At 38.6% G+C, this 72089-nt stretch overlaps 1 pseudogene; it reads left to right on the top strand.

The window, feature by feature from the left end:
- The first annotated feature begins 24691 nt into the window (after positions 1-24691).
- On the top strand, positions 24692-41647 carry LOC149832444 (CBL-interacting protein kinase 5-like; annotated as a pseudogene).
- The last annotated feature ends 30442 nt before the right edge of the window (positions 41648-72089 follow it).

Raw genomic sequence — 72089 nt, forward strand, 5'->3', positions numbered from 1 at the left:
AAAAATTCAAGAAGAAAAAAAGGAGGGTAGGATCTAGGAGAGAGACATTGAGGCCAGTTCTCTTACGAGTAGCATCAGAGCAAGGGTGATTCAGCTTTTGGGTGAGTAGGGTGTCCTCCAGTGTGTAGTGTATCCCAATGAGTTGTGCACTCAGTCGAGGTCGCCAACAACGAGATGTGAGAGCGTGAGAGATGTTTGCTGCAACAGAGATATAGAGAGCGTGAGAGATGTTTACTGCGAGAGAGGGAGAGAGAACTGCAGTGTCTGCAAGGGGTGGTATGATTTTGCTTTGAAATATATTTTGAAATAAAGTTTTTAATAAAATATTAGTGTAAACCGTACACCAAATTTCAATAACTAGTTCACACACGAAAGTGAAAAAGTCCGAGTCGAATTCACATGGAACAAAGTAAAACTACACATTCCAAATAATTCACTCTTCTTTATTATAACCTTAAAAATAAAAAAAATGTGTGAAAGCAATCGAGCACCAAGCCTATTATAAGTATTCAAGCAGAAATTAAAAATCAATACAACCCAAATTAAAATTGGCCTAAGACCCTACTTAACTAAATGAAAATAAAAATAAAAATAAAAATAAAAGTAAAGAAAATCAATAACTCGATGTCCTTGTTATGGTGATGTGAATGAGATTGCTGCCTGTAAAACACACAAAAAAAAATTTTGCTTCCGTAAGAGTTAGTACAACCTAACATAATCTAGACCTTATATGCTAAATGCATATTTAAATGCAAGCTAACACACAGAAAATGCAAACCTAAATAACTTTAAAAATAGACCTAAATACAACATTCGATGACTGAACACGACTATGCACACAGCCTAGTCCAACACATTGACTAGACTGCACCACCGACTAGACTCGGGCCTAGCTGATTGGACCAATTTTGTAAATAGACCAAGTCTGGTTTTCTGACAAAAACCATAATGTGGTTTGTTGTAGAAAACATGTTCAGACCATTAGAATGTTGTCGGGGCCCTCTTTGAACCTCTACCAAAGTGAAAAGACAAATCTGCCCCTTCCTTGCGCTAGCCAATTGGGTTGGGTCGACTAAACAACTAGATGACTAAAAAAACAGACCTAACCAATTTAAATGCTTGACCAAATCAAACCAATATTATGACTGACTCTACATAACTTGAAAATAACAAAAAAATGACAGAAAATAATGCAAACTAAACTCGGGTCAACCAACACCCCAGCCCGCACACCGAGCCTAATTAAACCTATGCTATCCTGCGATAGACCCAAAAAAATTGGTCTGTTAAAATCTCTGCCACTGACTGCTCTAAATAGTGGTGGTTGTGAAATTTTAATTGTAGGTTCATGTGTTTGTCAATGAACTACAACCCCAAACTTGGCTTGATTTAACCAAAAAATTAGCATAAAATGATGTCAATAGTGTTGGTCGGTCGGATTCCTAACAAGATCTGACTGATCGGTTTGTGACGTATAAAATTCCATGCTCTGAAATAAATAAAAAAAACCCTGAAAAATTAGGTTACAAAGTAGACACAAAAAAATAGAAAAACACAAATAATTGAAAGAAATATATGTTGCACAAGATCGACTTGACTGATCTTGACTCCGACAGGCATCAAAGAGACCCCTCAACTTCCAAATTTTATAAGTCCATATCTCGTGGATGAAATCATGCTAAATTTTAACACAAACCTAATGGATGTGTTCTCTGCAACATATCCAAAATTCAAGTCGATCGAAGATCGACAACTACCTGAACCAGGCCATTTTTGAATGGATAGGCCTGCTGCAGATCCATAAACTCGATTTTTTATTTAGGTGATTTCGATCTGATCCAGAATGTGTTTCTTCTAAAAAAAATCCAGAATGTCGATGACAACCTTCTCTAACAGAAAATGATTTTTTGAAGATTTTTAAAGTTACAAAAGGCTATCGAATTTTGCAGACAAAGAGAAGAGATACAAGATATCGATCCTACCTCAGTAGCAGGTTTCGTGTGCAGCGTTGGAGGGGTTAGGCCGGTTGACATCTTCGACTCCGCCTTGGATATAGAAGTGGGTTGGAGAAGAGAGAAGAAGGTGTAAGAAACACAAGACTCACCGAAGAGGGTTGGTACTCGACCTGGAGCAAAGGAGGCAGAGGGTAGCTGCATAGAGAAAATTGTGAATTCAAGAGGAAGAATGAGGTTCTCCTCTTTCTCTTAGGCTTTTATTCAGAAGGGGCTATTTTGGTGGATCTGGTCCACCACTTGCCCCTTCTGATTCAAGCTTAAAATGGGAAAAGAGAGAAAGCAAGAAGGAAGAAATAGCAAGTTTTAACTTTTGCTCCCTTTCTTATTTTCTCTTTTTTTTTTCTTAATTATAAACTTCTAAAAGGGAGGGGTGGTTTTGAGATTCATGCCCCCCTCCTTCCTTCCTTCCTTGGACATGGGATGAAGGGATGAGAGGTTTTGAGAATCACGCCCCCTTCCCTCCTTGTATTTTTTTTTTGCCTTAAATTTCGAAAATTGGCAAGTCATGCTTGCCACCTTAGCCAAATGCAAAAAGAAAATTCAAAAATTCAAATTTTTAGAAAGTGTTGACTTTATAGATCCCATATCCAATCCATCTTGCACCTTGGATCCAATCCAAATAAATTTGGGTCTTGGGTCTTGGGTTGGATCAATTGGATCCTCTGCTGAGATCCAAATCCAAAATTATGCTTTAAAACCCAAAATTACATATTTGACCTCAATTCTCTCTTGTGTAATTTTTAGTACTAAGCATGGCAATTATGTCAAAAAGCTATAAAAATGCATGCATTTGAGTGTGAAGATGTATCCCTTATCATGCTCCATCAAATGCCTCCATGCCTAGACTTTTGCTCATCCTCGAGCAATGTACTGTCTAGACCTCATGCTTATGCTTTGCAAAAGATAAAGAAACAAAAATATCAATAATTTACATGTTGATTATCCTAACTCACTTTCATAAGAATCATAATTGCATTTAGCATATGCAACAAGCCATTTAAACCCACAGGTTACCCTGGTGAACGAGTAAGGTGTCATGAGGGTTTTCAGTGATGATACCCCAATCATTCTTGTTATGCATTTATGCTTCCTCAAAATATGTAGATAATATGATATGTATGTCTCTTAGACATTAATTTATGTCTCATTGAAACATGTTAGATGCGACATTTAGTCTCCTATACAACACTCCCAGACTCCTTTAATTAAAATCTACAGGTATCATATAGTAATGAAAACTACAATGCATTCAAATGCCTAAGTAACTCCAAATATGATCTCATGATTATGCACTTCCATGTCAACTGATCGCACCTCAAATTTTATTGTATGTGCTCTTTGTATTTTCCTTCATGCCTTGTGTAATGTCAATATTCCTTAGGCTAACTACAAGTTCCATGTACCGAGCTTTGGGTCAGTGGCTCACAGATCAAGCAACCTTAGGGCACCAGGTGCTAAGCACTCCTCGAGCTTACTTACTCGAACCAAGTAGGCCATGAACACTAACTAAACATGAAGTTCTAATTTCTTCTCATTTTTGTTTTTCGCGTGAACCACCACACCTTGTAGGGTGTAACAACCCTGCTACTTTAATTTTTTGGATCACTAGAGCTCACTAAAAATGCATATTTTTCTCTCTCTTTTTTATGGTGTTTCATATATCTCATTTCAGTGCCTTTTTTATACATATTTATCCCTACTTTAAGACTATCATGCATACAGTCTCATGCATATATGTCTACATGTAATATCTTTGACTGAATTCATCTAAGAAGTATCATATACGGAATGTACATCCTATCTAACATGCCTAAGCCACTAACATAAATTAAATCTAATTTTCATACATGTTTCTTACCTATATATTTTATTTAAGCAAGACATGCATAAACAAGCATATTTTCGAAAAATACACCCTCCCCCATGCCTAAACTCTACTATCCTCATTAGTATGCTATGGATGCTCAATGATATGTCATGCTATGAAATATACATAGCTATTGATCATAGCTATGGTGCATTTTAAAAGATGATTTTTCTGGTAAGAAGGCAATAGAAATATTTTGAGCAATATAGAATCCACTCAAAGTTCTTAACGAAGCAAAGTATAATTAATTATCTGCAAAAGAAATCTCTCAACTATTGTCAATTTGAAGACTGATATGTGAGTTAGATCCCCGCGGACAAAGAAGATTTGAATCACCTCCAAGTTGAAGGAGCGTGTGACGTATCCTTCCAGAGAAAGTTTGAATCATCGTCAAGCTGAAGGCTGATGCGATGAACCTCCTGACAAGCCCTTAAAGATATTTGATTCATACTGTCAAAATATTTCAATCAAAAGAGACATCTTTATCAATTTCTGGGGACAAGGAAGACCCTGATCACCTCCAAGTTGAAGGAGTGTGTAAAGCGTTCTTTTAGAAAAAATCAGAACATCTCCAAATTGAAGGTTGATGCGATAAAATTCTTGCCAAACCCCAACAAAAGAATTCATTCTATGTCTCAGAAAGTACAAAAAGTATATCTCAGATATCAAAATTGCCAAGAATCATCTTTTTTCATGCAAAATTCTTTTATTAATATCTTTTCACTACTTGCTTTTATGAAATTGAGAATATTTTTTTTTCTTTTCATGTCAAGGAAATGGATAGCTTCCTTGAAGAAAATCATCAGCGCCAAAATTTGAACTTGATTCTTGAATTTAGGGAGTTAACCTCATTTTGAAGGAGATACTCTAGGTAAAAGAGGGAATGTCTTTTGCACATACATGCATATTTTCAAGCATTTGAATCAATTACAATTTCATCTTATTGGCAAAATTTTCTAGCTATCCAAACATGAAATAAATACTCAATGTCTATTTTGATGTAACCTAGCATGGTTTACAAAAAGAGTTGCCTCATCCTGATGAGGTATTTCTTCCAGTCCCATCATGGTTTTCCCCCATCCTGTCGAGGAATCCATATTTTCCATCCATTCAGGAAAGGATTGTACCTAAACCTTGTCTCACGAGGTATTTTTCAAAAATATCTCATCATGGTTTTCAATGTATTTTATTCCCTATTCAGGTAAGGGTTAAACCTGAAATTCATTTTGAAATGTCTTTGTCCCATCCACGTTAAGGGCTAAACTTGAGTCTTTCCAAAAAGCTTATTTCGTCTTAGCCATCAGACTTCTTCAAAATCTTTCCCTTTCACCATTTCAGGATCTTCATTCCAAAGTCTCATCACGATTTTCTTATTTTCTTTTTGTCCAATTATTTCATTCTCGAGGATTTCGTCTTTTTCCAAGCCATTCAGAATAAGGTGTTAAACCTAAGAATAATGTTTCACAAAATAATTCTTTCACACCCAGTTCAGACTTCCTGACTGAGGCATTTTAAAATTTGGTGTGTTTTCTTTACCACTAAGCTCAGCTTTCAACCAACTTAGCAGCAAAGAGGGGCATCTATGAATAGCCCAAATTTTTCAAATAAAAAATAAAAAATTCCCTTTTTGCCCCTAGCCCCATCTTCTGAATAAATTGGGTCAACTTCTGATAAATTTTCATTTATTTCTCGGATTCACTGGTTGAAGATTCAAAATCCAAATCCAATTTTCATATCTGACTCAATCTCGGATCCAGATCTGATATCTGAATCCAATTCTGAGTCCAGATCTTCTATTTTTTTAAAAATCAAAAAATCGATTCTTTGTATTTTCTTAGATATTTTATATGGATCCAATCTCAATTCAAGATCTAATCTCAATTTGAGATCCAAACTTGAATGTTTTCTCAAAATCTCAGATCCAGATCCATTTTTGAAACCCCATTTCTGAAATTAACCCTGTATTTTCCCAAAAAACTCATTTTCAAAAAATCTTTAAATTTCAAAACAAATATTTTACAAAAACCTTTCAAAAACCTTATCTGGATCCAATTTCCAAAAAATCCCTCATATTTCCTTCTTATTTTTAGAGTCTCTCTCAAAAATATAAAAAGATTTCAAAAATGTAGCTTCTACACTGTTTTGAAGAAAAACTTGTAAATGAACCTTGTTTTTAAAACTTTTAAAACTAGAGGGACCTATTTTGAAAATGTCTCTAACGGCCTTTTGTTATAAAACAGGGCTGAAGGAGTCGATCTCTTGCTCCCCCTATTCTCCTTTTCTTTTACCTCTCTCCTTCCTTCCTCTGGTTCTCCCCAATTAATAGAAGGAAATCGACCACCCCTGCAGCTAAAGGTAAGTCGACTCCCCTTTCCTCTCCTTCTTCTTCCCCTTTCCTCTTCTTCTTTCTTCTTTGCATTCCTCTGATTTTTCTCCCCATCGACTGAAGGAGGTCGACCCTACAACAGAAGCTCCACCGAGGTGAGTACTTCTACTCTTGCTTCCTCTTGAATTTTATTTTCAGTTTTTCATCTCTTATTTGTTTAAAGCAAAATAATGCAATGTCGATCTATTTATGGCAGCATCGACATGCATTCTGCAATAAAAATTTGGCCCCATAGTTGGCTATACCTCTTTTTGTAGATTTATACACTTTAATTTTCTACAGTTTCATCATATCTTTTTATTGTATATTAGTTGTAGTCGACTCTAATTCCCAATCTGTATTTGATTTCCCATTTTAGTTTGCATTTGATTATCCTTCTAATTGCATTTCATCTGTATGGTTTATTGTTTCTCATCAATTTCAACTGTGTTTTGTCTCATTACATCTTCACAACATTTGATGTCCTTTCTGACTTACTGATTTTCGTTTGATTTGAATTTTCTGTCGTTTCACTTGTTTATCTATATTGTCGTGTTTCATCAACCCTTCAACATCCATTCGTCATCAACGTGATTTAGCATTTGCTTGGATCTAATTCACGGTGAAATCCATTTGCTCTACATTTGATTTCACTATGAATCCATCTATTGAATCTGCTGTGAAGATCGCCCTCATCTCTACCGTGAAACTCCAACTGTAAGCATTGCACGACTTTGGGTTTCAGTGTGAGCTACTATCGTTGGAACAAACAGGTCTAGGGTGATCGCATGATGTCTTACAATTATTTGCGTTGTGAAAATATGCCATAAGGGGTGGATGCTCTATTGAACAAGAGCAGAGCACTTGTATGTACTGATTGAAATAAAACAGGTTGGCACTGCTGACATGACCAAATCTCGTTTGTTCATGCTATTGAAACACAACTTGCTGAATTCAACTAGAAGAAGCCAATTCGTGCAATTGATTTGCTGCAAATGGTTGCTAGTTTTATCTAATAAATTTTCTCATGTGCATCTCCTATGTTCTATTACACTTTCATTTGCATCAATCCCCTGTTCACCATTGCATTAAGCCTCATTACCCCCCCCCCCCCTTTTCCTAACACAATGGTTTCTTCAAAGCTATCACAGGGATATAGCTGGGGATTCTGAGATTTATCCATCTTGTCAAAATTTTCAATATGGCTAACATATAAGGGGATATAGAACAAAAATCAAAACAGAGTATCTTCGGGAATATAAGAGGGCCTTACTGGATCAAATCGCCATGTGGCAAAGCATATATTGTTTACTTCAATGGATTGATTTGTGATGGAATCCAGGAATATTATGATTTTGACATGATATAGTTTGCCATCTGAATGCTTCCCTATTCCTGAAACTTGTTCCTTTGTCTTTGCTATTGGATAAGTTCAGGTTCAGAAAAAGAAAGGTAAGTCCTTGTGAACTTCTTGTTATGTATGCCTTGAGATAACTTGCTCGTGATGTGTAGGTGTGATAACCAAGGATCACTCTGTCTAAAAATCAAAAGTTTGTGGAGAAGGGTATAGTATCACTTATTGCAGTGGCCTATTATGTTGAGTCGTCATCTGCAAAAATCCTGAGCAATGATGATTCCACTAATTAAAGCATTCTTTAATGAAGTGTTTTGTATCAGATTGAAGTAGCAATAGAAAACTACATGCCCTGATTAGGTTCTTCTTTCCTTCCTGTTTTAAATTAATGTAGATAATCACATATTGAATTTTTCTAATAGTGTCACTTTTGTTTGTCACCATACACTTCCCTTCACCCTCACTTTGCTGCACTTATCCACCTATGCTCTGCACCACTTCCATCTACTGTAGCACTCTTCCCTAATCACATACAGTACAACAACACTTTCACTTAGACCCTGTAATACTTTCACCTGCACTTATATTCACTTGCATTCCACTGCTGCTATGCTCTACCATCTACTACATTCTTTCACCTACTACTTTCTTCACACCCAACAGCTTGGGAAATTTGGGCCTTTGCATGTGAGTTTGATGCCTTGATAACCAAAGTACAAAAAGAGTCAAGTATGGGGAGGAGGTTTGGCATGAAGGAGCTGGGCTACTAATAGTTAAAGTGTTATGTGCATTCTTCTGCATTTTATCTGCAACAGACAGAGTTAATCCTTCCTAGGAGATTCTAGGTTTACTATTATAAGTTTAGATTCAACTGTAGCACAGATATGTGCTTTTGTTCCATCTGGTTAACTGTAGCACTGTGCACAACACTTTCATTTTTTTTCTGTTGTGGCTTCCTATACGCATTCACCTCCACCTTCGCAGCTCCACCAGCCTGTTGCACCTACTTACAGTACTTGTTGTCATCACTATCACAACATCTTCACTCTTACACTCACCCCTTGCCACATCTCCCACCTGCTACAGTCCCATTTGCAGTAGCTACACTACCAACACACGCAACAACCCCCATATCGTATCCACACTCTCCACACTCTCACTTAATCACTATACACCAACCACTATACTTTCATCTCACTGTCACACTCCTTCACATCATAACACTCACATCTTACACTTGCACTTACTGCATTTACAGCAACAACCTCAGATATTTGCATACATCCTTTACCTATTCCACCTTCACAGGATCAAACCAATGCACAGCCCTATAGCCACACCCTACAATAGCACACTCATCTACTCAACACTTGTGTCATATGCATATGTCACTACACATCCTGCACTCCACTTTGCCACTTACATTCAGCATATCCCATTTGTATTTCTTACATATTCCCTGTTGCAAAGATACAGTCTTCTCATGTATCACCCCTAGGCAAGCATATATATGCATTCTCCTCTTAATTAGTTTATGCATAGCATATAGATATCATGTGTACCTTTTCCTGTTGGTTTACATATGTCGTATAGGTGTCACACTTGCATTTTCCTATCAGTTCATGCATGATGTTTAAGTACAACGTGTATATTTTCCTAATTAGCTCATGCATGGCATTCAAATACTGCATATGCACTCCCCATTTAGAATAGGCATGATTATGTGAATTTAAGTGTTAATTTTCCCTTTACATGTTATATTTCGGTGCTAACTCTATTTTGCAGAAAATATGTTGAAAGTGTTATTTTCCTTCTTAGATTATGAATTTTAATTTAGACTTGCAAAATATAGATTGTATTATAATATATTTGTGACCATAGTCATGAATATATTATAATTCTAATCTTATTTCAATTCTCCTAAAGAATAAAATATGCTTTTAAATTTCAATCTTCAAATATTTAGTTATGTTTTAAGGTTTTTGTGTTTTTTCTAATTAACATTAGGCGTGGCATGTATATTTAATTAGGTATTTCTCTGTATATTTTTAAATAAACATTAAACATGATTCAATAAAAACATGCTTGATTTTGGTTAGAATTTTAAGGGTTTTGATTTTTTTATCTAGGAATGTTGATTTATTATGATTTAGGGTCTTTTTATTTTTTTAATGACATAAATATTTAGTTGTGGTTTTAGGGTTTTTTGTATTTTTTTCAATTAGCATTAGGCATGACACAAATATTTAATTAGGTTTTTTATGTTTTTTAATCAATACTAAACATGATTCCACTAATGCATGTTTGATTTTGGTTAAAATTTTTGTTTTGTTTTTAATTAGTATATCTATGAATAATGTTGGTTAGGATTCAAGATTTTAATTTGGTTTTTTTTACTGTGCATGTGCATTTGTGCCCACTCTAATTTAGATTCCTGGCTACACCCTTGATTTTAGATATATTTTATACCATAGAACGCACATGGTTGAAGTGTTTTAACTTGCAAGCAATAAGCTTAAAGTTCAAGTCCTGTTGCATACAACTTTGAAATAATACAGTTATTTTGTAAATGAATCAACTTCATCTTTAATCAATATAATCCAAATTTTCTTTTTTCTTTTGCAAAATCTTGAGCTTGATTCAATAGGTTAAAAGTTTTAATCCTATAATTTTCAGCTTTGAAACATGTATTTTTCTAGGCTCATTTAGACGAGTTTGAATCATGTTAGTTGTGTTTGGCTTGTTTACCAGCCTTTAGGGGAGAGGGGGGGGGGGAGAGAGAGAGAGAGAGAGAGAGAGAGAGAGAGAGAGAGAGGCTATTTAGGGGTCCTATATGGCTGTTATTAGAAGCAAAAAGAAAGAAACCCAAATTTAAAACAAAAAAATAAATTTAAAACAGCAAAAATATTGTAACAGTTTCACGTTGCTATAAAGTGAATCATACATGTAAAAGTTTGAGATGAAACAATTGGATTGCCATCATTATCAAAAACTAACAAAGTGGTATGCACACATGACTATGCTTAAACTTTTTAAATAAAGAAAAAAAATGAAAAATGAAAATGAACGGATAGTGATGATCTCTCGGTTTACCTGAACTTAGTCGTACTCTGTCATCCTCACCAAAATAAGACTCATAAAACACATCTCCTCTTTTTTCTCTACCCCTCAACGATAGTCCGCACAGAGCGGCGGCTCCGTTCCAGACAAGCCATATAGCGGAGCAGGTTATATGTTCCCCCCCGAACAGGGCAGTTAGCTACATCTCATGTTCGGGGGGTCCCAAAGAGCACCACGTATGTAAGCATGTGTGTCTTGTATCCCCATGTTTGTCAGCATTAATTAGCGTTGGAGTTTGATGTGATTGCAAAGACTTAAGTACCCTCTCCTCTATTGGTGCAAAAAAAATGATGATTCTAGAAAAGGAGTGGTTGTAAAGACTTAAGTGCCCCAAAGATGATTATTTAAGACTCAGTCTCTACACCGCAGGATTATCCGAGAAAGAAATCTCCCCTGGAGGAGGCCATGAACATCAACCCTCTCACTCACTCTCTCCCCTCTCTTTCTGCTTCTATGCACATCCAACAGAAGATCCTACATTGCTCTGTCAAGCACCGACTGACCTGCACATTGACTGTTGTGGAGCCTGATTCAGAGTTTTTACCCTTACAGAAGGAGGGTTTGGGGGCTCCTCCCAGCGTGGGTAGCATCATTCAACTAAATGAGTTGTAGATCCTGATTCAGAGTTTTTACCCTTACAGAAAAGGGGGTCTGAAGGCTCCTCCCAGCGTGGGTAGCATCATTAAACTTGAAGAGTTGTGGAGTCTGATTCAGAGTTTTTACCCTTACAGAAGGAGGGTCTAAGGGCTCCTCCCAGCGTAGGTAGCATCATTCAACTTGATGAATTGTGGAGCTTGATTTAGAGTTTTTGCCCTTATAGGAGGGTTTGGGGGCTCCTCCCAGCATGGATAGCATTGTTCAACTTGATTCGTTGTGGAGCCTGATTCAGAGTTTTTGCCCTTACAGGAGGGGGGTTTGGGGGCTCCTCCCAGCGTGGGTAGCATCGTTCAACTTGATTCATTGTAGAGTCTAATTTAGAGTTTTTGCCCTTACATGAGGGGGGTCTGGGGGCTCCCCCCCGGCACAGGTCTCGGGTGTCGTGGTCAAAAAATGCACATGGTGTCATGGTGAGAAAGACATATGTTTGTTCCAAGTAAGGTTGGAACAAATCAATGGAAAATCTAACAAGGAGCATGCCAGAATCAAGATGTGGATGTCAAGCGAGAATGGTGTTGTGCAACTCAAATAACACAGAAAAATAAGGGTCTGGTTTTTAGTTAAAATGGGGAACGAAATGACAATATAATTTTTGAAAAATTTCAGGAATAAACTAGACTCAATAACGAAGACACCACTTTTTACGGATTTGGAATATGACCTTCGGTTAAGGAGAAATGGCCCTGACAAGTTGGTCCTAATTCGGGTAGCGATTTACAACGATTTGCTTACTGAATAACACTACAAATCGCTATAGTGATTTGCGGAAGACACTACAAATCGCTATAGTGAGATCCAACAACACTATAAATCATTGTGGGGCTCGTTGGAGACCCAAAAATACTATAAATCGCTAGTGATTTGCGGAAGACACTACAAATCGCTGTTGAAAAGACGGATAACACTATAAATCGTTGTGGGGCTCGTTGGATACCCGAAAATACTACAAATTGTTGTAGGAAAGCCCGATAATACTACAAATTACTATATATGTTTGTTCTGCGCCGGGGGGGAGCCCCCGGACCCCCCTCCTGTAAGGGAAAAACTCTAAATCAGGTTCCACATCTCATCAAGTTGAATGATGTTACCCACGCTGGGAGGAGCCCCCAAACCCCCTCCTGTAAGGGCAAAAACTATGAATCAGGCTCCACAACTCATCAAGTTGAACGATGCTACAGTCAGTGTGCAGGTCAGTCGGTGTTTGATGGAGCAATGTAGGATCGTTTGTTGGATGTTGGTTGCACTTTTGGATGTGATATTTTTTAAAACATATTTTCAATAAACACAAAAGAAAATCGTCAACCAAAGATATAAAACCGACTTTCCACCGAAGTGGCGAGTACAGGTCGAATCCGCAGGGAACGGAATATTTTTGAATTAATTCTAAAATAACACTTTATTAACATAAAAATTTTACAATCTATGTCAATGTTTACAAGTTACATTAAATAACATTCTAACTATGAAAATAAACTACAATAGGCGGCTAAGTCTTCAGCAGGTCTCCAGGGGCAAAATTGTCTTTTTACATCAAGTGCAGTCGCACATCACAATTGAATTGCATCTGGGAACCTGTTCTAACTTAACAACCTCAAGGGCGATCCGAAGACTGAGGGGAAGAAGAGAAGAGCAGACTTTGCTTGACTCCATGCCACGAGGAACCTCGTTGATGCTGTCTAACATCTCTTTGATGTACTTTTACAGGGATCCACAGGTGGTGGTGTTTCGGGATGAGGAGGAAGAAGAAGAAGTGGTGAAGATGCGTAGAGGGCCGTACGGAGGTAGAGACAACCGGCCATGGAGAAGTAGACTGCACCCCTACCATAGCTAGAACACTCCAATGCTGCAAATACCTGCAAAAGACAACCTCAATGATTAGTTTCAGCAGAGGGAGAAGAAAGACAAGATGTAAAAAGAAAAGAATGGAAGAAGAGGGTGGCGTCTCCATTGAAGATGGTCTCCATGGATGAGGAAGAAGGTGGATGAGAGGGGTGGCTTAGGTGAAGGTGGAGTTGAGCTAGAATCGTGCTCTTAGGGCACTAAAATCAAAGCAAAGACAAGCTGGAATGGGCGCCCCCTCTCCCTTTTCACGATTTTGGTTATTTTGGCTATTTTACAAAAACAGGTTTAAAAACAAAATATTTACTAGGCGCCTCTTTCTACAGAGGGTTTTTGGAAAATATTTTATGAAAAACTCAAATGGGCTGGAGTTGGGTTGAATCCATGTAATTTGACCCAAATCCAGGATCCAAATGGGCGTCTGGATCCAAATCTCTCGAATCGGCTCTGAGGTTTGATCCGCTACACTGTAAATGCCATAATTCCTTCGTTTTAAGTCCGATTTCGATGAAATTTGAACTCAAGCTCTATAATAATATTATGCACCTAAGTGTATGCTTTTAACCTATAAATGATGCATTTATGTAGTGAAAACATGTTAATAAAATATATATTTTATGCATCATCAGATGTGCATAGAAGTAGAGAGAGAAAAGAGAGAGAGTGAGAGGGTTGATGTTCATGGCCTTCTCTAGGGAAAACTCTTTGCCTCCCTTGATTTCTTCTCTAGAGAGAGAGAGGGTTTTACAGTGTTTTACGGAGAAAGAAGAAGAAGACTTTGAAGAGTCAACATCATCCTCGACTTTCTGGATGGAGGACATGTTTGTCCTTTTTTTGAACTGTTTGTTTTTTCTTTTTTGAATGAAGGGCACTTTTGTCATTTTCTCAAACCATCGCTTTATGAGAAGAATAGCAAGAAAGGGTATTGAAGTCTTTGCAATCACACCAAACTCCAATGCTAAGTGATGTCAACATACACCGGAATACGAGCCCCATGTGCTTGTATACGTGGTGCTCATTCAGACCCCGAACACAGACGTGGGATTCAGTGAATCATCGGGGGAGAACATACACCACCCTCCCGCCATATAGGGACGTCTCTCAATCTTTTTTCATGTGTCATTCCCACCACCCTAATATTAAAAGCCTATGAACCAAAAACTCTATCCTCGAGGATTCTTTTGTGACCTGCCTCATGGCAAGGCACCAAAATTTCCCCTCTCATCTTCTTCTTTCTTGAGAATTGCATACATCAGACTGCAACCCATCAGAAGAAACATACTGCCCTTCCTCCTGGTAAATCTCTCTCTCTCTCTCTCTCTCTCTCTCTCTCTCTCTCTCTCTCTCTCTCTCTCTCTCTCTCTCATTCATGTCACCATCTTATACGAAGATTTCAAGGTGCTCTTCGGTGAATATTGTTGTCAGGTCTTCGTTGCTCAACCCAGCCCTAGCAGAAGATTTTCATACAAAATTGCAAATGAGTGAATGACACCTCATCATCTCTCTCTCTCAAATATCCTGTGATTTCTTCTTCCTAATTTTGGTTTGGAAGCTCCTTTCGGTTCGCCATGGCTTTGTCGAAGGTCATGCATGTTGTCCGATACGGTGGTTACGGCGGTGGTGCTTCCACACTGAAGTCTCTCTCTCTCTCTCTCTCTCTCTCTCTCTCTCTCTCTCTCTCTCTCTCTCTCTCTCTCTCTCTCTCTCTCTCTCAAGAGTGGGGATTTCCCTCAAGGCACCATCCCCATTCTTAGGCTCCCAAAGGTCCATCACAATGACATTCCTTCTTTTCAAGTCCTTCAAGGGGATCATGCAGATTCATGGTGGTAGTGAGACGCCGGGTTTGACGGATCTCTGGCAAGAAAGCAGGTCCTCTCTCTCTCCCCTGCCCGACTTTGCCTTTCTCTTTCCCTTGCTCCTTTATGTGCCTCTCAACAACGGAACCCTAGCAGCTGGCAGTGAGGTTTTTTGGTGTAGCGTGGCTTCGTGAGGCGTCGTAGGGTGGTTGTGGTGCGGTAACTGACCATCACGCAATGAAGGCATTGCCCTCTTGATTCCACGACACGATTTGGGTGGCCTTGGGGTCGCTCAACAGGTCGAACGTCTTGGAGAGGAAGGGGGCAGGGCCGGTTCTCCCCTTGTGTTGTTTCAATCCTTCCAATCCCACTGAGTTCTCGCTGCACCACCCGTTCATTGACCTTGCTTGTACTTGCCCTCCCTCCATGGCTTGTCTGCTCAGACCCTCTCTCTCTCTCTCTCAACCTGCTCTACAGAGGAAAACCCTACCCTGCCTATTCCTCTGCTTCAACCACCACCGACCCTTCTTCTGACTCATTTGTTGCCCTTGGTTCATCGTTCTATCTTCCAGCGAGCCCCCTATACCATTGCCCCTCCGGTTCACCCCATCGCTAGAAAGGAGCCGGTTTGATCTCTCTCTCTCTCTCTCTCTCTCTCTCTCTCTGCAAGGCCATGTTTGTTCAGATTGTCGGGTGAAGGGGCATCGACAGCCAACAAGCGGTGCGGTGGTGGGTGACTTGGTGATTGAGGCATCGTTAACACTCAATCGTGTAGATTCCGTCATGGTGCTGTTGTCCGATCAATCCATCGCAACGTGAAGAGTAGGGCAAGGGAGCATGGCCAGATCAACACTCTTTCTCCCTCTCTCAACATCCCCAAATCTTTGCAACTCAGGAGGCAGAGAAAGGCAGTAGAGCAGGTTTGGTTCAACACACAGAGCAAACATCTAGTGATTCAGGGTATGAGTTTGTGGCAAGGTTCGACTCCAGCTTTGCCTCCAGAGACCTTTCTCCAATGTTGATTTGAGCTTTCGTTGAACAATCACCTTCGCCTCTCTCTCTCCCCCCCACTCTATTTGACCAATACCTCCCTCTTCCTCCTTCTTTTGGGACTTATGCCCATCACACCCCCTGCGTGTCAATCAGCTTGTACTTTCTTCGATCCAAAAGGCTTTGAACGATTGGGGGCTCGCTTTCGCTCTTCGTAGACAGGACGCTTTTGTTGCCCTCCTGTTCCGCTTATCCTTCCGGGTGTTTTTCTCCATCTCAAAGGCCTTCACATCCTGTATCTCCTTCGGATCGATGCTCCCAAGCGACGTCGAGCATTTCTTGCGAGCCGTCAGGGTTGAATCCCTTCAGGCGTGCTCTATTGGTGCTATGCTTCGGGCTCCTTTTTTCTACTGCATCTCTCCGAGTTTGGTCGTTGGTCATCGGTCGGGGCTGGCAAGAGGTGATCGCATCCTGGCAGCGCTCTTTCTCCAAAAAACTCTCTAGGTCGCATCTTCACTGGGCTTTGTAAGGTGATTGGTGGTGCGTGGATTGTCTGTCTCTCAACTTTTGTAGGCGGCGTGCTTGCTTTCATTGCTCTGTGTCATTCTGGTCTATGAGGCACCCAGTATCCAGGAACTCTGTGACGGCTTCCTCTCCTTCCTTTTGTGGTCGGGCTTCATCGTGAAGTTCGCAACTCCCTCGCAAAACCTCATCTCGCCTTGGGTCCAGATAGACAATTTGCAAGATCCTTCATCGTCGTTTGTGGGTATCAAGATTGGCTCCTTTTGAGTGAAGACGCTTTTGTCGCCGGCCGTGCCGATGTTGTTCTCAGGAAAGCGTCTCGGCCGTAACCTTCTCAGTCGCGACCGTCCTGGTGGTTCGCTCAAACTTTTGGGTCGGGTCCTGCTCCACTTTGCTGGTTTCCCTTCATCTTTGTGTTGATGTCATATCTGATGGTGCATCTTTCGGTGATCATGGCAGGTCAGGGTTGCAGGCTGCGTGCTCTGAGGTGGCTGCGATAGAGTCGCCTTTTTCTATTTGGCGGAGGTACTTTTTTTATTCTTTCTCATTTTTCATTTTCCAAGGTGGTGTTAAGGATATAGGTAAGGCATGCGGTCTCCCCACGTTGCCTAGGTCGTGTCATCGACTTTCTTTGCTTTGGTGGATGCGTTGGCCTCTCGGTTTTTGTGCTCGCCGACCTCCTGTGGCCAGGGTGGGGCCCTTGTTCGACGTCTCGAGGTCCACATGGGTGTGAGGGGGTTTTTAACATCCTTTGTCGACCTTTTGCTCTTCTTTGGAGGCGGTGGCGTACAGGCACGCTCGACAACTTGGCGGTAGATGTGTTGTTGAGTCTGCGTGTGGGTATTTTCTGTCTTGGGGTGAGAGCTCACTGTCGTCATCACCCGATGTTGTCTCCTCCTTTTGGGGTTCGCCATTCGGAGGTTCTCTTCTTTCTGAGGGAACGCCTTTTTTCTTTTTAGTGATCAGAATCAGTGCACGAGGCAGTTCTAGTAGCACGTTTCTCGATGCCGCATCTTCAATTTCGCATATGTTGTCTTATGGGGGATCTGAGTTTGGGCTTTTCACATGGCAAAAGTTATATCCAGCGGAGGCTTCATTTGTTGCATGGACCAATACATTGCCTTTTTCTGGAGTCTCGGTCCGAATCATTTTTTCTGCAGCTCGTGGATGGCCTTTCATCCTTGGTTTCGTCATTTTCTGTCAAAGGCATAGTATGTCTACTTCGCCTGGTCTCCTGCACTATTGTCAATCCTCCTCCATTATCCATGAGTTGCAGAGCTCTGACTAATGTGGATTGTGTATCTTCCTCCAGAGAGTGCCCCTTCGATGGCCAGAGGAGTGACCACTCCTCGGTCTTTCCTTCTCTTGCGGTTATGGCAGAACCAAGCAGTCCCATCTCTTCCTATATGGGTATGTTTGTGGGCAAAGTTGCTTAGCATCTAGACTTATCACTTCCTCTATCACAACCACTAAGTGTCGAATCCGTTATGCGTGAAACCTTCGCCGCTATTAAAATGTCATACCGTCCTTGGTCGCGACTGAGTGGCGTAGCCCTGACGTCAGCCTAGCTCCTAATTTGGTCGGGGGCAATCTCCTGTTGGGAAGGGTGGTATCCCAATCAGAAGACGTCGTCGGCCTCTGCATTCTCCATCTGGCGAATTGGGGGTTTCTTCAAGGTGGTCTGGGAGGATCCGCACTCCTAGGGGATTTCCGGATTATCAGTTATGAAGATCTTGTGTTGGAATATTCTGGGCCCGAATTGCCCCTCTATGTGTCTTTTCCTGACAAGTTGGATCCGTCAAGAAAAGCCCAATCTTATTGCCCTTCGTGAAACAAAGATGGAGGTTATCTCACGCTCTATCGTCTCTAAAATCTGGCGTGGTGCAAATTTTTTCTTCAAGCCTGCGATTAACTATGTGGGAGGTCTACTCATCCTTGGAAAGCACTCTCTAGACTTACACCAGGTTGACATAGGAACTTTTTCCATATCCATCGCTCTTCCCCTCCCGCCAAAGCCGGCGCCAGCTATGGTCACAATGGTTTACGGTTTCCACCGCAATTCCCAACAGGAGGAGTTTTGGTCAGACCTAAACAGGGTAATTACTTCTTTCAGGGACCAGCATATTGTCATGGGTGATTACAACAGCCTTTTGTCGCCAATCGACTCGAGCTTTCTGGTTTCTTTTTCGGCTTCTATGAGGGGCTTCCAAAATTTTATTCAGATGAACCGGTTGTACCCAGTACCCCATATAGGTGAAATATTCTCCTGGACCAATTGGCAATCTTGACTATGCTTTCGTCTGCTAGATCGGATGCTCGTATCGCCGGATCTTCTAAACTCTATTAATGACATTTCTTGTTGCTTATTTCCACCTTCTGTCTCAGACCATAGTCAGATTGTTATCCGATGGGGTCAAGGCTTCTCCGGTAACAGAACCTTCAGATTTGAGCAATGGTGGCTTAAGGAGGCAGATTTCGAGTCGTTAGTCCAACAATCTTGGAGTAGACCTTGTTATGCAGACCGGGCGGCTTCATGGTGTATGGTTAAACTGTTTCGGTTATCTTGCGACATCAAATCTTGGTTGGTCTCCAATAACATAATCAAATTCCAAAATATGGGGGAGTGGGAGCACGAGCTGTCTAACATCAATCAGTCACTCTTGGGTATGTCCTCAATGTCTGCATCTGATATTGAAAGACTCAATGTTAGATCAGTTGATTTGTCTTTGCTATTGTAATATTGGCGTCTAAAAAATGAGATACGCTGGAAGCAGCGATCAAGGATGATTTGGCTTAAAGCAGGTGACGGGAACACAAGGTTCTTTCATTCTTTCGCCTCTCATAGGCATAGAAGACATGTGATTCATTCTATGTTTATCGACGATGTCTTCTACTCGGGCGATCATGTACTCACTGTTGTCACCAACTATTTCACTAACATGTATTTCTGCAGCCGAGCGACAGGTAGTGCGATGGGTACTGCATTATTCTTGACCATGGATCAGGCTCTCTCCAAATCGATTTAGGTGTCATTCACCGAAGATGAAATCTTCTCAGTTGTGTGAGATTCGTCTAGGTTGAAAGCTCTGGGCTTTTATGGGTATCCAGTGGATTTCTTTCGCATTTTCTGACAATGTTGTAAGAGTGACATCCTTAGTGTCTTTGTTGAGTTTCATCGCAACGGTCGTCTGCCGATTCATTCCCACCTAGCCATTGTGTCTCTTATTCTTAAGGAAGTTGTTGCATCGAACATCTCGCAGTTCCGACCTATTTCTGTGTTAGGAGGTTTATATTGCATTATTGCAAAGGTTTTGGCAAATAGGATGCGGTCAGTCGCTCCTAGGATTTTATCGGAGGCTCAGCTCACCATCATCCTTAATAGAAGACTTCAACATTCTTTCATTTTGGCCACAAAAGTGTTGCATTCTCTCAAGATCAACGGGGGGGCTTTCTTCACTCTTAAACTTGACTTTCATAAAGCCTACGACTCGGTTCATTGGTCGTTCCTTTTCAACACGTTGACGAATTTGGGCTTCGGCAGGCGTTTCTCTAGTTGGGTTCATGAGCTGGTTACCAATGCACAATCACAAATTCAGATCAATGGGGTAAAGGGCAAGTAGTTCAAACTTGGTCATGGTCTTCGGCAAGGTTGTCCCCTGTCTCCTTTACTCTTCAACATCGTCTCTGAGGGCTTTGTGGTTTTGGTCAAGAGGGCAGTGAAGTGTGGTATAATTGAGCCACTCGGTATACCAGAGTTCCTGTGTCATATCCTGACCTACGCCGACGATCTGATTATCTTTGGGAGGGTTCAATCCAACAAATGTTAAGATTCAAGCTTGTCCTACTTTTTTTCTTGTCGATGTCAAGTTTATCTATGAACTAGGATAAGTGTTGTCTATCCTTGGTTAATGCCCCTCCGTCGATGTTGGCCATGGGCCAGCGGATATTCGGATGCACGGTAACGAAAAACTCTTTTTCTTATCTGGGTTTGTCGCTTCAGACCAGTAGGGTCACAACGGCAACTTGAAACTCGACTCTGCAAAAGGTTCATAATAAAATTTTTGTCTGGCAAGCTTCTTACCTTTCCATCGCGGGTCGACTGGCTCTCATCAAGCACGTCCTAAATGCTATGCCAAAATTTGTTATGACAATGTTCCTGATGCCTGTGGGGGTTAGTAAGAAGCTATCTTGGGTCTTGGCAAACTTCCTGTGGTCTGGACGTGGCTCCAACAACAAGCGACACCTGATAGGGTGGGATACCCTAAGGCTTCCTCTTTATAGGGGGGGTTGGGAATCAAGGACCCCAGGTTGAGGAGTATGATTCTCGTCGTAAAGCAGAGCTGGCTTGCGCACCAACATGGGTCCCTGTGTGCCAACATTCTTCTTGCTAAATACGAGGGTGTGGAATCGTTGGTTGGGGCCACTCGCGTGAGTCAGCAAGCAATGTCAAAACTTCGCCGATCATGGATCCAAGCTTGGTATGTGGTTCTTTCTATTAATGGCCTTGTTGACTCGCAATCCCAGTTCTTACGACGCGCCTTTGCTCTGAACGGCTCTTTCCGCGCTAAAGGATGCTACCTCTCTCTCCTTCCTTCGGGGGTGGACCGGTTCCCGGCAAGCCTTATCTTGGGCAAGGGACCGACTCCTCGATTTTGTTTCCTAGCATGGCTCATCCTACACGATCGAGTGCAAACTGACAGCTTCCTCAAATCCATCAGATTCCATCTTCCGAGTAAATGTGTATTGTGTGAGGCAACCGAAGAATCTGCATTTCACCTATTTTGGGAGTGCACTGTATTTCAAAACATTTTTAAGGTCACCTGAAATAAGCTTGTGGTCTGCGTACGCCATGAATCGTTCGTAAACGACTTGTTGTGGGGTCCTCAACCTGTTCGTCAGTGTAACAAATGGCAGATTATTTGGCAAACTTGGCTTCTCTCATCTTGGTGGGTCGTCTGGATGACCCGTAACACACCATCTTGGCAAATGTGTACGTCATTCTGTGCATCAACCTTCCTGAGCTTCAGCGCAATCAGCCTCCATCGCCACCTCCTGAACCAGGGTGATGATCGTCGATCAACTGTATTTGTATCTTGCTTTCTTTTCTGGGCTTCTTGGCTTGTATTTTTCGACAGGTTTAATGTTAGCTGAACCTGTTTTTCGCAATGTTGATGGCTATAGTTTGTCTCTCTCTCTCTCTCTCTCTCTCTCTCTCTCTCTCTCTCTCTCTCTCTCTCTCTCTCTCTCTCTCTCTCTCTCTGTGTGTGTGTGTGTGTGTTCGCAAACTGCGAGGATCAGAACCACATAGTCTTGCAATATGGAAGCACTATTTTCATGTGCTGCCAAAATGCAAATCGGACCCACTCATCCCTTATGTCATCCCTATCTTGATACCCCTCCTTGGGATTTCATTGATGCAAGTTGTTTTGATCAAATCCTACTCAATAGATGTGATTTATATCATTCATTTAGTAAAGATTGGCATTTAAATCGCCAAAATCTGACTTGTGTGCGGGATTTTTTGACAATTCAAAAATCAACTGTTGACAGAATATAAATTTTTGAAATTTAAAAAACATATTTTTTTTTTGAAAAATAAAAAAAATCTTGTTAAATCAACCATGTTGAATCCATCTATAAGGTCAGATTCGATCAAAGCAACTTCCATCGTAGATTTAAGAAAGGTATGAAGATGTGGAACCGGACTCGCTAAAATGTGGCATAGAGGGTGGAGTTGCCAAAAACATCATAATGTAAATGGTGTTGAAATGTGATGTGTAAGGGGGCAACTCCAATCCCAATCCAGTGTTTTGGCAACACGTCTGCAACCAAACAGAAGAGAGCATGGGAACACTTAGGAAAAATGCGCCCCCCCCCCCCCCCCCCCCCCAGTCCAAGTCTCCCAAGCAGAGGAGTATGTTGCAGTATCATCTCATTGCATTCCCGGGTGACATGGGCGGATGGGCCAATTCAAAGATGCCATTTCAAAAATGATGTGGCCTATGTCACGGTGCATGAGTACGATGTAATCGCAAAATCATCGATCATTGGTTATACAAATGTTATTGCTCCTGGTGGTTGGTGGGAGCTTTCAGTGCACGTCTCCCTGTGGGAGCTTTGCAGGTTCAAAACCCCAATGGTACGTTGAATAATAACTGCTGCCTAACTCCAGCTTGCCTTTCAAAAAAAATATGTTATTGCTTCTCCCATTTCTCATGTTTGGTTAAACCCGGCCTTTCTTTTTTTTTCTGTTTTTATGATATAGAAAGTGGAAACCCTCACCGAGGACAGGGTAACCTAACAGGCCTGCCCCTGAAACGTAAACCCCCAGGCAGGGACATGATCACCCCGTCTTACATGCGACAGCCCGGATAAAACTACTTACACACCCATGTGCCAGCAGGGTCCAATCTACCATCGGTCACCATAACGCCTTCATGAATACCCTTGGCTAAGTGGGTGACCTCATGCAACAAATTTTAAAGGAAAAATGATCATTACTATCCTTGTAAAATGGAGTGTTTTCGTAAATGCATCACAATTTACCCAAATCCTTCCCCATATCCATAATTCTGATTCTTGAAAATTTTAGGACATCTTTACCATTTGTGAACCTCCTGATATCTCGTATATGTACATATATATGCAAACATTTTGATGTTCCCACAAATATGTGGTGAACCTCCTGATGTTTGTACAAATATATATATGCAAATGTCATAAGGTTTGCATGCAAACATCCTAAGAGGCTCACAATATATATATATATATATGTCAGGAGGAGGTTCACAAAAAGTAACTGTTTAAATTCGTGATTACATATGATCCAAAGGGGAGATGACGGCAATTTGGGCTCAAGCTTAAGCTGTCATGTTGAAGCTTGATTACATGTTCAGCCAAACGTAGCAGAAACAACCATCCAAGATATATATATTATATAGTTACTAGAATATGATAACTGAAAATATGAGAACTAATGTGTGAACCTTGATTTTCATAGACTTTTTGTTCTTTTCTCTTGAATCTAACCATACTGATGGTTTCTACATGCTTGGTTTTATAAGAACCGGCTCTTGAGTAATTCGATTTTGATGCATAAACGAGATTTTTTTAAGGCTTTAAAATCAATGTCTCATAATTTTCATAAATATTCAAGCATTAAAAAATCATATTTTTCATAAAAAACACATGATCCAATGGTTGATTCCTAGCAAATTCACCATGTCAAGCACAGCCACATGGTTGGATTTGCAAAAAAAATGTTGGAAATGATCATATTTCTAATATATATATATATATATATATATATATATATATATATATATATATATATATATATATATATATGTATGTATGTGTGTGTGGGGGTATATGTTAAATGAAATGTGCTAAATGGGTTTTTCAGCTCTTTCAGTGTTTTTTTTTTGCTGTTTCAACCTCATAAATCTGTTGGGCATGGTCGATTTACGCGGAATCCGCACCTAGTCAATGAAAAAAATGATATTTGGAGCCTCAAAAATTTTGGACCGCCCATTTTTCAAACATTATAAAAACCCACACATGAATCAGAATCTAACACTTCAAGACCTGATCCCTATAAAAATCAAGTAAACAGATCACATCTGTACATCAGAATTTAAAATAAAATGAAAAAACCCATAAAACTCATTTAGCATGGACCCATTTATCTCTCTCTCTCTCTCTCTCTCTCTCTCTCTCTCTCTATATATATATATAGGTTTTTCTGCTCTTTTCGTGTTTTTCTTGCTGTTCTCACCCCATGCATGTGTTGGGCATGATGGATTTACTAGGAATCGACACCTTGCTCATGTGTTTTAGATGAAAAAAATGATATTTGGAGCCTCAAAATTTTACAAAGATTTTAGAGCGTTGATTTTTTGAATGTTATTAAAACTCACGCATGTGTAGGAATCCAACACTTCAAGAGCTGATCCCTATAAAATCAAGTACATAGATCACTGTACGGTTAGAATTAAAAAAAAAACAAAAAAAAAACTGAAAAACTCATTTAGCACATTTCATTTAGCCTATTTTATTTAGCACAAACCCATTAATCATATAGAGAAATATGCATGGCTAAGCTTATTTTCATGACTTCTATGAACGGAATAAATATACCTTTTCTGGCACTAATCCAGAAGATAAATGAAGGGTAGTATCTTGATGCAAAACCTTGTCACAGCGCAGAGCGTCGCCATCAAGATAATTGACAAGAAAAAGATGCTGAAAGTAGGCATGATCGACCAGATCAAACGTGAGATATCGATCATGAAGCTGGTTCGCCACCCAAACATAGTCCAACTCTATGAAGTCATGGCCAGCAAATCCAAGATATACTTTGTCAAGGAGTATGTGAAAGGACGGGAGCTATTCAATAAGGTGGGAGGGTGGTGTATGTTCGCCCCTGATGATTCACTGAATCCCACGTCTGTGTTCGGGGGGTCGAATGAGCGCCACGTATTCATGCACATGGGCCTCGTATTCCCGTGTAAGTTGACATAACTTTGCATCGGACTCTGGTGCTGTTGCAAAGACCTAATCACCCTTACTTGCTTTTCATGCCCCGAAACGACGGTTTGAGAAAATGACAAAAATATCCTCCATTCAAAAGTTGTGAAACGACGGTTCGAGAAGCAGACAAAAAAGTCCTTCATCCAGAAAGTTTGATGTTAACTATTTAAAGTGGAGACGTTCCCTATTCATTAAACTCCTGCACCATCTGCTGTAACAGTAGCTCCCATTATCAACCCAAACTTTGCCTTCGTCTCCAGTCGAGTTTTCCGACTTGTTTTTTAGCCTGTTTTACAACACATTGTTTCTTTCTCGTGCCTGCCTTGTGTTACAAAACATTCTCATGTCTTCTCTTCATTTTTGTTGTTGTTAGGCATCATGAAAGAAAGCAATGATGCACAAACATTCCAACCAGTGCCATTAAGGCAGCTTGAGTAGCTTTTTTATCTCATCATGCTATCGATGAAGAAGGCATGTCGTCTTGTGTGCCATTAAGGCATTGTTTGGTTATTGCAGGTAGATCTTGTTCTTACGATGGTTGGAAAGTTTGATGTTAACTATTTAAAGTGGAGACGTTCCCTATCCATTAAACTCCTGCGCCATCTGTTGTAACAGTAGCTCTCATTATCAACCCAAACTTTTCCTTCTTCTCCAGTCGAGTTTTCCGCCTTGCTTTTTACCCTGTTTTACAACACATTGTTGACTTCTCGTGCCTGCCTTGTGTTACAAAACATTCTTGTGTCTTCTCTTCATTTTTGTTGTCGTTAGGCATCATGGAAGAAAGCAATGATGCACAAACATTCCAACCAGTGCCATTAAGGCAGTGTGAGTAGCTTTTCATCTCATCATGCTATCGATGAAGAAAGCATGTCGTGTTGTGTGTCATTAAGGCATTGTTTGTTTATTGCAGGTAGATCTTCTCCTTATGATGGTTGGAAACTTATCGATATTTGTAAGACGCTGGGACCTGTTGACAAGAATGCTTGTTTACAAATGCTAGGAAGGGCTTCTACCCCATCAGGTATCCTACATTGTATGTCAAACCCCTGTATTAGTAACATACTCTCGTTTTTGTGAGACACATTTTTGTTAGTTAATATCGATTTGTTTGCTATTATGCTCAATTTCTTCCTTATCGATTTGTAATTTATTGTGCGATATATTTATCCACCTTTTAGACAGTATGGTTTTGTATTGTCGAGTTGTAAGTTATTATGTTGAACTGTCGTATCGATTTTCAATATCTTACAAATCGATTAGTATATTGATTTATTCGATATTATATGTTTTGTAATATGTATTTGTAAGATATTTGTACACAGACTTTGAAAACGTGTGTGTGCAGAAACACATCGTTACACGCATTAGGGAGTGATTTTCGCATGCATATCGCTGCTCTCTCAGCGACTTCTACTAAACTCGCGTTATAGCCTCGTAGATATAATGAGAGCATTATCGTCAACACACATGTACGACATGAGTATTCTATTGACATGGTAAGCGACAACTCGATGCTCATTATGAGCAAACATCAAATCGCATATTGTCATTCATTAAATCGTTGTTTTGACTTTCTTAACCTTATAGGTATCCGTTGTTACATGCATCCTGATTAAATCGTAGTAAACGTATGTGCTTGCTAACGCAAATTGATATATTGGTTACAAAACATTCCACTATCTTCTCTTCTTTTTCGTTGTTGTTAGGCATTATGGAAGAAAGCAATGATGCACAAACATTCCAACCAGTGCCATTAAGGCGGCATGAGTAGCTTTCCATCTAATCATGCTATCGAGGAAGAAGGCATGTCGTGTTGTGTGCCATTAAGGCATTGTTTGTTTATTGCAGGTAGATCTTCTCCATACGATGGTTGGAAACTTATCGATATTTGTAAGACGCTGGGACCTGTTGACAAGAATGCTTGTTTACAAATGCTAGGAAGGGCCTCTACCCCATCAGGTATCCTACATTCACTCATTATATGCATTGTATGTCAAACCCCTGTATTAGTAACAGACTCCCATTTTTGTGAGACACATTTTTGCTAGTTAATATCGATTTGTTTGCTATTTTGCTGCAAACACAAATTGATATATTGCTTAAAACATTGTTGAGCTTATCATCAGGTTGTAATGAAGGTGATGTAGCTCAATCAATGGAAAGATCTGGAGAATTGAATATCTATACTAATGACGCAACTGAAGAATTGAACATTTGCACTAACGATGCACATGAAAAGAATGGTGCAGGCATTAGACCCACTATTGACTTGAATGTTCCAGTAGAAGAAATGCAATTCAATAGTGAGGTAGACTACGATTATTCTAGTTTAGGCACCGGTAATGTACGTGGAAGTACACTTGACTTGAATGTTCCAGCAGAAGAAATGCAAGTCAATAATGAGGTAGATTTTGATGTCAGTACACACAATAAAAGCGTAGAAACTGGGAATTTACATGGAATTACACTTGACTCTGTTCCCGTAGAAGGAATGCAATTTAATAATGAGGAAGTTGCATATAAATTTTACAATGATTATGCCTTAAAAGTTGGCTTCAGTGTTAGAAGGTTTTTGGTCAAAAAATGCAAAGGGTGTCTTGGTTAGAAAGACATATATTTGTTCCAAGCAAGGTTGGAAGAAATCAATGGGAAATCCAACAAGGAGCATTCCAGAATCAAGATGTGGATGTCAAGCGAGAATGGTTTTGAGAAGACATCCGAATGAAAATTTTCTAGTTCGTACTTTACTCAGTGATCATAATCATGATTTATCTGCATCATTTATGACTTCTATGTTAAGGTCACATCGTAAAGTAACTGTAGTGCATGCTGCAATGGCTGAAATAGCGGATAGCGCCGACATTGCACCAAGGAAGACATACAATTTGTTTACCCGCATAGATGGTGGTCGCGAAAATGTGTCATTCACACTTTTGGATCTAAGAAACCACTTGAGAAGGAAGAGAACAAATAACATGAAGAACGGAGAAATATGTTCTTTGGTTCATTACTTACAGAATAAATCAAGCAATAAACATGGTTTCTTTAATGCAATGCAAGTGGACGAAGATGGATATACTGTGAATATGTTTTGGGCAGATTCAAAGTCAAGAGTAGATTATGAATGCTTCAATGATATGCTTGTGTTTGATACCACAATAAAGATTAATACTGAACAGTGGCCATTTGCGCAGTTTGTTGGAGTGAACCATCACGCACAGAGTTGTATATTAGGCGGTGCGTTTTTGTATGACCAGACCAAGCAAAGCTTTGAGTGGTTGTTCAGAGTATTTACACAGGCAATGAATGGGAAGCATCCTGAAACTGTACTTACAGATGGTGATCACGCAATTCCAGCTGCAGTGCTTCAGGTGTGGCAGATGCACATCATCGCCTATGTTTGTGGCATATCTTTCAAAATGCAGCAAAGAACATAGGACACGTATTTAATCAGAATATAGGGTTTGACAAAAAGTTTACAAGGTGTGTACTTCATAGCGTAGACAAGGTCACCTTTAAGTTAGATTGGGAGCAAATGATTAAGACATACGACCTTATTGACTGTCTGTGGTTACAAAATTTATATGCAGAAAAAGAGAAGTGGGCATTGGCATATGGAAGACAATACTTTTGTGCAGGTATGATAAGCACACAAAGAGTTGAATCTATGCATGCCGCATTGAAGAAAACCCTGTATTCATGTTTAATAATGTTTCGTTTCATGGAACAATATGAATTATTTGTAGACGATCTAAGACAGATTGAGCTTGAACAAGACGTGAAATGCTTCAATACACGACCTCTAACATTTGGCGTGAAGATATTGAGGCGACCTGCAGCTCTGTATACACTAACTGTATTTAAATGGATCAAGAAAGAGGTGTTACATGTCATGAATTGCAAAATAGAAGGACTCGTGCAAACCGATAATATGCACAAATACCATATTTTATGGCAAGGCGAAAAGCATCACGAAAGGCAAAAAGCACATGTCACGTACAATGTTGACAACGGAAGAGTTGCATGTTTGTGCAAAATGTATGAATTCAAAGGTATTATATGTTGTCATGCATTAAAGGCACTCAATCAAGAGAAGATACAAGAAATACCTGAGTCTTTCGTAATGCGAAGATGGAAGAGATGCGCAAAGATTAAAATGCTCGTTATGGACAATGCGAGCAAATCTGGTGTTGACGAGAAGTGTCGCATAGCCTCTCGTTACCAACAACTGTGTAGGTCATTCATGCATGTTGCAGATTTGGCATCGAGAAGTGAAGAAGGCTATGTATGTGTGAGAAAAGCTGCAATGCAGTTACTTGAAAATATGGTATTAATTCACCTTAAGTCCGTTGCAGCGAATGAATACCAGCCGAAGATAATGGGAACGAACAGCGTAGGTGAAGATCATGTTTCGCTTGACACTCCCGAGAAGTGCCGAAGCGTAAACATTATCTTCAACAAGTCAGTAGTGAATGTTGTTGATTATGATGGACATATTCATGAAGCGAAGGGCATCAAAAGAAAACCTGCCTCTGATCGCAGTCGTCGAAGGGCAAAGGGTGCACTAGAATTGGTTGGCAAGAAAATGACTAAGAAACAACCAACCTGTAATAAAAAACAACAAAGCCCTTCGAATGAACAGGTATGTAAGACATTATATTGCTTCCCATTACGTGAAGCTTGTCAATATCTAACTCATGTAATGTCCAACATGCAGCAATACCCTACAGAAGTACCAACAAACGTTGAAACCTCCATTCCTCCCGACCAGATTTCCAGCAACGATCGCTTGAGTTTTACAAGTCTTTTGGTATGTAATCAATGTTGTGAGGAGGTACGCTTTTGTTGTGAAACTTAATACAGTGTCTTATATTTTCTCTTTCATGACAGGCTCTGATGCATTCGACAGATAGGTATGGGACGCAGGAATCCTGTGTGGGCTATTAATATAGTTGTCATGCGTCTTTGCATGACCCGAAGTCAACAATGTCGGATTTGTTAAGAGTTTATAGCGATTTGTCATTGACGACTTGCGGTCCGTTGTTGGGTTTGCTTAAATCGAGAGATAGCGATTTGTGGCTTCCGGTGGAAGTCGATTTCTGACATCACTGAATGGCGATTTGTGGTTATCGTTGAATAGCGATTTGTGGCATCGCAGCATAGTGATTTGAGGGTATTGTTCAAATGTCAAGCTAAGCGAGCTGAGAAAGGTTGTTCAAGTAAGTTTTTTTGTGGCATTGATAAAGGTTGCGATTCATTTTATGATCTAAGTAAGATATCACCGCGTAGGTGATAGCCTACTTAGATCATAAAATGAAGCGCAACCTTGATCAATGCCCCAAAAAACCTTACTTGAACAACGTTTCTCATCCCGCTTAGATTGACAGTCGAACAATACCCTTAAATCATTATGCTGCGATGCCACAAATCGCTATTCAACGATAACCACAAATCGCTTTTCAGTGATGTCAGGAATCGACTTCCATAATTGGCTATGCAACGAATACGAAGTCTACTTACACAGCTCCAAGCGATAAGCACTAATCGAAGCTTACACTTCTTCGGCGCCATGCCTGGACGAAGAGAGTTTAACCATGGAACAAAGAAGGAATTCCGGTCAATTTATCGACGTTAGTTGGTAAAGCTATGACGTAGCGTCGATTCAACTTCTTCTCCAGCACCTCCGATTGCCTTTTGAAATCATTATTGTTATCTTGTGAAAACATGTAGCCATATATTATAAATAAAAGGCTAATCAATGTCTCTTTTCTCTTCCTCACTTCATTTCTTAAGCGGTAAGTAAACCTCTTGATCTGTTACAAGGGGAGCTTTGTTCGCTTTAACAGTGGAAGTGCAAGTATGAGTGGTACTCCACAATTTCTAACAATCGTGTTTTATACTACTATCGTTTGACAGCGTGATTCGGTGTTGACTAACACTATTTACAAAGGCCGAGTATTACAGCACAAATCGCTTTCCCGCAATACCCACAACTCGCTATGCACCGAATATGTAGTTGAATTACGAAGTTCCAATGCATAACCATAAATTTTTTAGTTGTCGTACATTATTCATTAATCATGTTGGTTGAGCAGTAGATCTTTTGGGTCATAAATAGCCGCACAGGTACTGAACGGTGTGATTATTTTATACTTCGTGAACCAGCAACAATCAAACCGATGGTTCCGTCATAAACCTGGAGTTCCTCGCTCCCACATAGAAAATTATGGACGGTGAGGCAGACGAAGACAGCTACACGACCAACAATGGCGAATCATGCGTATATTTTCTACACATCGTCTCTTTCATGTCATTTTTTGCGATTTGTGTTGTGTACTATATAATTTAATTTCAATCCCGTAATTTTAATGTCCTTATTCATTTCAGTAGAACATCAACCGACGAAGTTGGGCGCAAACTTAGTGAATCACTCCTGGAGGACCTGAAATGAATGTGCAATGAATTCTCACAATGCAACATGATCAGTAATTTTGTTCGTATGAAACCAGTAGAAGTTTTCTATATTCGTAAGCCATGTGTAGGTGCGTTAACAACACCATATTTGCTGCAAATAGACTATAGCCGATTTCGTCAGTTATATTAGAAGCAACGCACCAAGCCAGACTATAAGCATCGTTAGCCCATATTTCATGGTATCTCGGTTGTATTTTATGTTGCTTTTGTTTATTGATTTAGCCCAATTGATTCGTGTGCTAACGTTAATGTTAGCAATGCTTCGGTATGCAGACAATCTTACGGCGTTTGCCATACTCCAGTGGATTCAAAGACGGCCTACCTTATTGGGTTAACGGTAATCATTGCAGAGACCTTTTGTCATGTGAAAAGGTAAGCAAACAAACCTAGCTTGCAAGGTTACAACATAACAGTGCTAACAACATTCTTTCGATCTATTTGCATATATTGATTCCTACACTCTGGCAATCTGAAAAGCATTGGGTCTTATACGTGATGGATTTACACGAAAAACAACTATGGTTTTACAATTCGTTGGAAGTTGACATTGGTTTACGGCTAGACATTTCTCATCTCGTAAGATTTCATCTATATGAGTATCGTGTCGTGTACTGGGGTCATGAATTTACTGTCGGTCGCATTATTCTCATATCGGTTTCCTTAAAGCCATTTTGGGAGTCGATGTTAGCGAGTGGATCTATCGCACGGCATACCATGCTCCTTTACAAGATAATGGTGTTGATTGCGGCATATTTGTAATGAAGTATATTGAAGCGATATACAATGGTGCAGAACCCTATTTCGACGTTGTATGCCATTTCTTGGCCTCTGTTATTGAGGATTAAGTGCATGTCTATTGGTTCTACTTTACAATCTCTCCTTGCAGGTTGATATACCCGGATTCCGCGAAGAACTCTGCAAAAAATTAACGTCCTTTCTAATTGCAGAGGAGAAAGTGACGGAGGCATCGTGAGGATCTAAAAGGCTTGTAATTGATAAAAGATGTGCGCTCAACCCGCGTGATTGACAGTCGCAGAATGAGACTGCGATATATGCAATGAACAAAGACTTCTAATGTTCGAAATGATAATATTCAACATCGTTATGAAATGTTTGATGCTTAAACATCGCTTTATTGCTGGCATATGAAAAAAGTGGTGAATAAGAGCCATTAACGTCGCTTTCGTAATTACGAATAGAACAAAGCGATACGACATGCTTGATGTTCAGAATTGGTGGTCTAATGTCAACTACACTGCTACCACCATGAAAACTTGTGTAAGAATTTGAAAATTTCTTGAATTTTAAACGACGTTTCCTTTAATTATGATATTGCAGACATATAAAAAAGTATAGATGGATACGGCAACTGCGTCGAAGCTGCCTATATACTTGATTCTAGAACAAGTCGTTTATGCAGGAATTGTCGATTTGTCGGTTCCTTATTCGCGAAGCAAAGTGGAACTATGTGTTGTGTCATTCAAATATTAATGAAACGTCTTATCACCCTTCGTCAGTTTTCAAGTATATATGTCAGTTTCATTAAACCAAAAGAAAATCTTAAATAAAAATACACTCCGCATTAATGAAATTGAACAATGTCATGCCAGAGGACTATTCTCAATAGTAATCAATGTGATTGGACCGAATTTTTGGGTCTTAAATAAATCCACAAGTACGTCCACACGTGTCCCAAGAAATCACCTTAGGTGTACATTATCGTAGGTTCAGCAATACAGCAATTTCTTAGAACAAACCTTTCTTATTGATAAGTTCACGGAATGTGATTTTTAGAAAGATTTCAGAACCGCACCAAAATATCTTTCGCCGTAGGAACCGCACCAAAATATCTTTCGCCGTACAGTATTTTTCATTACTGAAGAACAACTTTACTAGCATTGGTTATGCATATACAACAAAAAACTATTTCTGAATATGATTTAATTTTTGTAGAGGAAGCAGTACAACGATTTGCAAGCATGTTTTGTAATCTTCGAATTATATTTCAACGGAGACGGATTTACAAAATTTGTAGTCTTAAAAAATTGGCCTATCTGACTTCCTCCTACATATCTTCATTCTGTGTCTCTCTCTCTCTCCGTCTTTGTCTCTCTGATTGTGTTGATACCAGAAAACCAGACGAATCATACTGCGGCGAGATGAACCCCCATCACCGTAACGACAACTCTTCTGAGACCTCCTCGCTAGGGAGAGAAAGAGGACGTGGTGGAGCTTCTGCTGGCCACCCTTAGCGCGACTGCACCGACTGGGTTGCTATTGAGGAGGAGGGCGAGAGCGGTGATGGCGGAGCTCGTTAGGTTATACAGACAGAGCAATCGATAGGTTTCACTTTACATATTTTGTCTGACGTTCTTTTTAAACTCAATCAATTTTCTGCATATTTTATAGCGTATTTCCGGAATATGTTCCTGCAACAAAACATGTAATGTGAAACCAATATATAACAGGAATACCCAATAACATCGGATACAAAGCTCATACAGCGTGGAAACAAGGTTCTTCTCCATTGTATATTGCTTCAATATGCTTCATTACGAATATGCCACAATCAACCTCATTACTTTGTAAAGGAGCATCGTCAGCACAGAGCAACATCCACTCGACAATGTCGACACCCATAAGCTCGTTAAAGAATCAATTTTTTGCTCGTTGGGTTGCTATGAATGTAATTGACAAAATCACACATTGTCTGGTTGCACAAATTTATGAACTTCAATACATACAAACTGATGACCAAGAAATTGATAGTGGTTAAATACTTATAAAATTACTAATAGTGTTCCCGTCTGCAAATTCATCTTGCATCTGCTCGATGTCATCTACGAACTCATCAGGGCGTTGCCGCCCACCCTTGCCTGTGGATATTGCACTGAGTGCACCATGAGCGTGGTATTCAGGATTCGATATTGAAATTATTGTCTACAGTAAACAACACAAGTCCAAATACGACATGAAAAGACAAATGTTGACTAAACCGCTCAAGCGTTTCAAAAAAATATACGTCTTAAGCGCTAGTGTTGGTACTAAGGATGTGGTTGTCTTCTTCTTTGACGACGTGCCTGGCCGTTTTTCTCTCATCGTCCTCTCTGTTGGTGCAGTGCCTGGTCGTTTTGCTCCCATCGTCCTCTATGTTTGCTCTATGCCTGGTCATTTTTCTCCCATCGCCCACTCCTTTGGCGCCGTGCCTGGTCGTTTTGCTCCCATCGTCCTCTCCATTGCCGTCGTGTTCGGTCGTAGTGCTCCCATCGTCTTTGGCGCCGTGCCGGGTCATATTGCTCTCATCGTCCTTTTCTTGGCCGCCATGGCTGGTCGTACTGCTCTAATTGTCCCCTTCTTCGGCGCCATGCCTGGACAGAGATATCGATGGCACCTTTGCAACGCAGATACGGAAATGACGTCTTCAGTCAAATACAAAGGTAAAGTCCTTTAACGTGCCGCCCTTTTTCGAAAACATCCTGCTAATTAAATGATTGTGTTTTAAATAAATAAAAATACGTCTTTTCGCATGCCGCCCTTTTTCGATAACCGCCAGCAAATTAAATGATTGTATTTGAAGTATTTAAAAATACGTCTTTCCACATGCCGCCCTTTGCATTTTAAATATTTAAAAATACGTCCTTTCGCATGCCAGCCTTTTTCGGAAACACCCCACAAATTAAATGATTGAGTTTTAAATAATTAAAAAATTATGGTTTGTCGGTCGCATTATAACAATCGTTCAATGGGAGATTGACACGACCTGAACAAACCCGTTTTTCAGGTATGAATACTCTTTCACGATTATTCTATTGATTATCGTATATGGATACATCGATATATTCATACAACATACTTTCCTTATCGGGTTTTTTAACAACAAACGTTCATTATCGCGGTTTACATTGAAGGTGTCCCTGCCAAATGAACAATTGCTGACCGGGAACCGTATCGTACAGATTTTGGAGCATCAACATTTTCTTATCACTATTGACTGTTATCATTTACGCCGCCAGAACTCGATAAATTATTGTTCACGGCTTACATCGCCAATCCTTTTTGTGATATTCTTTTAAGACGGAGACAAATACAATGATTGCTAAACAGAAATGCTTTATCTTAGCGATGCCAAAGAGGTTAGGCAATGCCACGATTTCTGAACAAACATCTATTTTCGATTAAAGTTTATTTATTACCGAGATCCACATACGAAAGGATGTAATAATAAAGAATTAAACAATAAAAGAATGTCATGTTATGACAATTCATTATACAATTACAACAAAAACCTAGCGTGATAAAAATGAAAATCTAGGATTTATTCTGAGGCACTTGACGAATCAGATGAAATATCATAGACTTGTCTCTCACTTTTTATTGGTGGACTGTCTATCCTGCGTGGCCTCTTGGTTGCGCCCATCCAAAGTCGTACCTGTGTTTTATGGGGCCTGAGGCGGAGGGAAAAAATGAGCCCCTTATTAATAGTAGGAGGGAGGCAGCGCCTCCGAATTTTTTTTTAAAGAATCAAAATAACAATAAAATTTGCATTCACATTAAACAAATATAATATTACAAATATTTATATTATATTAAATAAAAATAGGGGAGCTCGGGCCTTAAAAATGGGCCCCTAATTTTTTTTTGGCCCAAGCCTCATTGGCCTCTTTACAGGTCCGGCTTTGCGCCCATCTTATTAAGAAAACCGGTCATCATCTCTACCACTGAGTTCAATCGAATCCCCATAGTGCTTACTTCTGTCCTTAATTTCTTATTCTTCCTCTCCATAAGTTCGAACCTTGCGGCAGAGACAATATTCTCTTTTGGAGCAAGTGTTCGCTCTTCCTCGCGCTTTATTACTGAGGGACTAGTCGTAATAACCAGAGAGAGACGACATTTTGGTTGTAGAGGTTGAGCTGCAACATGAGAAGGGGCAGTTGGGAGGCATGGGTTCAAAATTTAATCAATCTTCTGATTTCGCCGCAATGGTTCCCAATACCTTTCGAAATAGAATGGATCAAATTGTCGTCCTTCATGATCATACAATACGGCAGGAAAACCACCTGAGTTCCAATTTAATAATTTGTCCCTGTAGCGATTGCGCCAATTCACGTTCCTGCCCCCACCACTATTCATCTTTCTTCTCACTTCCAAAGGCTTATTTGGGATAGACTGCCCCAAGCCAGATTGTAGGAGAACTCGACTACCTTGCTGCAACTCAGCTTCAAAATTGCAGAACAGCCACAAATCGCGGTCAGACAATCTAGTAGCCTCCGCAACAACGTCTTGATCATCGTCCTCCCCATCTCCATAAGGTATCCACAAAACCTGTACATTGGTAATTCTTTTTAATAATGAATGACAAATATATTATAATTTATTTATGCATGATATGGCAACAATGATATGTACTACGAAAGACAATCCTGCAGCAATGGATACTTAAGAATGTTAAACATTACAATGATTTATAATACTCAATGGTAAATGTTGACGCGATTGTAAACAATTTTAGAATGCTTACCTCATTTAGTTGCAGCCCATCTAAAATGGACTTAGCATTATGAACTGTGACGTTTATTCTAGCCCAGCGACCGATCTTTGGAAAACCACAAATCGGAGGGCTACAACGTGGACGCAATGGGATAATATGTTCCAATGCCTAGGCCTAACAAAAACAATATTATTAGTAACACCACAACCTGCAATGAGATTTGTCTACAGTTACTAAGTATGTAATAAACAAATACCTGAACAAATGGCCAAAATCCCCTAACTATTTTCGTACCCTTACTCGCACGGTAGAGTTGACTGTACAAGTGTGCGAGCATAGCGGCACCCCATGCATAGTTGTCGACTTCGTCTAAGTCTTCCAGGTACTGCAGCCACACGTAACTTATTCTCGAACCAGAACAATCAGAAAATAATGTAAGACCAAAAAATATATAGAAGGAAGCCGCGCAACTCTTGGTCAGCTATTTCAGATGCACAAGTAGCGGAGTGGCCTCCTCATTTATTACAAAAAAATGACACTTTCATTGATGTGGAATTGATTCCACCATAAATACATTGACTCCATTCGTCCATCGACATTCTTAAAAGGGCCGTGCATTTTTCCCTTGTGTTATAGTTTAAATACCGTAATAGGACAACACTGTCATCGCACTTAAGGCCAGTGATCCTCGCCACTTCTTCTAGAGTCATGGTGATCTCAAAAGAATCAAACTGGAATATGTTCGTCTTATCATTCTACTTATTTACCATGTGGGTCATGGTATTCCAACAAGTTTCAAAATATTTCTGGTTCAAAAGGACATCGAAGTGCATATTTCGTAATCGGTCTTTCTGATATGCACTCAGCTGACCATACCACGACAGAACAACATGCCATTGACACCAACCTCCGAGCTTTTCACCTGGTGCTCTACTTCTCCTGTGACCTCCCTATAACACAAAATAACATATTATTCCTACCAATTGTAAATTAGTTCCATTTGTATTTATAAATAGTATTCTACTAATCGCTATAAATAATATTGGTTGCACACAAACTATCACAGTAATCGCTATACATATTAATATGTAACACAGTAATCGCTATACCAAAATCGCTAAACATATTATTAAATCTTCACAGACAGGACGGATATATTTACCTTGATCGTTATTTTCTCCTGTTCTCCCTCCAACCTGGGACTTTCTGGTGGGTCCACAGTCTCCAACTGCCTTTCAATCTCCATCTCTACTGACTCCACCATCGCCTGCATTTCTTTGGCCTTCCTTTTCTCACCCACCTTCTCCATCATTTCTCTATCCTTCCTTTTCTGATCCTCCTTCTCCTTCCTTTTTCTTTCTCGTTTCTCCTCCTCCTTCTGCTTTCTTTCTCTCTCCTTTTTTGCCTGCTCCTTCTGCTTCCTTTTTCTCTCCCGTTTCTCTTCCTCCTTCATTTCTCTCTCCTTTTTCTCCTCCTCCTTTTGCTTCCTTTCTCTCTCCCTTTTCTCCTCCTTCTTCTGCTTCCTTTCTCTCTCTTTTCTCCTCCTTCTGCATCCTTTCTCTCTTCTTTTTCGCCTCCTCCTCCTTCTCCTTCCTTTCTCTCTTTTTTTTCTCCTCCTCCTTCTGCCTCCTTTCTCTCTCCCTTTTCGCCTCCTCCTCTTTCTGCTTTCTTTCTCTCTCCCGTTTCTCCTCCTCCTTCTGCTTCCTTTCTCTCTTCATTTTTGCCTCCTCCTCCCTCTGCTTCTTTTCTCTCTCTCGTTTCTTTTCCTCCTTCTGCTTCCTTTCTCTCTCCTTTTTTGCCTCCCCCTCTTTCTCCTTCCTTTTTCTCTCCTTTTTTCCTCCTCCTGCTTCCTTTCTCTCTCCTTATTCTCGTCCTCCTTCTCCTTCCTTTCTTTCCTGCTCCTGCTTCCTTTCTTTCTCCCTTTTTCTCTTCCTCCTCCTTCCTTTCTCTCTTCTTCCTTTTCTCTTCCTCCTTCTCCATCTTTTCTCTCTCCTTTTTCTCATCCTCTTCCTTCTGTCGTCTTTCTATCTCTTCCAATTCTTGTTTCCTTCTGTCCTGCACTTTCACCTTCTACTTCTTCTTTTCTCTTTCTCTTTCCTTTTCTTACTCCTCCTCCTCCTTCTGCCGCCTTTCCATCTCCTCCAATTCTTGTTTCCTTCTTTCCTGCACTTCCTCTGCCTTCTTCTTCCTTTCTCTTTCCTGCACTTCCTCATGTTTCTTCCTTTCCCTTTCCTTTTCTTCCTCCTCCTTCTCCTTCTGTTGCCTTTCCTTCTTTTCCTTATTCTCCTTCTCCTGCCTTTGCATTTCCTTAGCTTCCTTAAACTCCTTCTCCCTCCTTCGCCTTTCATTTTCTTCCTCATACTGAGGAATATTTTGTTCCTTCTCTTCCTCCTCCTTATTCATTTGCCTTCGTCTCTCCTCCGCCTCCTTCAGTAGCCTTGCCTTGTTTCGCATTGCTCTACGCTCCAAGTCTCTCCTCTCACATTCCGCCTTAGTCTCCTCCACTATCTTGCTAAAATACCTTTCCCACTCCTCCACATTCTTCTTCTTCCTTTTCATCTGCTCTGCGTTAATCCTCCGCCTTCTATTTATATTCTCATCAATATTTCTTTGCTTTGCCTTCTCTTCGTCATCCTTGTTCTGCATCTTTCATTCTTCAGAGTTCTTCCTTTGGTCTGCAGCCTCGATATCTGATGGATAATCCTTCGCATAATACGATTCCAAGGTTTTTTCCATGTCTTCATCGTTCTCAATCTTAAGTATATTTTGGTATCTTTCAAAAACCTTAGATAGATGGGACTGGTGGATCACTTCTCTAATAGACAACCCATAGAACGATGGGGTATCTCTAATCTGATAAGGCGCAGACATTGCTAACCTACACAACACATTACACGATCATCATGATTAGAAATCGTCAGAATATTTGGGTTCATAAGTACACATCGTTGTAAGATTTATCAAACTTACAAATCGTTGTATAAGAAGCAATCTTCAGATTAAAGAAAGAAACCTTAAACGAAACTCACCGAAATGATGGGATTTTGGATTTTCCGACTGTAGAGTAAGCAACAGTAACAACTAATACGCAACAGAAGGTAACAACGATGCTGCGACTGCGCGTAAGACGGAAACTGATGCTCTGGAACAAAGGAAAGGATGCTCCGGCGACAACAGATGAAAGCAGAGTATGCTTCGGTAGAGTTTTCTGCTTAGAGCGAGAATGGATTGTTTTGAACTATTTAAATCCTACAACATAAGGCTTGCTACATACGCAAACTTTGCGGAACGTTTTGGCATGATAACGATGGAGGGCAGTTTTGTCCTTTTCACGAACCGACGATTCAGTTTTCTAGAAGGAGGGCATTTATGTCCGTTCGAGGAAGAGGAAGCGAATGGCGGTAAAGGGTACTTAAGTCTTTGCTGCGGCACCAAATTACGATGCAATATGATGCGGACACACATGGGGATACATGTCGGTCTGCATCTTATACGTGGCGCTATTTGGAACCCTCGAACATGAGATCTCAGTACCGGCCCTGTTCGGGGGGGAACATATAACCTGCTTTGCAATAAGGTGGGCAAAGGCAAGCTTAAGGAAGACGCAGCAAGGAACTACTTCCAGCAACTCATTGGGGCAGTAGACTTCTGCCACAGTCGTGCATGTACCACCGTGATCTTAAGCCTGAAAACCTACGACAATGGCAACCTCAAGGTGTCTGATTTTGGTCTCAGCGCACTTAGCAATAGCCAGAGGACTGATGGGCTGCTCCACAAAACCTGTGGGACTCCGGCATATATGTCACCCCAGAGATTATCAACAAGAAGGCGTATGATGGATCCAAGGCCGACACATGGTCATGCGGCGTGGTCCTCTTCGTGCTCCTGGCTGGCTACCTCCCTTTCCATGACACCAACATCATGGAGATGTACAGAAAGATCAGTAAAGGGGAGTTCAAGTATCCACCATGGTTTTCTTCAAAGGTCAGAAAACTCTTAATTCGAGTTCTCGATCCAAACCCAAGTACGAGGATCAACATAGCTGGGATCATGAAGAATTCTTGGTTCCAGAAAGGGTTCAAGCCAATCGAAGCCCCGACACTTGACAATGAGATCAACCTAGGGGACATAGATGCGGCCTAAATTCGTATCAGATCATGATCATGAGGACAAGATTGAGAATTTATCTCTAAAACCAACTTGCATTAATGCATTTGACATCATATCCCTCTCATCAAGATTCAATCTTTCTGGGTGTTTGAGAAAGAGAACAATGTGAAGCACGAGGCGAGGTTCATAACACAAAAGGCGCCATCAGACATCGTGTTGAAGCTGGAGGAGATTGCAAAGACAGAGATTTAAGGTGAAGAAGAAGGATGGGATAGTGAAGCTGCAAGGTAGCAAGGGCGGGAGGAAGGGTCACTTGTCTATAAATGCTGAGATCTTTGAGGTCACTTGATCCCTCCTTCCATGTAGTAGAGATCAAGAAATCATCAGGGAACACCTTTGAATATCAGAAGTTTTGTGATAATAGTCTTAAGCCATCTCTCAAGGACCTAGTATGGTCATGGCAAGGGGACCAACAACCCCAACACCATGCTAATGAAAAGCAGCCTCAACAGGCTTAGTTGAGTTGTAATTTTCTTTTCCATTTTGACTTTTTGATCTCTCATTATTTGGCATGTATAATGATGCGTGTATCCTATTTATCATTTTGTAGGCTGTGTTTAGTACACTCTAAAAGCATAAATATTTATTATATAATTAAAAAAAAAAAGATGACACTGGCTATAGAACAGAGTTTTTTCTGGATTGGCACTGGCTATAGAACAGTTATAAGTGATAAAAACTGTCAACATTTCTATTCCCTTGTAACCCTCCAATGGTTATTTTGCGCCTGAGTTCATGAACTTGGTCATGTTCTACAAGATGCAAAAAACAAAACCTCAATGCCTACAAAGTGTAAAACTGTAGTTTGTGGGTGTGGGAAGATGATAAATTCTTGGTAGAATCCTGCTAGTACTATATCTTCCACAAGATATCCATTATGGATGTCAGTGGCAACAGAATAAAATTGATGGCCAAGAGGGCCAGAAAATGTTTCAAGCCATTGGTTTAAACAACAAAACAAATTGCTTACTACCTGCAGGTAGCTTCACCACAAAATTCTCTAATTGAAAAGTGATTTTGATACCTAACGCAAGTCATGGTGACCAGGACATGAAGCCAATTCAGGATGTTGAATGTGAAACAAGAAAAGTGCCAAGTGCACTCCTCAGACATGAATTTTATGGAAAGCGTAAAACTCTAGGGAAATCAATGCAGTAAGCATATGAGAACCGTAATGTTGGAGGAAAAAATGCAGGTCAAAATGTTGAACCTTGTTCTCCACTCAAGGGAAGACTCTTTCAAAGGGCCACTTTGGAGGGTAAGTTGGTGGGGAGAGGTATGAACCCATTTTGACATGAAACCTGCCTGTTTGCATTCATTATGTGGGGTCATGTTTGTTTCAGCCTTTGTAGATAAGAGGGCATGTTTGCTATGAAAGACAGCCCCCTAGGACATGAAACAAACACCCCCTTACATCCTTGGAGCAAGAAAATCCACTACCAATTAACGGTCGTAATTCACATATTTTTCTCATTATATCCATTCTGAAGTAACAAAAAATTCTATCATCTTGTATTGGACACCCTCTTGACCTCCAGAAGTTATGATCAGTACAAGTTCATACATGACACTCATGCCTTCAAATCAAAACCTCTTTGATCATGTGTGGCACTGTTCTTCAAGTTTCAGCTCCATGGATATTTGTTTGTCTTGTGAAGACATGAAGGATAAAACACATCATTAGCCACCATAAAGTATTCCGATGATATATCAAATTCGCCACTATCGAGAGAGAGAGAGAGAGAGAGAAGATAAAAATAAAATAAAAATACAAAGCAAATAAAAATAAAATAAAAGGAATAAAAGAAACTCTAAAAATATGCAAGGGGGGAAGGGGAGAGGGGGTGTAAGTTCTCCCCCGATGATTCACTAAATCCCACGTCTGTGTTCGGGGGGGCAAATGAGCGCCACGTATTTACGCACATGGGGCTCGTATTCCCGTGTATGTTGACATAACTTTACATCGGACTCTAGTGCTGTTGCAAAGACTTAATCACCCTTACTTGCTTTTCTTGCCCTGAAATGATGGTTCTAGGAAATGACAAAAATATCCTCCATTCAAAAGTTGGGAAACTATGGTATGAGAAAAGGACAAAAAAGTCCTCCATCCAGAAAGTTTGATGTTAACTATTTAAGGTGTAGGCGTTCGCTATTCATTAAACTCTTGCGCCATCTGCTATAACAGTAGCTCCCATTGTCAATGCAAACTTTGCCTTTGTCTCCAGGTAGATCCTCTCTTGCTATTTAAGGTTTTCGCCTTTTTTGTATCCTATTTTACAACACATTGTCGGCTTCTTGCGTCTGCCTTGTGTTACAAAACATTCATGTGTCTTCTCTTTATTTTTGTTGTCATTACGCATTATGGAAGAAATCAATGATGCACAAACATTCCAACCAGTGCCATTAAAACGTCGTGAGTAGCTTTCCATCTCATCATGCTATCGATGAAGAATGCATGTCGTCTTGTGTGCCATTAAGGTATTGTTTTGTTACTGCAGGTAGATCTTGTTCTTACGATGGTTGAAAACTTATCGATATTTGTAAGACGCTGAGACCTGTTGACAAGAATGTTTGTTTACAAATGCTAAAGAAGGGCCTCCACCCCCATCAGGTATCCTACATTCACTCATTATATGCATTGTATCTCAAACCACTGTATTAGTAACATACTACCGATTTGTGAGATATTGTTTTGTTAGTTAATATCGATTTGTTTGCTATTATGCTCAATTTCTTCCATATCGATTTGTAATTTATTGTAAGATATATTTATCGACTTTTTAGATATTATGATTTTGTATTGTCGATTTGTAAGTTATTATGCTGAACTGTTGTATCGATTTTCAATATATTATTCGATGTGTATATCGATTTGTAAGATATTATATGTTTTGTAATATGTATTCATAAGATATTTGTACACAGACTTTGAAAATGTGTGTGTGCAGAAACACATCGTTACACGCATTCAAATCGCTGCTCTGTCAGCGTTTTGTATTGAACTCGTTTCACAGCCTCTTGGATCTACTGACAACGTTATCGTCAACACACATGTACGACATTTTGAGTCTTTTATTGGCATGGTAAGTGACAACTCCATGCTCAGTATAAGCAAATATCAAACCACAGTTGATTTTATACTGTCATTCATTAAATCGATTTTTTGACTTGCTAACCCTTATCGGTATTCGTTGTTATATGCATTCTGATTAATTTGTAGTAAATGTATGCGCTTGCTAACGTAACATGATATATTGCTTACAAAACATTCCCGTGTCTTCTCTTCTTTTGCGTTGTCGTTAGGCATTATGGAAGAAAGCAATGACGCACAAATATTCCGACCAGTGCCATTAAAGCGTCGTGAGTAGCTTTCCATCTCATCATGCTGTCAATGAAAAAGGCATGTCGTCTTGTGTGCCATTAAGGCATTGTTTTGTTACTACAGGTAGATCTTGTTCTTACGATGGTTGGAAACTTATCGATATTTGTAAGACGCTGGGACCTATTGACAAGAATGCTTGTTTACAAATGCTAGTAACATATGCATCAGGTATCCTACATTCACTCATTATATGCATTGTATCTCAAACCGCTGTATTAGTAACATACTACTGATTTGTGAGATATTGTTATGTTAGTTAATATCGATTTGTTTGCTATTTTGCTGGCAACACAAACTGATATATTGCTTATAATATTCTTGAGCTTATCATCAGGTTGTAATGAAGACGATGTAGCTCAATCAATTGAAAGTTATGGAGAATTGAACATCTATAGTAATGACGCAACTGAAAAATTGAACATATGCACTAATGATATACATGACAAGAAGGGTACAGGCATTAGACCCACTCTTGACTTGAATGTTCTAGTAGAAGAAATGCAATTCAATAATGAGGTAGATTATCATGACAGTACACATAATAAAAGTGTAGGCACTGCAAATGAACATGGAAGTACACTTGACTATGTTCTGGTAGAAGGAATGCAGTTTAATAATGATGAAGCTGCATATAAATTTTACAATGATTATGCCCTAAAAGTTGGCTTCAGTGTGAAAAGGTTTTCTTGGTCAAAAAATGCACAGGGTGTCGTGGTGAGAAAGACATATGTTTGTTCCAAGCAAGGTTGGAAGAAATCAATAGGAAATCCAACAAGAAGCATGCCAGAATCAAGATGTGGATGTCAAGCGAGAATGGTTTTGAGAAGACATCCGAATGAAATTTTTCTAGTTCGTACTTTAATCAGTGATCATAATCATGATTTATCTGCATCATTTATGACTCCTATGTTAAGGTCACATCGTAAAGTAACTTTAGTGCATGCTGCAATGGCTGAAATAGCTGATAGCGCTGGCAATCCACCAAGGAAGACATAGAATTTGTTTGCCCACATAAACGGTGGTCGCGATAATGTGCCATTCATACCTTAGGATCTAAGAAATCACTTGAGAAGGAAGAGGACAGATAACATGAAGAATGGAGAAATATGTTCTTTGGCTGATTACTTACAGAAGAAATGAAGCAATGACTCTGGTTTCTTTAGTGCAATGCAACTGGATGAAGATGGATATGTTGTGAATATGTTTTGGGTCGATTCAAAGTCAAGAGTAGATTATGAATGCTTCAATGATGTGCTTGTATTTGATACTACAGTAAAGATTAATACTGAACAGTGGCCATTTGCGCAGATTGTCGGAGTGAACCATTACTCACAGAGTTGTATATTAGGCGGCGCATTTATGTATGACCAGACCAAGGAAAGCTTTGAGTGGTTGTTCAGAGTATTTACACAGGCAATGAACGAGAAGCAACCTGAAGTTGTACTTACAGATGGTGATCACGCCATTGCGGCTGCAGTGCTTCATGTGTGGCCAGATGCACATCATCGGCTATGTTTGTGGCATATCTTTCAAAATGCAGCAAAGAACATAGGACACATATTTAATCAGAAGACAAGGTTTGATAAAAAGTTTATTAGGTGTGTGCTTGAGAGCGTAGACGAGATCACCTTTATTCAGACATACGACCTTGAAGATTGTCTGTGGTTACAAAATTTATATGCAAAAAAAGAGAAGTGGGCATTGGCATATGGAAGACAATACTTTTATGCTAGTATGATAAGCACACAAAGAGTTGAATCTATGCATGCCACGCTGAAGAAAACCCTGTATTCATGTTGAACAATGTTTCGCTTCATGGAACAATATGAATTATTTATAGACGGTCTAAGACAGAATGAGCTTGAACAAGTCATGAAATGCTTCAATACACGACCTCCAACTTTTGGCATGAAAATATTGATGTGACCTGAAGATCTGTATACACTAACTGTATTTGAATGGATCAAGAAAGGGGTGTTTCATGTCATGAATTACAATATTTAAGGATTGTTATCATCGCAAAATTTTCACTTTTGCAAGTCAAACTGACATTTGAAAAAGATTTTGAAAATAACTCACCTTCATTTAGAAATGCGGGATAATTCCGAAGAATGGGACTCGCCTATCGGTACGAGGTTCAACCGTTCTTGATGCCTTTACCATGGGTAATTGAACCAAAGATCAATTGTGTGCTTAACTTTGCTCAACTTGTCTAAATCATGTTCTATTTCCTAAATGCACAAAGAATCAGTCATGTGCTATGAATTTTTGAAAATGCATATTTGAAAACATGATGTTTGATTTGAATATTGGAAAATATTGGGAGATTCTTGGAAAAGATAACACTTGGAAAATCGTGAGCTTAGTGAAAGAATATTTTTGAAGAAAGTGAAAATCAATTTCTGAAGAAATCTTGAAGTTTTGTGAAAATCGATTTTGAGGAATTTCAAATAACTTTGAAAAACTTGATCTCTTTGAATTAGAACTTGGAAATTGGAGCTATAACTTGGAAAATCGAATTTTGAACTTTGAAAATGCTTGAAATATCATTTGAAAACTTAAAGTTTTGAGAAAATCGATTTTAGAATAAGACTTAGAAATTTTGAGAAAATCGATTTCTCTGAATTGAAATTGGAATTTGCAAATGAATATGGATTTAAAGACTTGATTTTGAGGAATTGAGAAAATCCTTTTTGTATTTTTGAGAAATGCAGTGCATTTTGAAGTTAGCCTAAGAGTGTAGGCTGAATGTGGCTAATACGAAGATTATAAATCTAGGTCTCATTTGTATTCTGACTATTGCCATAAATACAAATTTCACCGAGTTTGTCAATTTCATAAGAGCTAGTGCACGTGTCATTCGTGTCGACCATAGTGAATTGGTAAAAATATGCATGAATTGGCATACATAGCAGTTATATATCAAAGTTTAAAACTATATGCAATGCATCCTATTCTATGCAGGAATTGAAATTGTTATTCCAAATTTACATTTAATTTACATCACTAATCAAATTTAAATACAGGAAATAAAGTTTTCAATGTTCCTGCAAAACTAAAAAATTGGTTAGTGAAAATATGTTGGCTTTTCTAGATTTATACAGTAATATCTAGAAATTAGTGGATTTTGCTAGATATAAGTCATTTTCCATATGATTCCCTTATATAAACTTAATAAAATATGAAATAGGATGGAGTAAATATGAAAATGGAATTTAAAATTTTGAAATTGAGGTCAAAATGACCAAAATACCTCTGATAGCAAGACTATGGCCTTGAAATCAGGGTTTTTAGAAAGATATTTTATAAAATACAACTTTTAAAATCCAAATAAGGATGAATTGAACTAAGTATGATATGACTTGATTAAAAACATGAAAAATAGGGTTTAGAATTTCGAAATTGAGGTCAAATGACCAAATTACCCCTGATAGCAAGACTCTTGCCTTGAAATCAGGGTTTTCTAAAATAGATTTTGATAAAAACTTAAGATTTATGATTGAAATAAACACAAAATCAAACATGAAACATCCTAACATGATTCTAGACATGAACAAACCCTAAAAACATGAAATTATACACGAAAATCAAGAAATACCACAAATATCATGATTTTGGCAGTGTTTTTGGATCCTGCAGGGACCCTGTTTTGCAATTTGATCAATTCAGGCATCAAACGGATTCCAAAATTCATAAAAATTGGTACCTGCACTTTTTATGACCCTCAAATCAGATTTAAATCATAAAAATAATTTTTTGACATTATTTTAATCCGAAAATTGCATCAAAGACCTAAAATATGCTATTTTTAACCTAGATCACAAACCAGTTGCAGAGTTAGACCCGAATCAGGGTCAATCCTCCATGAAAATTTCTGAATTTTTACAGAGGCAAACTAGACATAAAAACAAAGGTTTTCCCTTTTACAGATCGGAAAAACCATCTTCGGTTAGTGAAAAATCTTTCCGACAATCTGGACTTACATATTGTGAATCAAACATGAGTTAAAACAGACACTTCCGATTGAAAATTCATGAATAAATAGCAGTACTCATCCAAAATATCTGAGATTTTAACCGTGAACAGAGATCAAAAAAATAACAAACACATGGGCTGACCTTTTAATGCAATGGTTCGAAAACTTATTTTTGAAAACATGATCAACTCGAGGGTTGATTTTTCAATACAACGGTTCGAAATCTTATTTTTGTCAATATGATCAACATGAGGGTTGATTTTGACAAAGGTTGGACCAAAGAATATTTGAACTCTTTGGTCATCGTAATGAAGACTTTCAAAACTTCATGATTTTTGGAAAAACCCTCATAGGTAATATCATTTCTCTCATGAATGATGTCAAGATTTTGCCCCGCATTCTGAAAAAGAACAGAAATTTTAATGACAAGAGAATATTTTGAAGTGTAAATGTAATTTTTAACAAAAGATGCCCCAATAGGGCGAAAGAAGTAAGAATTGAACACAAAGGTATGAAGGAAATTGATATTTCATTTATAAGTAACTACTGAAAACAAGAACTTGACTATTTACAAGCATGTGACCAAAAAGATCACAAAAGACTAGGGCTGACTTGCCCCTACAAGACGACGGGAAAAAGTAAAAGGAAGAAAGCAAGAAAAAACTTTGATATCATTAGTTCTTTGAGTGATCTGGGAAAGGCTTGGTTAGGACAGCGGGTTGCTCTTCTTCTTCGTCCTCTATCAGAAGATTTTTATCAATGCAATCCTAGATGATGTTCTTTAGGACGAAGCAGTGCTCGGTGTCGTGCCCCACTGCCCGGTGGAACTTGCAGAACTTGTCCTTCCATTTTCCCAAGGAGACCGGAAGATCAGCAACTCTCGGGAGTTTAATCATATCTTTGCTCAACATATACTCCAGAACTTGCTCGAGGGACTGTTCCAGAGCAGTGAATTGCTGGTCATAACCCCAACCTTCACATTTTATCATCTCCTTCTGCTTGGCGGGAACTGGCTTGTCATTCTGCTTAAAGGGTTCCTTTCGCTGCCCCATCTGCTTGTTCGTGCTATCCTTACTGCTACTGCCCCCAGAGTTAGCTGAAAAGGTATAATTCGCCTACTTTATGAGGTCTTGATTGCCCTTGACGAGAGTGATGCCCTCATAATTTCCATTGTCCATTCCCATTTCGAGCCACTCAGCTCGTTCGATAAGCTCTATGAATGATTTTGATGGGTAAGTGGAGATGAGGCTTCTGAGAGGCTGAGAAAAATTGATCAAGATAACCTGAAGTGTGTGCTCCTCTGAAATGGGAGTTCTCATCTTGTTGCAGGTATCTCTCTACCTCCGAATGAAGTCTACAGCTTTTTCCTTATCTCCTTGTCTCAGGTTATACAGATGATTGAGGGTCGGAAGTGCCTCAGTGTTGAACATGAATCTTTCCACGAACAGATTAACAACTTTATCAAAATTTTGCAGCTCGACGGGGTTGATGTGCTCCGCATACCATTTAGCTGCTACGCCTTCTAGACTGCGAGGAAAGCACAAGAAAAGGGCCCGATTGTCTTCACTGAATCTGGCACATTCAGCAAAGAACATCGCGAGATGGGCCTTTGGGTTGCCGGACCCATCGAACTTAATAAATTTTTGGGGGAGATCTTTCAAGTTGTTGTCCCCATCTAAACCAAGGTAGAAGTCATGTCTGGTATATACCCTCTTTCCCTTATCTCGGATCTGTAGGTTTTTGACCATCTTCATCAATATTTGAACTGAGTCTTCTGCCGGTACTCCATCTTTAGGCTTGTTGACTGATTCAGGTTCCTCTGTCACCTTCTTGACTTGTCGCAGATGTTTTGGGACGAACACAAATTGTTCTTCATCGGAATCCTCCTCTCCTGACTCTGTACCTTCAGAAGCGCTGTCTTGCTGAACCTTCTTCTTGTTGATCCTGACATGCTTCTTCACTGGCTTCCTTTTGACCTTGGTTTTAGAGGATGTTTTCTTTGAACCTGTCCCAGTTTGCTCAGACACCATTTTTGCCATCATCTTTTGAAAGATTTTATACATCGCCGGATCGACACCATCCTCATCTGAATCATGTTTTCGGGACAATCTGGAAGAGTTCATCTCTGCTACTTCGCTGTTATTGTGCTGCTGAGCTGCCCTTCTCCTTGCTCTCGTTTGAACCATGATTGGAATGTTGCTATTTTCTCTTTAGAATAAATGAAAGGTTCAGATCAAAGAAATTTTTGAAAGGAAAAGAGATAATGAAAGAGAATTTTAAAGAGATCTCTCGATAAAAAGGATTTTATATGAAGAAGATGGAATACACGAGGAAGAGTATTTTTGAAGATGACAAGACCTTGAATATTTTTGAAAATTGCAGGCAGGATCAAAAGAATTTAAATAAATCAGAAGAAGAAGAATATGCCTGGACTTTTGAAAGATAGGGGAAAGAATTTAAAGAAATGTCCAGAGTTTAAGAAATTCATGAGAGAATAAAGAAATAAGAAATATACCATCCTGGATTTTGAGAAAATAAAAGAATTTTTATGAAATAAATGTCCAGGGTTTTGAAAGATAAGAATTTTCAAGATAATATCTACAAAAGAATCAATTTATACAAACAATGATGCATAGAATAGCACTCCCTAGAAGCTGACTCTAAATGCAAATATTTTCAAAAGGCTCGTAGGACCTTAATCCTAACCCTAAGGTTTAAATCATTTGATTCCAATCAAGATACGCCGATATACACAAACCGAAGCTCGAAGTACGTGGCGTAAGAATGTTTCTCCGGTTCTAAGGTAATGGATTCCCAACATCCTTGAGCACCTACCGATATACCTCGGACTATGGCCCTTAGGTACGTGGTAGGGGGGCGCGAATCCAAATAAGTGGCCCAGTTGTGAGGCTCTCTCCCGAACTATGGTTCAGTGAGACAGCCCAGCAACGTGAAGACCGGGACAACATAGGTAGGGAGATTTTCAAAATATGATCAACATGCAATAAAATCAGAAGGCTCTAATGCAAGTCCTAAAGAGATAGATTAAAATGAAGAGAAGCATACACTTGCATACATTGTTTTTGCATTCAATCCCTAGAATTGAGGAGAGTTGTATTTCAGACCTAAGTCCAATGTGAGCATGGATAAATCTCCTCAATATGGTCCTACCAAACCATACTTAAATCTTATATGCAATGATGTCAGCTTAGGACAAAATCTAGGCCCCTAAGGTTTGCATGGAAATGAAGCTGACATTTGAAGAATAAAGACTTAGATAATATCAAAGCAAAGCAAAAGGCAAAAATTCAATCGGACGGAGACGAGTCCTATCACAGTCGCCAAAACTGTGATCATCGCAAAATTTTTCCTCTCGCAATATTCTCTCTCTTCCTTCTCTTTTCCCTTTCCAACCTCTATTTCCTCCTTTTTGAAGGGAGAAAATAAAAGACGGAAAATAAAGAGAGAAGAGAAAAGAAAGGAAAAGAAGAGAGAAGAGGAACTATTTCGCACGGTCTCACTTGACCTTGATTTGAAAATATTTAGAAAATTACTCACCTCCATTTTTGAAATATTTGCGGGAAAATTGGGAGACGGGATCCGCTCGTCGGTACGAGGTTCGACCGTTCCTGGCACCTTTACCAGGGGTAATCGAACCAAGGGTTGAATTTATGCCTTTTGCTTTGCCTTAAGATCATCTAAGAATTTATTCTAAGTCTAAGAATGCACAAAGAATCATGCTTGTGCAAATGCAAAGATGTATGTTCCTTTTGAAAATGCTTTGGAAATCTCCAAGTATTTCTGAGATGAATCTGATAATGCAGTGAAGAGATGGTTTTTAACTTAGAACTTAAGATTTTAAAGTTCTAAGTCTTTGGAAAAATCAGAGCTTTGAGGAAAATAAATCTGAACTTTGAAAAGAAAGGTTTTGAAGTTTGAGATAAAAAAGAAGAAGAAGGAAATTTCAAAGTTATAAATGGACTTTAAATCAGAATAGAGATAAAATGGAATTGAATTCTAACTTTGAAGTTTGAAATCAAAATGAAATGTGGTAAATCAAGATATAGTTGAGAAATGGGATTGATTTGAAAGTTGGGATTCAAGATGGAATTTGAATCCAAAGTCTGGATTCTAAATTGAGACCAGAATTGAATTCTGGATTTAAAATCCGAAAACAGGAATTGGATTTGAAATCTGAGATGAAATGGAATTGGAATTGAGAATAGAAGTTGATTTGAAATCTGGAATTTAAGATAGAATTTGGATCTAAAGTCTGAGATCCAAGATGGAATTGGATTCGAAATTTGGAATGGAATTTGGATCTGAAGTCTGAGATTTAATGATGGAATTGGATCCAAAATTTGGAATGGAATTTGGATCTGAAGTCTGAGATCCAATGATGAAGTTGAATTTTGGATCTTAAATGGAATTGGATCCGAGATCTGGAATCCAAGATGGAGTTGGATTCTGGATCCTAAATGGAGTTTAGATCTGTAATCTGAGATCCAAGATGGAATTGGATTCTGGATCCCAGAAATGGATTTGGATTTGAAGTCTGAGATCCAAAGTAGAATTAGGTTCTGGATCCTAACTGGATCCAAGATCTAGAACCCAAGATGAGATTGGGTTCTAACTTTTGGATTTGGATTTTCAAAATTGATTTGAGAATTTGAATTTTGAATATATAAATGAATTTCAAAGACAAATTGGACTTGAATTTGGATTTTGGAAAATGAATCAAGAATCTCAAAGTAAAATTTGAACTTTGAGTTTGATTGGAGTTGTGAATGAATTTGGAATTTCAAAGTCACATTTGAATTTTGAAATCTGATTTGAATTTGAATATAAAATGAATTTGAAATCTCAAAGTTAATTTGAACTTTTGAGATTGAAAAATAAAATAGAATTTTGAAAAATGAAAGGATGAATCAGATTTGATAAGGATGGAAGATAGATTGAGGAAGATATTTACATTACTTGGAGTTTTTGAAAATATGAATTTTTGAAAATATGATATAATTCTATCCTAAATGATGAATGGATTTGAAGAATTTGAAATTGGTTTTTTGAAAAGTTGTTCCATTCTTTAGATGAATTAAAATAAGATTGAAGATATAATACATCCTTGACTATGGTCATTGAATGTATTATATAATAATCTATATTTAAATTCAGGTGAAGAATAAAACATATTTTGTGCTTTTATAGAGTTTAAAATGAAATTAACCATCAATATACCCTGACTATGGCCATTGGTATATATATTGAATTAATTTTAAGTTAAATTCTGATAAAAGAAGAAAATATTTAAGGAAAATATAATGAATTTTGAAAAACGGATCCAGTGTGGATCCAGTGTTATTTCGTAAAAGATAAAAATCCTAAGTCTTGTTTACATCCCGACTATGGCCGTTGATGTAGATCATCAACTTAGGATTAATTTATCTTTTACGAAATGGTGCACGTGCCATTCGTGTTTCACCATTGTGAGGATTTGAGAAATAAAGGCAAAAATGCATGAAAACAAATAATTCATGATATTTGCAATGCTCATTCATTCTACCTAAAGCAAGGAATGTAAATTCTTATTAAAATCTAACTATTACAAGACATGAAATCAATTTTACAATTCCAAATAATGACTTTATCCACATATTTCCTGCAAAACAACTGGGTTAGTATGAAAAGAGAAGGAAAATTTGCACATATATGTTAATTGATGGAGTGCTTATGTGCTGAGATACAAATGAAGAATGACATTACATGCCTATATATATATATGAATATATACATATATATATATATATATATATATATATATATATATATATATATATTCATATATATGTAGTATATACTTAATGTAGGGAGCTGGGAGTGATATTGAGGGTGAGGACAAGATGTGGTATGTGAAGGAAGCCACAACGTTGTTGTGTTATGAAACCACAGCAGCCTACAAGGCTGATGTGTCACGAAGATGCAGTAAGCCGCAGGATTACTGTTGTACCTGATTGCAACGGGCACAATTTTGATGCAGGAAAGTGAAGGAGTGAAAAGTGGATGTGAGTGTGATGATGTGGAAGGTGTAGTGGAGACATGTTGTGAATTATGAAGTGATGAGAGACACGCAAGAGTTGTGCGACAGGGTGCACAGCAAAATGTGTTGTGTGATGAACAGGACACGCAATAGTGAGGTAAGGATAAAATGCAGTGGGAAGATGGGATATATGGAATACTAACCAAAGGGACCTATATAGAAAACATGCAGAATGCAATGTTGGGTAATTTCTTTAGTATGCCTTAAAGCTGTTTGAATCAAAGCAGTCTGATCCAAGGATGGATCTCTACCATCAATTTCGCTGCTCCAACAGCCTCCAATTGCCATAAAGCAATGGTCTTCTTTTAGGACAGCCAACCTACAAGTATTTATAGTGTGGAATCCTATCACCCAAGGATAAGTCTTCAAAAGCATCAGGACTTATTTCATTCATCAAAATTACAATAAGTGACAGAGGGATTTACAGTGACTCAAACACAAACACTGATCCTTTCAAATACAATGAACAGATTAACATCAAATCTAGACATCAGACTTTCGAAATTCAAATAGCAAATTTATTTGATCAATTTCAGACATAAAACTCAAGCCTTGAATTGATTAGCAAACCAACTCTGACATCATATTCTCAAGAATTAAGCAGTGAATGGATTGTAAATGACATACTGTAGTGATGGTGGGGATATACGGATAGTAGATTTGGTAGAAATAGTGCAAAATAATAGGTGTGTGCATGAGTGAATTAATATTGACATTTGCTGAGAATAAATATACACCAGGGTAAAAAAAATGAACTGGAAGTGCAGGAATCTCAAACAGGAGAGTTGGCTACCTTTTTGTTATTTTCAGAACACCAATTTTCTGCTGCAGCGCGAGATTAGGGTGGCAGTCTTTACAAGATCCCTGACCAATTTTACTGTTGATAGTTCTTTATGAAATACATCATAATGTGTTCATCTTCTTTGTTTTGATCTGAGATAACACAACCCGAATCAACAGAAATCCATAGTATAATATCAAAAGATCAACATTTAAACTTCATTTCTGTAATAAGAATCCAAGAGCTTAATAGCGTGGGACATAGCTAGCATAGACAGTCAAATATATGATCTGATCTCAGTGAGGCAGCATGTGAATGGAATAGGCAACGTACCATGATCAAAGTACAATCAAAAGGATGATCGTCAGTAGATCGAAGGCAACCGGACGAGTAATTGGGCATAATGCAATCATAACCAAATAGTTAAAGGGATATGATGCAATGAAAATACAAAATATATGATAAAACTGGAATATTGAGAAGTAAAGCAGGCAATTTAGCTGAATGTGAGATAATCAACAGCTAAGCTAAAATAAAAGAAACCCATGCGACATACCTTGTGAAAGGGAACAACTTCTGAAGATGGAATTACTTCGATCCAGCCGATCTCCAGAGGATCTCTCAGTAGGAAGATCAAAATGTTCCCAGATGGGGTAATTCCCTTATAAGCTTTTGTAGATGAAAGATCCTTTTGGTAAACTTGAATGTAGAGAAAGGATTCCACAGCAGCTGGAAGGCATAAGAGTCAGACTAACCCATCCTTCATAGCATGGTGTTTGCAAGTAGAATTCCATTCTGTAAGCAAAGTAGCATTAACACTGATTTGGCATACGCCTGTCATATAAAGGCTAAACAACACCCCTTATTTGGTTGCTAATCCTTTATCAAGATAAAACTGGACATAACCTCGAGCATGAATAATAGAATTTGTTGATACTATAACAACTTACAGGGCCTGGGACCAAACGATCTTCAAATAGAGATTTCTTTAGAGATTTGTGAGATTTACACAACCTTCATCTTCCGCGATAGAACTTCCATGGATGAATAATGATCTTACTGTAAAACCCGATTGACTTGACAATCTCAATATAACATACACCCCAGAGAGAAAATTTTGAATTTCTCCTAAATGTCCTGGTTACTTATAACCATCGATAGAAATGACTGGGAGCAAAGCCGAAAGCCCACACGGTAAATGTTAATCTAATAAAAAGAAGCATTACCTAGTTTTAAGACATACAAACATGTCAGGATTTGAACCCTCCTTTATTCAATCCCAGGGTCCAGAATTGATTTCCTTGTCAAAACCAGGTCACAGGTCATTGCTTGATAACCACACAACTGAAGTTACTGAGATTAAAACCCAAACATAATGCTAAACTGAACCAGGAGGCATATCAGAGAAATGACATTAAACGATGATCACAGCAAAGGGAAATGCAGAACATTAATAAGGAATGCTGGTGACAATCTTGAGCTTTGATGAACACGAGTTCATACAAGCTTCTGATTGAGTCATTGGTTCACACAGGTTACCTTACAGGGAGAATATACACTACACACCTCTTTTCTTTTCTTTTTTAGAAAAGACCATTGACACATGATAAAGAATATGGATGATGATTATTGCTCACAGAGTATGCTTAATGAGATGAGACGCATGACCCAATGTTGTATGTGATGCAGCCGATTATCAAAAACAGCACACTCAAATCAACGAATGATCAAAGCAAAGCAGAAATTTACAAATCCATAAGCAATCAAAACATAAACCCCTAAAAGAAAGGAAACTGAGAATCAGGTATGAAAGAGAAATGGAAATGAGAAAAGAAATTAAAATAAAATTATATATGAATCATAATCTACAGTGTGATAATGAGGGCATCGACATATACTGAAGACCAAAAGAAGGGAAAGCTAAAAAGAATGTCGGAATCAAGTTATTCCGTTAATATTGCATTGGGGTGGGATGATCTACAATAAGCAGATCATCCTTACCACGATTGCTTCAATGAGACTCTGCAAGAAGCTCGAAGGAGAAGATATTGGTAACAAGAAAGGACTAAGGGGAAACGCTCACCTTGTTTGCAGGGATCGTGAAGGAAGATGGAGAAGAATAATGCTCCGGCCTCTTATTGTTGCCAATGTTGGGATGCTCGGCTCGACTGAAACGAAAAGGGGTATCCTGCAGATCGGCTTCTTGAACGATTCCCGATTTAATGGGGCTTCGATTTGAGGAAGGAGCAAAAACTTTCGATATATAGCCGATGTATTGAGATTCTAGGGGTTGATATCAGAGAATGAGGGGGCTGAAGAGGCGGTCAGGAGATTGTGAAGAAGGGTGCGGGGGTGAGGTGTGATGATCCGTCGAGGGAGTAGAAGGTGGAGGGGTAGAAGACGATCGAAAGAAGCTGAAGAAGAAGTAAAGAAAGACGAATCGAGAAGAATGCTGTGGAGGGGTGGAACGCGGTGAGGTAAAGAGGTCTTTCGTGACCCTTTTTAAAGAGGAAAGAGAGATCTCCAGAAGGGGAGGCCGTTAGGCATCGATGGTGGAGGAGGAAGATGCGTTCGGAGATGGAGGGTGATGGCATCGAGCGTTTGGGCGAGAGAGGGAGAAGGAGGAGAGAATGCAGGGAGGTGCCTGCCAGCCCATCCCCTGTGAAAACTCTCGAAACCCTAAAAGAAATCTGTAACGGGGGCTCTCGGGTCTTTTTATGAGTTTTTCAAAAAGGTGCTCTTTCAAGAAAATTTTGCTAAAAAGAGGTTTTTCATAACAACTTTTTTTTCTTCTTTTTGACTTTTTTTTATTTTTTTCCTTCATTTTAGTATATAAAGTTATGAAATTAAAAAAAACGAGGGGTTTAAAAAGTCATGTTATAATTTTTCAGAAATATTTACAAAGAGAAGAGTTTTCTGAGAAATTTGGGTTTTTATTTTTGAAACTTTTTTTTCGAAGAGGGGTTTGGATCCGATTCGGATCGAAACTGGGTCAGAGATAAGACTTTGGGTCTGAATTCTAACGGCTCCAAGGAATGAATGGAGTTTTTGGTTAAAAAATTGATCCGCTTACTCAGATAACGGAGGTCTGGGGCAAAGAAGGAAATTTTGGATTTTTGGAAAATTTGGGGTGTTCACACTACCCCTAGCCTAAATTATCCTAATTAATCCCTAATTAACCCCTAGCTAAACCTAAGAATCCCCCAAATGTGGCGCCACTTGGCGTTTTTCCACATTTGGGTTTTTAAAGTTTTAAAAACCTCTAAAAACACTAGTTTAAAAACCAAACTTTAAAAATGAGTTTTCAAAATAGATTTTTACTCTTCTAAACTTCTAAAACTAACCAAGACAGTGACTAAGCCTAGACTAACCTTGACTTTCTCAAATGTGGCACCACTTCGAGTGGGCCCTACTTGAGTTTTTCAAAAAAATGATTTTAAAACTTGAAATTGAGAGGATTTTCAAAAGATTTCCAAAAGTAAGCTTGAAATTAAAAGTTTTGAAATGGCATAAGGTTTCAACTAGGTTAGAACTTCTCTAGATGTGGCGCCAACTGAGTGGGCCCACACCAGGTTTTGAGAAATTTGAGATAAATATTGAAAATATCTTTGAATAGAGGTTGAAAATCAGTAATTGAAATTCAGAATTTTGAAACTAGAGTCTCAAGCAAACTGAAACTCTGGGTTAGAGTCCTGAATTTTTAGGACTCTGAGATTTTGGGTTTTAAAGGCCAAATGAAGGAGTTTTTGAAAAGATTTTATAAAAAAAATGGTGAAATAAATTAGAAAATACAGTCAGGGTTAGACTCCTAACTCGATCAGAACTCTGAAATAGAGTCCTGGATTAACTGGACTCTACAAAATGACCTAACTTTTGAAAACAAATAGAAAGGAACGAAAAACGGAAGTAACAACAGACTTCAAAACAGACTCCTGACTAGACAAGGACTCCAGGACAGAATCCTGATCGGACTAAAACTCTAGATTTTTTTGGTATTTTTTTGAAACATAGATGAAAGAACTTGTGAAAGCAGTGAAAACAATAACAAATATTGAAATAAACCAGAGTTCTGATTCAACTGAGACTCTGGGGACAGAGTCCAAATTGAACTAGGACTCTCAGATTTTTGGATTTTCTGAGAAAACAAATAAGAGAATTTTGAAAAATAGTTAAAAACAGGATGAAATTGAAATTTTGGTTCAGAGTCCTGATCTGATTAGGACTCTAAAAAAGAGTCCTGATTCGATCAGAACTCTAAGAATTTTGATTTTTGTGGTAAGCAAATGATGAATTTTAAGCAAAGCTTTTGAAAACCAGTGAAAATGAAGTATGAAAACCAATTTTGGATAGAGTTCTGATTCGATCAGGACTCTGGGATAAAACCTCAGAATTTTGAAATTCTTTGATAAAAGTGTAATAGTTTTGATAGATGGAAAGATTTTTGAAAGATTCTTTCAAAATTAAAATCAGGATCAGAGTCCGGATCCAACTAGGACTCTCTGAACAGAGTCCTGTTTTGACTAAAACTCTGAGTTTCTGACTCATTTTGAAAGATTTTGAAAGATTTGATTGAAAATAGATAAACTAGTTGTAAAAGATTAGAGTCCTAATCCGATTAAAACTCTGAAGAAGAGTCCTGATCCGACTGGACTCTTGAAGAAGAGTCCTGATCCAACCAAGACTCTGAAATTTTGGCCAAAACAGAAGATTTTTGAAAGTTTTTCTCTGAAAACAAATAAAAAGGTAGTGAAAAGTAGAGTTCTGATCTGACTATGACTCTGGAAAAAGAGTCTTGATCCAACTAGGACTCTAAGATTTTGGCCAAAATGGAGGAAATGGACAAGGGATATGACTATAACTGGTTTAAAATCAGAATGATGTTTTAAAAGGGTTCAAAAAGATGAAAATACAGAGTCCTGATCCAACTAGAACTCTAAAAATTTTGAGATTTTTGATAAATGAAGGAATCCAGAAGCGACACCACCTAAATGGGTCTCGTCTGAGAATTGAAGTCAGTTGAAAATTGAGTTTAAAACAAATCTGGATTGTTTTCTGAGAAAATACTTCAAAATATAAGGTTCTGGGGTTGGAAAATGACATAATGTTGATTAAAAACCCAGGTTTTAAAATTGATTTTGAAAGAAAAGTTTTAAAAACCCAAATCTGGATTAAATATTTTGAAAACAAGAGTGTTGGATCTCGAAAAATGAGATGTAATGACATTCAATGCCATGCAATGCAATGAAATGGTATGCCGAATGCATGCAATGATATGCAATGACACCTGAAATGTAAGTACTGGATGAGGGTGAAAATTCGGGGTGTTTACAAGGACCCGTGCAAACCGAGAATATGTGCAAATACCGTATTTTATGGGAGGGCAAAAAGCATCACAAAAGGCAAGAAGCACATGTCACGTACAATGTGGACAATGGAAGAGTTGAATGTTCGTGCAAAATGTATGAATTCAAAGGTATTTTATGTTGTCATGCATTAAAGGCACTTAATCAAGAGAAAATACAAGAAATATCAGAGTCTTATGTAATGCGAAGATGGATAAGACAAGCAAAGATTTAAATGCTTGATATGGACAATGTGAGTAAATCTGGTGTCGACGAAAAGTGTCACATAGTCTTCCGTTACCAACAACTGTGTAGGTCATTTATGCATGTTGCTGATTTGGCATCGAAAAGTGAAGAAGGCTATGTATGCATGAGAAAAGTGTCAAAGGAGTTACTTGAAAATGTGCAGTTAATTAACCTTCAGTTTGTTGCAGCGAATGAATATCAGTCGAAGATAATGGGATCGAACAACGTAGGTGAAAATCATGCTTCGCTTGACACTTCTGAGAAGTTGCGACGTAGCCTAAACATCATCTTCAACAAGTCGGTAGTGAACGTTGTTGATTATGATGGACATATTCATGAAGCGAAGGGTATCAAAAGAAAACCTGCCTCTGATCGCAGTCGTCGGAGGACAAAGGGTGCACTAGAATTGGTTGGCAAGAAAAGGTCTAAGAAACAACCAACCTCTAATCAAAAGCAACAAAGCCCTTCTCATGAACAGGTATGTAAGACATTATATTGCTTCCCATTACATGAAGCTTGTCAATATCTAACTCGTGTAATGTCCAATATGCAGTAATATCCTAAAGACGTAATACCCAACGTGCTAACCTTCATTCTTTCCGACCAGATTTTTGGCAACGATAGCTTCAGTTTTACAAGTCTTTTGGTATATAATCAATGTTGGGATGAGGTTTGCATTTCTTGTGAAACTTAAGGCAGTGTTTTATATTTTGTGTTTCATGACAGGCTCTGATGAATTCGCAAGAGAAAACTAGTACACAGGAATCTCGTTTGGGCTATTAATTAAGTTGTCATGCCTCTTTGCATGACCCGATTACCACATTGTCGAATTTGTTATGAGTTTAGGGTTTCCAGCAGAGCTCATTTACTGAGAAATTGTTGGGTTTTCCTTCTTATTCGGACCGCAACAGAACTCCTAGGACGTCCACTGATCTTGCCGAGGAAGTCTTTCGTATTCGCTGGATTTTGATTTGTCGGTGACAATTTGTGGTTCGTGCTTGGTGGTGCGTGAATCAATTTCGTATTCGTTGTATAGCGATTTGTGCAGTCATCCGACTGCAATTTGTATGAGTAATCTATAACAGTGATTTGTATACGCTTAATATATATTTACAATGATTCGTAGTTCAAATCATGTGCATCGATTTTATGAGAAATTTATAACAAAGTAACGATTTTAATGTAGAAATTGATGTACGTACAACATAATACAGTACAAATCGAGACGAAAATTGAACATGAAGCCTCAACCCGATTGCCTATAACATAAACCCTATACCCTAAACTAAATGAACATCGGAGAACACAATTTTGATTTATTCGGTCAACATAGGCATGTAATCGACGTTAGGAAATGATAAAAGTAAAGATCTATAAGAAATAATTGACGTTCACAAATCGTTGTAATTCTCTACCTCCTGTATTGAAAATCGCAAAATAAATTTGTGTTGTATGCTGTCAAAAAAACATGGTAATGTTCCCCATTGAATGATAATAGTCAGCAGCGATAAGGTACGTTTGCCATTCAGAAATCGCAATTTTCCTCGTCGTCATTGAATATAAATCGCAGGGCACACATGCAATTCGTACGGACAACAAAGGATGTATTGACAAATTTTTTATTGATCGTACATTATTCATTGATCACGGTGGTTGAGTAGTAGATCTTTTAGCTCATAAATAGTTGCACAAATACTGGACGATGTGATTATCTTCTACTTCGTGAACCAGCAATAATCAAACTGACGGTTCCTTTATAAACTTGGAGTTCCTCACTTGAACATGTAACCAGCTACATAGCAAATTGTGGTCGATGAGGCAGACGAAGACAGCTACATGACCAACAATGGCGAATCAGGCGTATATTGTCTACACATCGTCTTCATTTTCATCAAAATCCGTCTCTTTCATGTTGTTTTTGTAATTTGTGTTGTGTACTGTATAATGTAATTTCAATATCATTCATTGCAAATTCCTTATTCATTTCAGTAGAACATCCACCGAAGAAGTTGGGTGAAAACTTAGTTAATCACTCATGGAGGACATCAAACGAATGCACGATGAATTCGCACAATGCAACATGATCAGTAATTTTGTTTGTATGAAACTAGTAGGAGTTGTCTATATACATAAGTCATGTGTACGTACGTTAACAACATCATATTTGTTGCAAACAGACTACATCTGATTTCGTCAGTTATATTAAAAGCAACGCAACAAGCAAAACTATAAGCATTGTCAGCCCATATTTCATGGTATATCGGTTGTATTTTATGTTGTTTTTGGTTATTGATTTAGTCCAGTTGATTTGTATTTTAACATTATTGTTAACAATGTTTCAGTTTGCAGACTATCTTACGTTGTTTGCCATACTCCAGTGGATTTAAAGACGGCCTACCTTACTGGATTAACGGTAATCATTGCAGAGACCTTTTGTCAAGTGAAAAAGTAAGTAAACAAATCTAGAGTGCAAGGTTACAACATAACAGTGCTAACAGCATTTTTACTATCCATTTGCAGATATTGATTCCTACACTCTGGCAATCTGAAAAGCATTGGGTCTTATACGTGATGGATTTACATGAAAAACAACTATGGTGTTACAATTCGTTGGAAGTTGACAGTGGTTTACGGCTTGACATTTTCCATCTTGTAAGATTCCATCTATATGAGTATTGTGTCATGTACTGGAGTCATGAATTTACTTTCGGCCGCATTATTCTCAGATCGGTTTCGTCAAAGGCATTTTGGGAGTCGACATCAGCGAGTGGATCTATCGCACGGCATACCATGCTCATTTACAAAATAATGGCATTGATTGCGGCGTATTTGTAATGAAGTACATTGAAGCGATATACAATAGTGTAGAACCCTGTTTCGACGTTGTATGTCATTTCTTGGCCTCTATTATTGGGGATTAAATGCATGTCTATTGGTTCCACATTACAGTTTTTTTGCAGGTTGATATACCTGGATTCCGCGAAGAACTCTGCAAAAAATTAACGGCCTTTCTAATTGCGGAGGAGAAACTAACGCAGCTGCCACGAGGATCTAAAAGGCAACGAACAATGGTGCCCACCACGCCAGAGTAATTTCATGTTCGTCTATTTCAAGTAGATTTTAGAGACGGTACAACCAACTTGTGTCTAATCTATCCTATTTCGACTGAATATTACAAGCCGTTGTTGACCGCATGAATTGCAATCCTATTTCGCGGTTTACATTTAAAGTGTCTCAGCAAAAGAGCGATTCCTTATCAGCAAACATATCTTACCGCTATTGACCTTTATCATGAGCGCATATCTTACAACAAACATGATTTATGCATGCTCTAAAAAAACATGTATATGTTCGCTTAAAAATAATAATACTCAACAGTGATAAGGAACGTTTGTTGTTCTGAAATTGCAATATTCTTCGTCGTCATTAAATGCAAATTGAAAAGAAAATATGGGATTTATATGATAAGCATGCGCAAGTAATGAAAGCTTTTAATTGATAAAAGATGTGCGCTCAACCCGCATGATTGACAGTCGCAGAATTAGATTGCGATGTATGCAATCAACAAAGGCTTCTAATGTTCGAAATGATAATACTCAACATCGATAGGAAATGCTTGATGTTTACACATCGCTTTATTGCTGACACTCACAAAATGAAAATCGTAAAAAAGATTCGCGATGAATTTGGTCAACAAGAGCCATTAATGTTGATTTCGTAATTAGAAATAGTATACAGCGGTAGGACAGGTTTGTTGTTCAGAAATAGTGGTCTAACATCATTTTGACTGCTACTACCATGAAATCTTGTGTAATAATTTGAAAAAATTTGGACTGTGAAACGACGTTTCCTTTAATTATGAGTTTGCAGACATCTGAAATAAGTTTAGACGGATACCTCAATTACGTCGAAGCCGCTTATACACTCGATTCAAGAACAAGTCGTTTATCCAGGAATTATTGATTCCTTATTCACGAAGCAAAGTGGAACACATCCTTAACCTATGTGATGTGTCATTCATATATAAATGAAACATCCTATCACCCTCCGTCAGTTTTCAAATAGATACGACAGTTTTAATAAACACAGACCAAATATCAAATAAAATACACTCCATATTAATGAAATTAAACAATGTCATTTCATACAGCTGTATACAAAACTAATCAATGTGATTGGACATAGTAGTTCAAATCACGGTAGCACGTATCGTGTGGGTTTGATTTTAGAAATATTTTTTGGTCTTATATAAATCCACAACTTTGTCCACTCTCGTCCCAACAAATTGCCTTATGTGTAGATTATGGACTTACAGCTCGACAATGGGTCGGCCCGAGTCACTCTCCCAACTAATCCCTTCAAAGAAAATGAAACATTGTTCAAACTGGTTCACCATTTGCGATTTTAATTCAATGACATTGAGCAATGGAACGATTTCTAAGCATCAAGCATCTCTTCTAGCTATGCACTATTTCCGTTCACGATGGGGCATATATATTACGATTTTCATTCTCGTAAGTTCAGCAATACAGCGATTTTTGAGGAACAAACCTTTCTTATCGATAATTACTTCATCATTTGTTAAGGGCGAACATTACGTGCCTTTGTGGACAACATAAAGCGGAAATCTATTTCCGCGATTTTCGTTCACGGAGTGTGAGTTATACAAAGATTTTGGAACAGCAACAAAATATCTTTCGTTGTGCAGTATTTCTAATTACTGAAGAGCAGCATTACTAGCATTGGTTCACCGCATACAACACAAAACTATTTTTTGTTACGATTTAATTTTCATAGATGAAGCAGTACAAAGATTTACAAGCGTGTTTAGTCAAGTTCAAATTATATTTTAATGGAGACAGATTTACAAAATTTGTAGTCTTACAAAATTTGCCTACGGAAATTGGTGTAGACAGTCTCCAAAATCTGTTAGAAATCCATTTACATCCTTGTAAACTTTTTTGAATTGTGTCGTTTGTTTCCTTTGTAAGTAGTCTTGTTGGCTGATTATTTATGTCTACCGACTTTTTAAACTCAATCAAATTTCGGCATAGTTCGTCGCGTACTTCCGATATATCTTCCTACAACAAAATATGTAATGTGAAACCAATATATAAAAGGATTCCCCAATAACAGCGGATACAAAGCTCATACACCGTCGAAACAAGGTTCTTCTCTATTGTATATTGCTTCAATATGCTTCATTACGAATATGCCACAATCGACCCCATTAGTTTGTAAAGGAGCATCGCCAGCACAGAGCAACATCCACTCGGCAATGTCGACACCCGAAAGGTCGTTTAGGAATCCCGCCTGTGATAAATTGAGAATATAGTAAAATTCGGTTCACCGCAAATAGCTATGATTCACCTATGGATAGAAGCTTACCAAATGCATAGCGTCATGTTCTACACCACTATGGCAGCCCAATGAGTTGTAGCACCATAGTTGTTTTTCCCGTAAATTCATCTCGTATAAGACCCAATGTTCGGGATTTTGTCATAGTGTAGGAAGTAAAATCTGTGAATCGATACAATATTTTATAAATCCATAGACATAACGTGATGGAGATGTTAGGACTAAACCTTGGAGAAGATATTTGTTCACTTACCTTTTCAAAATTTGAAAAGTCTACGCAGTGATCATCAGTATTCCAACAAGGTAGTGCATCTACGAATCCACTAGTGTATGGCTTTCGTCGGACGTACGTCTGTTTCACGAAATAGTAATGTTTAACCACTAAAAAACGTGAGTAAGTCATAAAAGCAAATAAAACAATAGCAGAACAGACATACCATGAAATAAGGGGTGATGATGCGTACGGTATTGCTTGTTGCATTGCTTTGAATATAATTGACGAAATCACACATTGTCTGGTTGCAAAAAATTACGAACTTCAAAACATACAAACTGATGACCTAGAAAATGATAGTGGTTACATACGTACAAAATTACTGATAGTGTTCCCGTCTGCAAATTTATTTTGCATCTGATTGATGTTCTCTTCGAACTCTTTAGGGCGTTGTCGCCCACCCTTGTCTGTGGATGTTGCAGTGAGTGCACCATGAGCATAGTATTCAGAAATTGACATTGAAATTATTTTCTACAGTAAACAATACAAATCGAATATACGACATAAAAAAGCAAATGTTGCCTAAACCGGTCACGAGGTTCAAAAAATATACGCCTTAAGCACTAGTGTTGGTCCTGTGGATGTGGTTGTCTTCTTCTTCAGCACCATGTCTGGTCGTATTGCTCTCATCGTTCTCTTCTTCGGCGTCATGCCTGGTCGTATTGCTCTCATTGTCCTCTTTTTCGGCGCCATGCCTGGACGAAGATATCGATGACACCTTTGCGATGCAGCTACGGAATCGACATCGTCAGTCAAATATAAAAGAAATGTTGTTTCACATACCGCCCTTTTTTCGAAAATCGCCCGCAATATAATTGATTGTGTTTTAAATAAATAAAAAAATGTCATTTTGACTGCATATTATAACAATAGTTGAGTGGGAGATTGACCCGACCTGACCAAACCCGGTGTCCAGGTATGTATAATCTTTGACGATTATTGTATTGATTATCATATATGGATACATCGATATATCCATGCCACATACTTTCCTTATCGGTTTTTTAACAACAAATGTTCATTATCGCTTTAGACTATTATCATTTAACACTGACAAAATTGTTTCGTCTTGTTGTTTGCATACATCACAAATCGATGTTGAGTTATACCGTTTACAAAGGGCAATTATTACAAGCCATTGGCGGTTGCATGAATCGCTAACCTATTACTCGACCAAACATTAGTCACCTTTCTTAATTGCATACAATTGAAATTAACGTGTACAACGATTGTTGACAATATATGTCGCATTCAAGGAGGTTGAGCTAATGGAGCCATTTTTGGCTCTATTAATCGCGTATGAGTTTTGCGATTTTTATTCATTGGCGACGAGGAAAATTGCAATTTCTGAACAACAGACGTTCCATTTCCTACATGGCCAGCCTATTGATGACATATATCCCTTTCCACTTAGTGTACTCTAGAACATGCAAGGCGTGTCAGTAGTACGATGATTGGATGAGGCATGCCTTATGACCTCGATTAATGCTTTGTGCACGTTGTTCAGCAATACTGTCATTTGCGATCAAAAAAATCTTCTTACCGATGACTTCGTTTACGAAAGCCGAATATTATAAGGTGTTGTTTACCTCATGAATTGCAATCCTATTTCGCGATTTGTATTTAAGGTATCCCTGCAAATGAGCGATTTCTGAGCAGAAACCATATCGTACCGCTTTTGGCCGGCAACCTATTGCGCGATTTGAATTTACTGATGATCATCAATAGTGATTTTTGAGCATCAAACTTTTCTTATCGTTATTGACTGTTATCATTTACGATGTCAGAACTTGTTCAATTATTGTTTACGACAAACATCGCAAATCCTTTTTGCGATTTCTATCAAGGCGGAGACAAATACAGCGATTGCTGAACAGAAATGATCTATTATATCGATGCTGACCTTAATCATTTCCTAACGTTGATTATGGGACCTTGTTGACCGCATAAATCTTATGTGTTCTGCGATTTTCATTCAAAAATGACGAGTTATATTGCGATTTGTGAACAATATTACTCGTGTCAATCAGACATATATTGTGATTTTTATTCAAAAATGATGAGTTATATTGCCATTTTCATTCAATAGTCATATTACGACAATTTCTTATCGAATTATGTCACGACAATTACTTATAGAATTACAACAAATAACTATAGTGATTTCTGAGCATCAAACTTTTCGTGTCGCTGTTGACTGTTATCATTTACGACGTCAGAACTTGTTTAATTATTGTTCACAGCATACATCGCAAATCCTTTTTGCGATTTTCTATCAAGATAAAGACAAATACAGTGATTGCTGAACAGAAATGATCTATTATATCGATGCTGACCTTAATCATTTCCTAACATTGATTATGGGACCTTGTTGACCGCATAAATCGCATGTGTTCTGCGATTTTTATTCAAAAATGATGAGTTATATTGCGATTTGTGAACAATATTACTCGTGTCAATCAGACATCTATTGTGATTTTCATTGCGATTTTCATTCAAAAATGATGAGTTATATTGTGATTTTCATTCAATTGTCACGTTACGACAATTACTTATAGAATTACAACAAATAACTATAGTGATTTTTGAGCATCAAACTTTTCGTGTCGCTGTTGACTATTATCATTTACGACGTCAGAACTTGTTCAATTATTGTTCACATCATACATCACAAATCCTTTTTGCGATTTTCTATCAAGACGGTGACAAATACAGCGATTGCTGAACAGAAATAATCTATTATATCGATGTTGACCTTAATCATTTCCTAACGTTGATTACGAGACCTTGTTGACCGCATAAATCGCATGTGTTTTGTGATTTTCATTCAAAAACGATGAGTTATATTGCAATTTGTGAACAATATTACTCGTGCCAATCAGACATTTATTGCGATTTTCATTCAAAAATGACGAGTTATATTGCGATTTCAATCAAGGAGGTTAGGCAATGCCACGATTTCTGAACAACAGACATCTATTTTCGATTACAGTTTATTTATTTACGAGATCCATAGAACAAACATGTTTGTTAGATGTAATAAAAAAATTAAACAATAAAAGAATGTCATGTTACGACAATTACTTATAGAATTACAACAAATACCTATCGTGATAAAAAAGAATACCTAGGGTTTATTCCGTGACACTTGACGAATCAGATGAAATATGATAGACTCGTCTCTTTCTTTTTCTTGGTGGACTGTCTATCCTGGGTGGTCTCTTGGTTGCGTCTATCTTATTAAAAAAACTGGTCATCATCTCTACCACTGAGTTCAATTGTCTCCCCATATTGCTTACATCTGTCCTTAATTTTTTATTCTCCCTCTCCATCAGTTCGAACCTTGCGGCAAAAATAACATTCTCTTTTATAGCAAGTGTTCGCTCTTCATCACGATTTGTTACTAAGGGAATCGTTGTTATAACCAAGGGAGACGACGGACGGGTTGTAGATGCTGGGATGCAACATGAAAGGGGGCAGTTGGGAGGCATGGGTTCTCAATTTTCTCAATCTCCAGATTTCGCCGCATAGGTTCCCAATACCTTTAGAAATAGAAGAGATCAAATTGTCATCATTTATAATCATACGATATGGCACGGACACCACCTGTGTTCCAAATTAATAATTCATCACTGTAGTGTTCGCGCCAATTCACGTTCCTGCCCCCACCACTATTCATCTTCCTTCTCACTTCCAAAAGCTTATTTGGGATAGACTGCCCCAAGCCAGATTGTAAAAGAACTCGACTACCATGATGCAACTCAGCTTCATAATTGCAAAACAGCCACAAATCGCGGTCAGAAAATCTAACAGCCTCTGCAACAACGTCTTGGTCATCGTCATCCCCATCTTCATACGGTCTCCACAAAACCTGTACATTGGTAATTCTTTTTAATAACGAGTGACAAATATATTACAATTTACTTAAGAATGATATGGCGACAATGATATGTATTACGGAAGACAAAATCCTGCAATGATGATTACTTAAGAATGCTAAACATTACAATGATTTATAATACTAAATGATAAATGTTGACCCGATTGTAAACAATTTTAGAATGTTTACCTCATTTAGTTACAGCCCATCTAAAATGGACTTAGCATTATGAACTGTGATGTTTATTCTAGCCCAGCGACCAATCTTTGGAAAACCACAAATCGCAGGGCTACAATATGGACGCGATGGGATAATATGTTCACACACCCAAGCCTAACAAAAACAATATATTAGTAACACTACAATCTTCAATGAGCTTAGTCTACAATTACTAAGTATGTAATAAACAAATACCTGAACAAATGGCCAAAATCCCCCAACTATTTTTGTACCCTTACTCGCACGGTAGAGTTGACTGTACAAGTGTGCGAGCATAGCGGCACCCCATGCATAGTTGTCGACTTCGTCTAAGTCTTCCAGGTACTGCAGCCACACGTAACTTATTCTCGAACCAGAACAATCAGAAAATAAAGTAAGACCAAAAAAATAAAAGAAGTCGCGCAACTCTTGGTCAACTATTTCAGATGCACAAGTAGCGGAGCGGCCTTCCCATTTATTACGAAAAGATGAGACTTTCATTAATGTGGAATTGATTCCACTAGAAATACATTGACTCCATTCGCTCATCGACATTCCTAGAAGGACCGTGCATTTTTTCCTTGCGTTATAGTTTGAATGTCGTAATAGGACAGCACTACCATCGCACTTAAGGCCAGTGATCCTCGCCACATCTTCTAGAGTCATGGTGATCTCAAAAGAATCAAACTCGAATGTGTTTGTCTTATCATTCCACTTATTTAATAGGTGGGTCATGGCATTCCAGCAAGTTTCAAAATATTGTTGGTCCAAAAGGCCACCGAAGTGCATATTTCATAATCGGTCCTTCTGATATGCACTCAGTTGATCATACCACGACAGAACTACAAGCCACTGACACCGACCTCCAAACTTTTCACCCGGTGCTCTATTTCTCCTGTGACCTCCCTGTAACACACAATAACATATTATTCCTACCAATTATAAATTAATATCATTTGTACTTATAAATAATATTCTACTAATCGCTATAAATAATATTGGTTGCACACACACTATCACAGTAATCGTTATACATATTAATACCTAACACAGTAATCGTTATACCAAAATCGCTAAACATATTATTAAATCTTCACAGACAGAACAAATTTATTTACCTTGGTCGCACTTTTCTCTTGTTCAACCAATCCCTCCAACCTAGGCCTTTTTGGTTGGTCCACTGCCTTTCTCTTTCCTTCTCTTCCTCCTCCATCTTCTCCTTCCTTTCTCTTTCCTTTTTTTCTCGTCCTTCTTCTCCTTCCGCTGCCTTTCTTTCTCTTCCTCAAGTTGTTTTCGTCTTTCCTCCACTTCCTTCTCCTGCTTCTTTTTTTCTCTTTTCTTTTCTTCCTCCTCCTCCTCCTTCATT

This window comes from Nuphar pumila, chromosome 7, assembly GCF_984573655.1.
Source record: "Nuphar pumila chromosome 7, dmNupPumi1.hap1.1, whole genome shotgun sequence".
Taxonomy (NCBI): Eukaryota; Viridiplantae; Streptophyta; class Magnoliopsida; order Nymphaeales; family Nymphaeaceae; genus Nuphar; species Nuphar pumila.